This window comes from Tripterygium wilfordii, chromosome 13 (genome assembly GCF_013401445.1).
Source record: "Tripterygium wilfordii isolate XIE 37 chromosome 13, ASM1340144v1, whole genome shotgun sequence".
NCBI lineage: Eukaryota > Viridiplantae > Streptophyta > Magnoliopsida > Celastrales > Celastraceae > Tripterygium > Tripterygium wilfordii.
Window position 1 is genome coordinate 5,004,904 of NC_052244.1, and position 72,089 is coordinate 5,076,992.

General features: G+C 36.8%; 4 protein-coding genes across 6 annotated transcripts; 2 read left to right on the forward strand and 2 right to left on the reverse strand.

Annotated features, from left to right (window-relative positions):
- The first annotated feature begins 44,305 nt into the window (after positions 1 to 44,305).
- On the forward strand, positions 44,306 to 45,091 carry LOC120013478. Its single transcript, XM_038865305.1, has one exon. It carries the CDS (start codon positions 44,352 to 44,354, stop codon positions 45,009 to 45,011), a length of 660 nt encoding a protein of 219 aa, XP_038721233.1. The 5' UTR covers positions 44,306 to 44,351; the 3' UTR covers positions 45,012 to 45,091.
- Positions 45,092 to 45,469: 378 nt separating this feature from the next.
- On the reverse strand, positions 45,470 to 50,543 carry LOC120011985. Of its 2 annotated transcripts, XM_038863198.1 has the most exons (6): positions 50,031 to 50,543; positions 49,679 to 49,878; positions 49,517 to 49,581; positions 47,582 to 49,399; positions 46,628 to 46,760; positions 45,470 to 46,437 (listed from the first exon to the last, which is right to left on the reverse strand). In XM_038863198.1, the coding sequence occupies exons 2-6, from the start codon at positions 49,836 to 49,838 to the stop codon at positions 45,704 to 45,706; spliced, it is 2,910 nt and encodes a 969-aa protein (XP_038719126.1). In that variant the 5' UTR covers positions 49,839 to 49,878; positions 50,031 to 50,543; the 3' UTR covers positions 45,470 to 45,703. The 2 variants fall into 2 exon arrangements, with proteins under 2 accessions (XP_038719126.1, XP_038719125.1); XM_038863197.1 differs by having other exon boundaries at positions 49,679 to 50,543.
- Positions 50,544 to 62,006: 11,463 nt separating this feature from the next.
- On the forward strand, positions 62,007 to 62,710 carry LOC120012470 (protein FAR1-RELATED SEQUENCE 5-like). Its single transcript, XM_038863896.1, has 2 exons — positions 62,007 to 62,106; positions 62,226 to 62,710. The coding sequence occupies exons 1-2, from the start codon at positions 62,007 to 62,009 to the stop codon at positions 62,708 to 62,710; spliced, it is 585 nt and encodes a 194-aa protein (XP_038719824.1).
- Positions 62,711 to 65,551: 2,841 nt separating this feature from the next.
- LOC120012305 (alcohol dehydrogenase-like) lies at positions 65,552 to 68,188 on the reverse strand. Of its 2 annotated transcripts, none has more exons than XM_038863663.1 (10): positions 67,880 to 68,188; positions 67,532 to 67,668; positions 67,336 to 67,382; positions 66,913 to 67,238; positions 66,732 to 66,814; positions 66,556 to 66,631; positions 66,375 to 66,436; positions 66,215 to 66,310; positions 66,048 to 66,141; positions 65,552 to 65,869 (listed from the first exon to the last, which is right to left on the reverse strand). In XM_038863663.1, exons 1-10 carry the CDS (start codon positions 67,914 to 67,916, stop codon positions 65,805 to 65,807), a joined length of 1,023 nt encoding a protein of 340 aa, XP_038719591.1. In that variant the 5' UTR covers positions 67,917 to 68,188; the 3' UTR covers positions 65,552 to 65,804. The 2 variants fall into 2 exon arrangements, with proteins under 2 accessions (XP_038719591.1, XP_038719590.1); XM_038863662.1 differs by having other exon boundaries at positions 65,980 to 66,141; positions 67,880 to 68,173.
- Positions 68,189 to 72,089: the final 3,901 nt, after the last annotated feature.

Genomic DNA, 72,089 nt, shown 5'->3' on the forward strand with positions numbered 1-72,089 from the left:
TTGTAGGCCTCATGTGTCCTCTTTACCGTCCCTCAAGATTGGTATCCTACCGGTCATGCCAATCTTGGAACACAGCTGAACAAAACGAGATCGAAGAAGAGACTTGATAAGGAGATCTGCGAGTTGATCAACGGCTATATGTTTCATTCGAGAGTGTAGAACTAGATTGAGACTGAGTGTAGTGGTGCCTTGGTTATCATAGTAGATGATTGGTTTGGTAGGAAGAGGCAGTTTAAGATCAAGAATCAAATGTGTGAGCCAAACAACCTCAGAAGCCATGGAAGCTAGAGCCCGATATTCAGCTTCCGTAGATGAACGAGCCACTGCCCGTTGCTTTTGAGATCAACATGAAATTGGACTAGAGCCGTAGTAGATGATGTATATAGAGGTGGAAGTTAGGTCATCTGGATGACCAGTCTAGTCAAAGTCCATGTAGCTAGTAAGATCAAGGTTGGTGGATTTGGTGATGTTGATACCATGTGAGTGCGTGCCTTTGAGATATTGTAGCAATCTTTTGAGAAGAGACCAATGAACGTCAGTTGGTGTGCTCATGTATTGGGCGAGACAATTGACCGCAAAACATAGGTCATGTCGAGTAATACGCAAGTATTGAAGACTGCCTAGAAGTTGTTTGTATAGAGTAGGGTCCAATAGAGGTATGCCATCCTTAATCCCAACATGAAAGTGCGATGGGAGGGGAGTGTGAACAGCCTTTGCACCTGCCATGTCTACTCCGTCCAGCAGATTGCGAACGTATTTTTGTTGGGATAAGAACAGATCATTGATGGTAGGAGTGACCTCTATACCAAGGAAATAGGACAGATTACCAAGATCTTTGAGACTGAACTGGTTTGCAAGGCAGTAGTGATCCTGGTAAGGACAGTAGATGAAAAACTTGTTAAAATGAGGTCATCAACATACACAAGAACATACAATATATGTTGGTGCTCTTTAAGAATAAATAGTGAGGGATCAGCATAGGAGTTGTGAAAACCCAATTTGAGTAGACTGTTACTCAATGCAGTGTACCACGCTCACGGTACCAGCATAAGATCGTAGATAGATTTCTTTAATTTGCAGATATAGTGAGGATGGAGAAAGTCATCAAAGCCCTTAGGTTACTTCATATACATAGTTTCTTGAAGAGTGTCATTCAAGAACGCGTTGTTGATGTCTAAATGCTGTAATTTCTAGGCATGAGAAACCACAATAGTAAGCACAATTCTGATAGTGGTAGGATGTATGACTGGACTAAAGGTGTTGGTATAGTCTAATCTTGGTCTTTGTGCAAATCCTTGAGCAACTAAGCGCGATTTGTAGTGGCGATGAAGCCATCGAGATTGTGCTTGAGGCGAAAAATCCACTTGAACCAATCGGTTTACACCTTGCAAAAGAAGGAACTAGTGTCCTAGTGTTATGTTTAATAAGAGTTGTAGACTTATGATCCATAGCTTGCTTCCATAAAGGGTGTGCCAAAGAAGTCTTTATTGATCGCGGTTCTCCAGGAGGAGGAAGTGGATGAAGTGTGGTAAGATGAGTTGTCTTGGGCTTAAACTTGTTGTTCTTAGAACGAGTTACCATGCGGTGCTGATTTTGGGAATGAGATGTGGAAGGAAAGGGAAGAGGTAGATCATCAGCTAGAATAGGTGGAGAAGGATCGGTGGACAAGCATGTGTGGAAGTGGAAGAAATGGAAGTGTGTGGGACATTGGTGACGGGAGTTGAAGGCAGGTGTAGTAACCGATTTTCGTCTGGCCAAAAATACAAAAAAAAAATAAAAAAATAAAAAATATATATATAAGAAAAGGGTTTGGAGGATTTCGGTGGAAAAGAGAAAAAAAGAAAAAAGGGGAGACTTTTGGGGGAAAAGTAGGGGCCATGACATAATTAAAAAAATAAATAAAGAAAAAGCCAAGAAATAAGGAAATGGGGGTCATGAGAGAAAAAAGCCAACAAAAGGAGGAAGACAAGGAGAAAAAGAAAGGAAAGTGGGGGAATAAAGGGAGAAATGTATGGCACAAATTGGGGAAAGAAAAAAAAAAGAATGAGACAAAGAGAGAAATGTGGCACAAATTGGGGAAAGAAAAAGAATAAAAGAGAGGAGGCGTGAGAGGAGAAGGAGGCTTTGGTTTTTGGTGAAGCAAAACAAAATAAAACACAATTGGGAGAGAGGAAGTAGCGGCACAAGACAAAGAGAAAGAAGAGAGAAAGCAAAGAGAGGAAAGGGAGATTTCGCTGCAAGAACCAGAGGAAAGGGAAAGCGGGAGAGGTAAATATCAGAACAAATTTCTATCATTCTCGGCCTCTTTGTCTTGGTGATAATCTGGTTTTGGTTGCTCTGGGTTTTGTTCTCTGAATGCCATGATTTACTCCCGGTAGTAGCTCTGAATCCTTCGATACATGCAGTAGTATACATCCTTGGTTAATGTCCGTTTGCAATACTTTGTTTGGATGCTTGGGATCCTAGTGTTTGATATACAGTGGCTATTCCATTTCTTTCAGAGATAAATATATGTATATATATGTATAGTGTATGTATATATAGGTGTGCAGTGTGTGTACATATATATGCAGTGGGCGTGTGTATATGTGTGCATTGTGTGTGCGTAGATGTGTGTGGGTGTGTGTATATATATATATATAGTGCGTGCATATATATATATATATTCTGTATCTGTGTTTGTATGTATACATCCCGTTTTGTATATTTGTATAGGTATATTTGAATATATGTGTTTGTATATGTGTGCTTATAATGTATATGGACTTGATTTGATTTGAGTTTCTATGGCATTTGAGCACAATTTTAACCCATTTTTGTGTTTGATGTTGGGTTTGGACTGAGTGGATCACATGGGTCAAGAGGTAACTTAGAGGACTTGGGCCGGAACACATATTTGGAGATTGGATTGGGCTTGAGTAATGGACCGGGCTCTGTGGCCATATTTGTATTTGTATTTTTTTTATATCTTTTTATTTTTTTATCTCATTTTTATTTGGCATGTATATTCTTGTAAATGTAAGCCATGTAATAGGGTAGTGGAAATAATGAAAGGTAGTGTAAAGTAGTGTAGTTTAGTTTATTGCATATTTAATGTGATTAGTATGCATGTTTAGGGGTTTAGTTTTGCCAATCCATCAATTCAATAACCGCATCTCTACCAAATTTTCACATAAACAAATTAATAGATACTACATTAAAGTCAACTAGGAGGAGGACTTGATGACATTCAGCTCCTGCCTAAACTTTAATTATGTTATCTATTCAAATTAAAGTATTATTTGTATTCACAAACACAATGGTAAGTTAATTTACTAGATACCTAAATTAAAGTTCATTAGGAGGAGGACTTGATGACATTCAGCTCCTGCCTAGGCTTTAATTATGTTATCTTTTCAAATTAAAGTGTCATTTGTATTTCTAAACGTAATGATAAATTAATTTATTAGATACCTAGATTAAAGTTCATTAGGAGGAGGACTTGATGACATTCAGCTCCTGCCTAGGCTTTAATTATGTTATCTCTTCAAATTAAAGTGTCATTTGTATTCCTAAACACAATGATAAATTAATTTATTAGATACCTAGATTAAAGTTCATTAGGAGGAGGACTTGATGACATTCAGCTCCTGCCTAGGCTTTAATTATGTTATCTCTTCAAATTAAGGTATCATTTGTACTCAAAAAATAATGGTAACTAAATTGAAGTTAATTAGGAGGAGGACTTGATGACATTCAGCTCCTGCCTATGCTTTAATTATGTTATCTTTTTCAAATCAAAATACCATTTATATGGGACAAACAACTTTTCAAGAAAAAGCACATAGATCAATCTAGGTAACCTTTTAGGGAGTTGTGGGGTGCCTAACACCTTCCCCACACTCAATAGACCCCCTTACCTATTCTCTGGTTCGTAGACCATTTTCTAGTGTCCAATTGCACTTAAATCAATTGGTGGCGACTCTAAATCATTTTTCATCCTTTCATCGCCGGTCCGCGTCGTGACCCCGGTTGCGACAACTGGCGACTCTGCTGGGGACATTGGTTTTTATACCAAAGGGGTTGAGCCTGTATGATTATTTTTGTGCTTTTCTTGTATAGTTGTTATGTTAGTTCCTATTTGTATTTGTATATTAAATTTGAAGAATTTGATGGATTTGTTCAATGTTGTAGATATCTTCATCAGATATGGGCCTTGTGAGATTTAAATGTTAGGGATATTGGTTTGTATGCCCTCGCACACACATTCACTTATCACTGCACACACATAACCCTATACCCGGGTTGCTTAGTGATTAGTGAAGGTTGACCTACCACTTTCATGGGATTCACTTCCCTGTATGGGTGGAGGAAGACACCTTCCTGGATTGACGTCCTCTTATGACATTAAGGGATGGGCTTTTGTGATCCAATGGAGCAAAAGCCACCTGATCCAGAGACCTCGTAATTAGTTAGTTAAACCACATGTATGCACTATAGATAAACCGTAGTCACGGTTCTACACCTCCAGACATTTTTTAGGTGGTATTACCCATCTTAGGAACAAAGGGGGCGTCTCTATCCCTAACTATTTATTTCGCATGTCCATACTATGTTATATGCCTTAATCATCTTCATTATTTTTGGTGTAACTTATTCCCCCTTGTATATATTGTTTTGCTTGTATCCTAACCTAACCTGTGCAGGTTAATATCCATGATTGTTTTTCTCTTTCTTTCTTTATCATTGATCATGCATACACGTTAGAGCACATCTTTGCAATCTAACTAGATAATATTGGCAGAATGACCAAGCCCATAGGAACAAGCACGGTGGAGTTGGGTGATCCAGTAGAAATCAGAGACAAGTTAGATAAGCTACAAGAAGAGTTGGGAGATAGTTTGAAAGAAGATTAGTTGTTGAGACCAGTGAAGAAGGTTTCATTCCAGACTCGAGCACCGGAAGCTTTGTCTGAGTTTTGGCAGAAGCAGGATATGAATACAAAGAAAGCGTTTAGGAGTATGTTTGGGAGAATTGATCATCTGTTGACTATCTAGACACCAGTAACTCTTCTAAAGGCGGCTATGCAGCATTGGGATCCAGCATACCGTTGCTTCACTTTTGGGTCAATAGATTTATCACCATTGATGGAAGAGTATGCCGAATTATTGGGGTACACCTTGCACGCTAACAAAATCTACAACCCAGGAGAAAAAACTTTTGCAGAAGCAGTTATCTCTAAGCTTTTGGGTTTACCAGTGAAGAAGATTAAAGAAATGGGAAGTACAAAGGGTGCAAGGTGGACTTTTCCAGAAGAAATATTGATGAATTTTGCTAAAGAGAATTTTCACAAGGAAGAAGGACGATTTGCTTTTGCAATGGTCATATATGGTACTGTGATTTTTCCATGCGCTGGAGGAAACATTGATAGAGGTGTGATCAAGATGGTTAATCATGTTAAACATCAAGCAACTCCAGTGCCTGCCATATTATGCGAGACTTTTCGGTCCCTTAATCACTGTCGTGTTTCCACAGAAGGGAGGTTCATTGGGTGCGCTCAGTTGCTCGGAATCTGGCTTATTAGTCACCTGAGGTATGACAAGACGGTTGGGGCTCCTTTTGTGCAGTTCCAAAAAGATGATTGTCAGTTGAGGGATCCTATTAGGGATTTTGAAAAGACAGGATTGCAACCATTTAAGCCTTCAGTGGAGAGATGGAGTTCTTTTCTATCTAGTTTGGATGAAAAGAAGATATACATGAGAGCCCTGTGGCATAAAACAGACGGATTGATTTACGGGTGTGGTGATTTCAATTGGGTTCCACTCATAGGCCCTTGGGGAATTACTAGTCAAGCACTGGCCATGTTTCTCCAACAGATAGGTGGGAATCCGTGTAGACCAGTCACTTGTCATTTGAAGGAGTTTGAATTCTCCCTTGAAGAAGAAAAAGCAAAGGCGTTAGTACGGAAGATAGTGGAGGCGTGGAGTATCCCTCAAGGAGTAAGAAAAGGTCCGCGAAATATTTATGGGACTGCTCAGTACAAGGTATGGCATGCAAAAAGAGGGAAATCTTATACAGATTATGGTATGCCCGATGAAGGGAGAAGGAAAGCAAAAGGACAATGCTCCCAAGAAAATGAAGCTGTATTTCAAGAGGTCATTGAGATAGAAGGTAAAGAGGAAAATAAAAGGGTTTCGTATCCAGATTTTGCCCCAGGTAGAAGTATAGAGGTAACAGTGGAAGAAGAAATTCAAGAAATGGAAGGAGATTTACAGATGGAAGATACATCAAGTGATGATGAAATGGTTAGAGAACCACCTGGATTTCCTAACAAAGAAACGAAGATAATGTGGGAAATGTTACAAACTATGACTGAGAAATATAAAAAGTATAAAGGAAAGTTTAGAAGGATGAAAGCTGAGTTTGTCAAGAGTAAGAAAATGAAGCTGCAAGAAGATTTGCAAATGGAAAAAGTAAGGAGCAATCTTCAGGAAGAGCATACCAGGTTGAAAGAGCAAGAGAGAAGTATGAAAGGAGAACTTCAAGAGGCACGAAAGGAAATTACTCAAATGAAGGGAACAATTATGACATTGGAGGGGTTAAGCTACAATGCTAAGAAGGAAATGATTGACAAAGTTGCTCAGCTAAAAAGGAATAAGGTGGAGATCAGCTCTTTGAAAGAACAAATGGAGTATGCCTTTTCAGAAAGTCAAAAATTCCAGAAGCTGTATGAGGAGGACAAAGACTTCATTCAGCAAAAGGAGGCAGAAGTAGAAGAATTGAATCAACAGAATGATTTCTTACACGATGAATTGAGTGAGTTTCAACAGAAGCAACAAAACACGGAAGACAAGATCAAGTTAATCATGAGTCGAGCATTGCAGTTATCAGAATGGGCTCACAGCTATGAAAAGCGAGTACAAGATTTGAAAGTAGATCGGGCATTTAAGGCGCCAGAGTTGACTGGAGTTTCTCTGTTTTTGGCAGACTTACACAAAGACTTGTATGTGCTTAAGGAAAAGATATTTCAAACGCAATCAGCGAATTCTGATGTCATAGAGATTGATGATGAGTAAAAGATGTAAACAATTTGAGCTACAATATTTTGAATGGAATGATATTTTGCTATTATTATCTTTTTGGATTGCAAAGATTTCTTAGGACTTGCACAAATAATAATCACATACACGCATGTTCTTAAAATAAAATAAACGAGAACTAAATGCCGTTGTTTTCATAATGCACAGAAAAATCATAAATAATCATAGCGTCCAAGAAGCAATATCGTCACCCCTATCAGACTCGCCTACAATCAAGAATTACTGAGAATATGGATCATGAAGCAGGAGAGCAAAGTCAAAGTTAGGACATAGTAGAAATAAAAGAACAGATGGCCTTATTGATGAAGAATATGGCGTTGCTGATGAAAGGAAAGGGAGTAGCTGAAAATTCTGAAACACTGGAGATTCCTGAGAATCATCTGCACCAAGAAATACCAACTTACCCACCCGGGTTTACTCCTATTCGTAATCAGCCTTTGCCTGGTTTGCATCAGCATCAGTATGTTTCCCAACAGGCAACCACTCAGAATCCGACATATATTCATCCAGTTGAGACCCATGTGCATGATAATCCCTTCCCAGTCGATGCTAATGTTGCAGAAGCTGTAACCGCCAGAGTGGCGAATGAGGGAGTTCAGAATGAAGAAAATAACTCAATAGATGCCATTAAGAAGTTGGAAAAGAGATTAAGAGCCATGGAGGGTTTTAATGTTTCAGGGATGTTGAATCCGACCAATTTGTGCCTTGTAAAGAATCTGAATATTCCGCATGATTTTGTACTACCAAAATTCAGTTTGTTTGATGGCACTGGAGCCCCTTTGGATCATTTAACGATGTATTGTCGGTGTATGCAACCATATGCAAGTGATGAGAAGGTGTTGGTGCATTATTTTCAAGATAGTCTGACTGGGGCAGCTCAAAGGTGGTTCAATACCCTTAGTCCTTCATCAGTAGCTTCATGGGAGGATTTGGCTGAAATGTTTATGAAGCAGTATAAGCATAATGAAGAGAAGATCCTTACTATTTACGATCTGCAAGACATAACAATGAAGAATGGGGAAAGCTTTAGGGAATTTGCCCATCGATGGAGGGATTTGGCAGCCCAGATAACTCCACCCCTTTCAGAAAAGGATCTGTTGAATGCTTTTATTGATGCCCTCCAAGAGCCTTATACTTCCAACTTGGCGGGCGGTGGCCATAATAATCTAGCGAAAATGATACAGGCAGGAGAACGGGTTGAACGATGTATGAAGAGAGGGACCCTGCATTATCCTACCTTTGATAAGCCAGACCCAATTAGAAGTAAAGGCAAGAAAACTGAAGTGCATTCAGTGAATTTTGATTCAAATCCAGCTGTTTATAGTGTGCCTACTTCAGATTATCGCCCTAGAAGCAATGCCCCAAGGATGTCAAGCCCAGGAGCCTACTATAATCATACCCACACCCAAAATCCTTATCCACCCCGATTCAATGCACCATCACCCAATCAATACTCGCAAAACCCAAACACTTACCAAAACTTCCAAAGCCCAAACACTTACCAAAACTTCCAAAACCCAAACACTTACCAAAATTTTCAAAACCCAAACACTTACCAAAACCCTCGTCCAAATTTCCAAAACCAAAGACCCAGAAGACCGGTTGAGCATTTCGATCCTTTGCCCATAACCTATGCTGAATGTTTCACGAAACTTCAAGCGCAAGGAGCAGTGGCTCCTGTTCCGGGACGGGTCCACCAACCTCCATATCCCCATTGGTATGATCCTAATGCCACATGCTTATATCATGGAGGAACACCCGGGCACTCAACTGAAGGTTGTTTACAATTCAAAAGGATAGTCCAGGGGATGATTGAGGCGAAATGGCTGGATCTTAGTGCAATCAATAAACCAAATGTCAACAACAATCCATTGCCTAATCATGAGAAGGAGGGGGTGAATGCCATTGAAGAATTTTGTGCTACAAAAAGATGGGTATCAGAGATTGCAATGCCGTTGAGCCAGTTGTTTCTGGTGTTGAGGAAAGAAGGATTAGTTGAGGAAGTGGCAGTGGATACACCCATTCAACGTGGACTTTTTGATGACATGAAGACTTGTGAGTTCCATAGAGGACAAAGGGGACATGCTATTGAGAATTGTTGTGGTTTTCAGGAGAAGGTACAAGAGTTGATGGATTTGAAGATAATAAAGTTTGAGGTGAAAGGCCAATTAAATGAAGTCAGTGTCATAGGAGGATATTATCAAGGGCCTAGGCCGAATCACGCTCCGTAATTTATCTTGCAGTATTATGTGGAAGATGCGCCACCAGTTGGGCCACTCAAACCAAAGATAGATCCTTTGTACAAGAATGACAAGGCTGTGCCATGGAATTATGAGGTTGAAGGAGAAATGGTAGATAATATTTCTGGTGTTAGTGGAGTTACCCGGAGTGGGAGATGTTACATGAGAAATAAGCCAGAAGGGAATCCGATAGTGGATCTTGAAGCTGAACGTAAAAGAAAAGGGAAAGTAATACCTGAAGTTGAAGGATCTGATTCTATTCCGGAAGAAGGTCTTTTTGTACGCCCAGAAGAGAAAAAGAAAGTTGTAACTGATGTGGAAGTCCAGGAGTTCCTGAAAATTATTCGGCAGAGTGAGTACATGATAGTGGATCAATTGAAGAAAACTCCTGCAAAAATTTCGATCTTGGAGTTGATAATGAGTTCTGAACCGCATCGACAAGTCTTGATGAGAATGTTAAATCAGGCGTACGTATCAGACAATATTCCTACAGATTCTTTTAATGGCATTGTGGGGAATGTGTTGGCGTCTCATTTGTTGTCTTTTACTGAGGATGATATTCCGCCTGAAGGGATGGGGCACAACAAAGCTTTGCATATTTCAGCCATGTGTCGTGGAAAGGAATTAGCAAGTATTTTGGTGGATAATGGGTCATCGCTCAATATTTTACCAAAGGAGACTTTTGAAAAGCTGCCGATTGACAGATCTTATTTAAGACCAGTGCCGATGGTAGTAAGGGCATTCGACGGAACACGTAGAGAGATTATGGGAGAAATTGAAATACCTTTACAGGTTGCAAGCGTAACTTTCAATGTACCATTTGTCATAATGGATATCTCACCGACCTACAGTTGCCTGTTGGGACGACCTTGGATTCACACTGCAGGAGCCGTTCCCTCATCATTGCATCAGATGCTCAAGTTTGTTCATGATGGAAGGGTTTATATAGTAAAGGGCCAGTCAGAATGGATGGTTGCTAGTTTGTCTAATAATTCTCCTATTGATGCTCCGACAGAAGGGATTGAGAGTTCATTCCAATCTTTTGAAATTGCTAGTGCTAGCTATGTGAAGGAAGGACTTTCTCCCTTAAAGCCACAAGTATCCAAGGTTACGAAGAATGTAGCAAAATTTATGTTGAAAAAGGGGTTTCGCCCGGGAGAAGGACTTGGTAAGAATCGACAAGGAATTAAGAAGCCAGTAGAAATGGTGAAACATCCAGAACGTTGGGGCTTGGGTTATAAGCCAACCAGGATTGACAGGAACCGTGTGCAAGCAGACAAACAGGCGAAGAGGTTTGCTCGTTTGGGAGGAAAGGAATTGGAAGTTGAAAAGAAACCGATTCCCTGGCTTTATGATAGTTTTGTGTATGGAGGGATGCAGAACAAGATAAATTTGGCTGATACTGGGGCAGTTTTTGGAAAACTGTCATTTGGAAACTCGACAGATAAAACTGGGGCAATTTTGGCAAATATATGTGTTCAGTTTGAAGAGTTCCAAGTAGCTGTGGTGGAAGAGGAACAGAGTGTGACTGCTAGACCTTGCTTTGTCATCTCGCGTCCTTCAAATTTCAAATTTCAAATTAGGCAACTGGACCTGTCTGGAGCTCCCAGTATCTCTCAAGAACCTGCAAGAGTAATCCCGAGTGCACTACCATCGTGGGCCCAGCTCACGGCCTTCGTTTGGGTCTTTTGTAATGAGCACGCTTTACTTTGCTTTCAATAAATCTTATAGTATGGCGATTGCATGTTCAATCTTTGTACATATTCCCTTTTCCATGAAATGAAAGTCTTTTGACAGTCATCCATATTCATGTTTCTTCATTCCCATTTGAGTTTTTGTTCTCCATTCTCAAAACCATTTTTATTCATTTCTTTCACAGGATTGAAAATGATGATAACGAAGATGACGAACTTAATGAACCAGATTTTGATGCACCCATTAGCAATGTTGAATCTGACTATGAAATAGAGGAAGAAATTAAGATTTTACCTGAAATGTTAAGACAAGTCAATCAAGAAGAGAAACTAATAAAGCCGCACCAAGAGATAACTGAAGTTGTTAATTTGGGAACTGAAACGGAGAAAAAAGAGGTTAAGGTAGGAGCTGCCTTCGAAGGAGAAAGCAAGAAGAAGTTGATAGATTTATTGCATAATTACCAGGATGTCTTTGCATGGTCTTATCAGGACATGCCCGGTCTTGATACAAGTATTGTTGTTCACAAGTTGCCATTGATTCCAGAATGTACCCCAGTGAAACAAAAGCTAAGGAGATTAAAAGCAGATATGCTTTTGAAGATAAGAGATGAAGTGAAGAAACAGTTCGATGCTGGTTTTTTAGCAGTGGCTAGATACCCTGAATGGGTGGCAAATATTGTACCTGTTCCCAAGAAGGATGGAAAAGTGCGGATGTGTGTCGATTATAGAGATCTCAATCGTGCAAGCCCGAAGGATAATTTTCCACTTCCCCATATTGATGTTTTAGTGGATAATACAGCTAGACATTCAACTTTCTCTTTTATGGATGGATTTTCGGGTTACAATCAGATCAAGATGGCACCAGAGGATCGTGAGAAAACGACTTTTATAAAGTCATGCCGTTTGGTCTGAAGAATGCCGGTGCTACTTATCAACGAGCCATGGTCACTTTGTTTCATGACATGATGCATAGAGAAGTTGAAGTATATGTCGATGATGTGATAACAAAATCCAAAGAAGGTGAAGATCATATTGTGAATCTCCAAAAGTTGTTTGATCGATTGAGGAGGCATCAATTGAAGTTGAACCCAGCTAAGTGCACATTTGGGGCAACCTTGGGGAAGTTGTTAGGTTTCATTGTAAGCAGGAAAGGAATTGAGGTAGATCCTGATAAAGTGAAGGCGATCTTGGAGATGCCACCCCCTCGGACAGAAAAAGAAGTTAGGGGTTTCTTGGGAAGGCTGAATTACATTGCCAGATTCATTTCACAGTTGACGGCTACTTGTGAACCTATCTTCAAATTGTTGCGTAAGAGTAACTCGACGGAGTGGAACGAAGATTGTCAGATAGCATTCGAAAAGATCAAGCAATACTTGAAAAGTCCTCCGGTATTGATGCCTCCGGTGGCTAACAGGCCGCTTATTCTCTATTTGACTGTCTCAGATACTTCGATGGGATGTGTGCTCGGACAGCATGATTCATCGGGAAAGATAGAGCATGCCATTTATTACTTAAGCAAGAAGTTTACTAGTTGTGAAGCAAACTATTCAATGTTGGAGAAGACTTGTTGCTCTTTGGTTTGGTCTGCACATCGGTTACGACAGTACATGCTTTATCACACTACATGGTTGATTTCTAGGATGGATTCTATCAAGTACATTTTTGAGAAACCTTCTCTTTCGGGAAGGATAGCTAAATGGCAGATGTTATTATCAGAATATGATATTCTATATGTCACACAGAAGGCGATCAAAGGGAGTGCAATAGCAGATTATTTGGCAGATGGAGCGATTGAGGATGCTCAGCCTATGGATATGAAATTTCCAGATATTGATGTCATGGTTGTGTCTATAGAAGAGGAGAATCAAAAGGGTTTGACAAAATGGACTATGTTGTTCGATGGTGCTTCTAATATCATAGGATGCGGAATCGGTGCAGTGTTAATATCACCTGATGAGAATATTATCCCGTTTACAGCTAAGTTGTATTTCGAATGTACTAACAATGTGGCTGAGTATGAAGCATGTACGATGGGAATTCAAGCTGCTATTGATATGGGGATTAGGAGGCTACAGGTCTATGGTGACTCACAGTTGGTGATTAGGCAATTGAATGATGAGTGGGAAACTAAAAATGACAAGCTCATTCCATATTACCAACATATCAAAAAGTTAGTCAAGTTTTTTGATCGGGTTGAGTTTGATCATATCCCCAGGGAAGAAAATCAAATAGCAGATGCTTTGGCAACTTTGGCGGCAATGTTTGATGTAGACCCAAAAGGGGAAGTGCAGCTAATTAAAATTGAGAAACAAGAAGTTCGAGGTTACTGTTCAAATTTGGAGGGAGAGCCCGATGGTAAACCGTGGTATCATGATATCCAACAGTACATTGAAAAGAAAGAATATCCATCAGGGGCATCAGAGAATGATAAGCGCACCAGCAGGAGATTGGCGGGATCTTTCTTCTTGAGTGGAAATGTTCTTTATAAAAGGAATGATGGGATAGTTTTCCTGCGTTGTGTTGATATGGCGGAGGCTGAACTAATTATGGAAGAAATTCATGAAGGAATATGTGGGACTCATTCCAGTGGATATGCAATGGCACGGAAGATTATACGTGCAGGGTATTATTGGTTAACCATGGAGAGGGATTGCATAAGTTATGCAAACAGATGCCACAAATGCCAGATTTATGCAGACAGGACACATGTTCCCGTTAATCCATTACATGTGTTGACATCACCATGGCCTTTCTCGATGTGGGGATTAGATGTCATCAGTCCGATTGAGCCGAAGGCTTCTAATGGGCATCGTTTCATTTTGGTTGCTATTGATTATTTTACTAAATGGGTGGAGGCTGCTTCGTATTCTAATGTGACGAGTAGTGTGGTCGTTCGGTTCTTGAGAAAAGAGATTGTTTGTCGATATGGAGTCCCATAAAGAATTATCACTGATAATGGCACGAATTTCAATAGCAAAATGGTGAAGGATTTTTGTGACCAGTTCAAAATTAGTCACCATAATTCAACTCCATACCGTCCAAAGATGAATGGGGCTGTCGAAGCGGCGAATAAGAATATCAAGAAGATCATCGGGAAGATGACAGAGAATTACAAAGATTGGCATGAAAAGCTCTCTTTTGCTTTATATGGTTATCGAACATCAATACGCACATCTACCGGGGAGACTACTTTCTCCTTGGTGTATGGTATGGAAGCAGTTTTGCCTATTGAAGTGGAGATTCCATCCCTTCGAGTAGTTCTGGAGGCAGGATTGGAAGAATCAGAATGGACTCGAATGCGATATGAACAGTTGAATTTGATTGAAGAACGAAGATTACGAGCAATTTGTAAAGGGCAATTGTATCAAAGAAGATTGATGAAAGCACATAATAAGAAAGTTCGGCCTCGCAGCTTCAGGGGGGAGAGTTAGTGTTGAAGATGATTTTGCCACCTCAAAAGGATCACCGAGGGAAGTGGACACCGAATTATGAGGGACCATATGTGGTGAAAAAAGCTTTTGAAGGAGGAGCATTAATTTTGACAAGAATGGATGGAGAAGAATTGCCTAATCCGGTGAATGCAGACGCCATCAAAAAGTATTACCTATAGCAACAAAAAAAAAAAAAAAAAAAAAAAAAAAAAAAAAAAAACTCGCTAGATTGAAAACCCGAAAGGGCGATCTAGGCAACTGATATCAGAAAGGTGTGGTGAAAGCAACTGAGGGGAATGAGGCAGAGGCCTTTTGAGGATTTGAGATGAATATAAGGAAATACAATGAATGACAGATAGCGAGGCTGTACGAAGGTGAATTGGTTATGATCAAAGATATACGTGATGAATTTGTGGGGAAGAAGCTTCATATGGAAATAGTCAGATTCAATAATTGCAAAGTGGGTGCACACAAAACTGGGGCAGTTTTGTGCGGAATCGGAATTATTTCATTTATATCTTGCAAAGATTTCTGCTATTTCCTTTGTTTCTAACCTTCTGGAATCATATACGTACCTCGTCAGTTTCTCTTGTTATCTATCCATTTTAATAAAATGATCTGAGGTCATTCATTTCTGAGTTCCTAATTCATTGATTGTTTTCATCAAAATTTTGATTGCTTGCGCAAAATTCTCATATAGTACAAGCATCGCCATGCTATTGAATTTATTTGAAATTGAGTAAAGTAATAAGAGAATTATGACAAGTGCATTAGGATATTGTTCTTCACAGGGACTTGAAAGATTTTGGTGTTTTTGGCTATGAAGGAGCTAAAGGAAATTAAATGACGCTAAAAGGCATGGGGGAGTCGGAGAGATTTTGGTGTTCTTGGCTCTAAAGGAGCTGAAAGAAATTAAATGGCGCTAAAAGGCATGATGGAGCCAAAGAGATTGTGGTGTTCTTAACTCTAGGAGGGCTAAAAGAAATTAAATGGCGTTAAAAGGCATTAGTGGAGGCCAGGGAGATTTTCTTTAGCATTAAAGGTATGTCGGATTTGATGGAAATCAGATGTAAACAGTAAATCGATGGGAAGATCAGACAAAAAGAGAATGAAAGATACAAGAATAAGGGTAACATGGCAGATTGAAGATAGGATGGAATCAAAAGATGCAGTCTTCTCATGAGGGATAATGGCAGGATGATAGGGGTGATGGTGCTGACGACAATTAACCGAAGTCGAATTTTCAAAATGAAAAAAATAAAATACAATTTTCTTCATGCATTCATACACTCATGGATACTTTCTTGCATAAATTCAAACAAACAGTTTTGGCCAAGCCAGGAATGGCCTTGTGATCCCGTGCCCTTTATTTTTCTGCACCAACATTTGGCCAAGCCGGGAATGGCCTTGTGATCCCGTGCCCTTTATTTTTCTTGCACAGACATTGGCCAAGCCGGGAATGGCCTTGTGATCCCGTGCCCCTTTATTTTCTCGCACCAACATTTGGCCAAGCCGGGAATGGCCTTGTGATCCCGTGCCCTTTATTTTTCTTGCACAGACATTGGCCAAGCCGGGAATGGCCTTGTGATCCCGTGCCCCTTTATTTTCTCGCACAAACATTGGCCAAGCCGGGAATGGCCTTGTGATCCCGTGCCCTTTATTTTCTTGCACAAACATTGGCCAAGCCGGGAATGGCCTTGTGATCCCGTGCCCCTTTATTTTCCTGCACAAACATTGGCCAAGCCGGGAATGGCCTTGTGATCCCGTGCCCTTTATTTTCTTGCACAAACATTGGCCAAGCCGGGAATGGCCTTGTGATCCCGTGCCCTTTATTTTCCTGCACAGACATTGGCCAAGCCGGGAATGGCCTTGTGATCCCGTGCCCTTTATTTTCCTGCACAAACATTGGCCAAGCCGGGAATGGCCTCGTGATCCCGTGCCCTTTATTTTTCTGCACCAACATTTGGCCAAGCCGGGAATGGCCTAGTGATCCCGTGCCCTTCATTTTTCTGCACCAACATTTGGCCAAGCCGGGAATGGACTTGTGATCCCGTGCCCTTTATTTTTCTTGCTCAGACATTGGCCAAGCCGGGAATGGCCTTGTGATCCCGTGCCCCTTTATTTTCTTGCACAAACATTGGCCAAGCCGGGAATGGTCATAGTGATCCCGTGCATTTTAATTCCCATACGAAATTCGGTTGACTACGCCTTTGTTTGCCTTTTATTTCGTAAAAGACATACAAATGGGGGCAGCTGTAGTAACCGGTTTTCGTCTGGCCAAAAATACAAAAAAAAAATAAATAAATAAAAAATATATATATAAGAAAAGGGTTTGGAGGATTTCGGTGGAAAAGAGAAAAAAAGAAAAAAGGGGAGACTTTTGGGGGAAAAGTAGGGGCCATGACATAATTAAAAAAATAAATAAAGAAAAAGCCAAGAAATAAGGAAATAGGGGTCATGAGAGAAAAAAGCCAACAAAAGGAGGAAGACAAGGAGAAAACGAAAGGAAAGTGGGGGAATAAAGGGAGAAATGTATGGCACAAATTGGGGAAAGAAAAAAAAAAGAAGGAGACAAAGAGAGAAATGTGGCACAAATTGGGGAAAGAAAAAGAATAAAAGAGAGGAGGCGTGAGAGGAGAAGGAGGCTTTGGTTTTTGGTGAAGCAAAACAAAATAAAACACAATTGGGAGAGAGGAAGTAGCGGCACAAGACAAAGAGAAAGAAGAGAGAAAGCAAAGAGAGGAAAGGGAGATTTCGCTGCAAGAACCAGAGGAAAGGGAAAGCGGGAGAGGTAAATATCAGAACAAATTTCTATCATTCTCGGCCTCTTTGTCTTGGTGATAATCTGGTTTTGGTTGCTCTGGGTTTTGTTCTCTGAATGCCATGATTTACTCCCGGTAGTAGCTCTGAATCCTTCGATACATGCAGTAGTATACATCCTTGGTTAATGTCCGTTTGCAATACTTTGTTTGGATGCTTGGGATCCTAGTGTTTGATATACAGTGGCTATTCCATTTCTTTCAGAGATAAATATATGTATATATATGTATAGTGTATGTATATATAGGTGTGCAGTGTGTGTACATATATATGCGGTGGGCGTGTGTATATGTGTGCATTGTGTGTGCGTAGATGTGTGTGGGTGTGTGTATATATATATATAGTGCGTGCATATATATATATATATAAATTCTGTATCTGTGTTTGTATGTATACATCCCGTTTTGTATATTTGTATACATATATTTGAATATATGTGTTTGTATATGTGTGCTTATAATGTATATGGACTTGATTTGATTTGAGTTTCTATGACATTTGAGCACAATTTTAACCCATTTTTGTGTTTGATGTTGGGTTTGGACTGAGTGGATCACATGGGTCAAGAGGTAACTTAGAGGACTTGGGCCGGAACACATATTTGGAGATTGGATTGGGCTTGAGTAATGGACCGGGCTCTGTGGCCATATTTGTATTTGTATTTTTTTTATATCTTTTTATTTTTTTATCTCATTTTTATTTGGCATGTATATTCTTGTAAATGTAAGCCATGTAATAGGGTAGTGGAAATAATGAAAGGTAGTGTAAAGTAGTGTAGTTTAGTTTAGGCTAAAATATTAAATATGTCCTTAAACTATCACATTTTTCTTTATTATGTCCTTAAACTATTTTTTTTCTTCATTCTATCCTTAAACTATTATTTTCCACATGGTTTCTCTCCTCAGTCAACTTTCCGGTGTTGACTCCGACGAAAATGCTGACGTGTCATCTGAACTCCGACGAGTTTTTTATTTTATTTTATAATCACATGGATGCCACGTCAGCATTTTCGTCGGAGTCAACACCGGAATGCTGACTCAGGATAGAAACCATGTGGAAAACAATAGTTTGAGGATAGAATGAAGAAAAAAAATAGTTTAAGGACATAATCGAGAAAACTGCTATAGTCTAAGCACATATATAATATTTTAGCCGTTTAGTTTATTGCATATTTAATGTGATTAGTATGCATGTTTAGGGGTTTAGTTTTGCCAATCCATCAATTCAATAACCGCATCTCTACCAAATTTTCACATAAACAAATTAATAGATACTACATTAAAGTCAACTAGGAGGAGGACTTGATGACATTCAGCTCCTGCCTAAACTTTAATTATGTTATCTATTCAAATTAAAGTATTATTTGTATTCACAAACACAATGGTAAGTTAATTTACTAGATACCTAAATTAAAGTTCATTAGGAGGAGGACTTGATGATATTCAGCTCCTGCCTAGGCTTTAATTATGTTATCTTTTCAAATTAAAGTGTCATTTGTATTTCTAAACGTAATGATAAATTAATTTATTAGATACCTAAATTAAAGTTCATTAGGAGGAGGACTTGATGACATTCAGCTCCTGCCTAGGCTTTAATTATGTTATCTCTTCAAATTAAAGTGTCATTTGTATTCCTAAACACAATGATAAATTAATTTATTAGATACCTAGATTAAAGTTCATTAGGAGGAGGACTTGATGACATTCAGCTCCTGCCTAGGCTTTAATTATGTTATCTCTTCAAATTAAGGTATCATTTGTACTCAAAAAATAATGGTAACTAAATTGAAGTTAATTAGGAGGAGGGCTTGATGACATTCAGCTCCTGCCTATGCTTTAATTATGTTATCTTTTTCAAATAAAAATACCATTTATATTGGACAAACAACTTTTCAAGAAAAAGCACATAGATCAATCTAGGTAACCTTTTAGGGAGTTGTGGGGTGCCTAACACCTTCCCCACACTCAATAGACCCCCTTACCTATTCTATGGTTCGTAGACCATTTTCTAGTGTCCAATTGCACTTAAATCAATTGGTGGCGACTTTAAATCATTTTTCATCCTTTCATCGCCGGTCCGCGTCGTGACCCCGGTTGCGACAGCAGGGAAGTAGTTGAGGAAGGAATTTGAAGAGTGACTATAGGATTTGGCGTATATAGGGAAGGAGGATCAGATTGTGGAGGATGAGATACGAAATCTTGGTGAGAAAGAGTAAAGTTGTAAAAGACAGATTCATTGAATATGACATGGCGAGAGAGATAGACTCTGTTGAAGATCTAGGCATTTATATGAGCTTTGAGAATGAGAATAACCATTGAAAATGTAAGGTTTCGAACGAGGTTGAAATTTATGAGTAGTATAAGGCCTAAACCACGGGTAGCATTGGCAACCAAAAATACGAAGCTTTAAGTAGTTGGGGGGCTGTTTGAAAAGTAGTGGGAAAGGAGTAGTAGGAGTGGTAGTTTGAATGGGTAGTTTATTGATCAAGTAGCTATTTCGAATGCACAACTCCAAAATGAAGATGGCAAGTTGGCAGAGTATAAAAGAGTGTGGACAGTTTCAGTTAAATGACGATGTTTTCTTTCAACGAGAGCATTATGTTGTGGTGTATAGGGAGGACTTTGGAACCAGCTAATACCTAACTGAAGGAGATAATATTTAAGTTTAATAAACTCACCACCATTATCAGTATAGAGTGTTTTAATTGGAGTTTGAAATTGTTTTTCTACGATGGATTTGAATTGAATAAAAACTAAAGAAACGTCAGATTTTTGATGAAGTAGAAAAAGCCAAGTGTACCGAGTAAAATGATCGACGAATATGATAGTAGCGATAACCATCAAAGGAGGGAACAGGTGATGGACCCCATACATCATTATAAATAATTTGCAAGGGAGTGTTTGTATTGTGAGCTTTATAAATATGATAGGAATTACATGGCTGAAGCTGAGAAAGTAAGCTAGTACAAGGAAGTTTGAAAGTGTGAAACACTTTTTTGAAAAGCTTAGAGGAGGGATGACCAAGCCTACAATGCCAGCCATCTACAGAAGTTTGAAGACCTGGTTGAGTAAGTGTAGTAGCAGAGCAGGAAATTTTTGGAGAATCAACGAAATAGACTCCATCACGACAGCGACCCTTTCCCGTAGTCTGACCAGTAACCTGATCCTTAAGAAGACAATAGAATGGATAAAAGTCAACATATATGTTATTGGATTTAGTTAGTTCATGCACAAAAAGCAAGTTTTTATCAAGTGAAGGAACACATAATGCATCATTAATAAGTAAGGTCGTGTATAAGTGTGAAGTGTGGAAGAACCAAGATGAGTGATAGGCAAACCTGCACCATCACTGAGCTTGACTTCACCCATGCCTTCATAGCCAATGGGATTTGAGATATTATGGACATCATGTGTCATATTATGACTAGCCCCCGAGTCTAACAACCATGATTGAGAAGGGTGAAATGCATTGACAGGGGGAAAGGTGGAATAGTTAGAGCCATATGGAAAATTGGCATAATTTACTGTAGGAGCATGTGGAGCTGGTGAGTTGGAGTGAACTTAAATTTCCTGCAAGTAGAAGAAGCATGACCAGGTTTTTAACACAGCTGGCAAGTAATCCGAGGATATCCCCAACCACGACCTCGACCTCGACCACGACCACCATGATAAGGAGGTCTAGAATTATTTTAGTTATTCGTGTTGCGACCACAATTTTAGGGTTATTGAGAACCCCGACCAGAGTCGTATTATGAAATATATAGAATGAGATATAGATACAATATAAAAGTGTTCCACAATGTATAAGTTTTTTCTTATATATATAACCATGCCAAAACCATGCAAAATGGCTTTGCATTATATATACATCTTTTTCTTCATGTAGTTCTTACACATGTACACTATATTGACATTTGACAATGAAGTGTAAAAGTGAATAGTACATGGATAATGATCATCCACTTCATGATATATCACAACACTTCCTATTGGATGATCATTGACACAAGGTAAGAATTGGATCCATGTGGGATAGAATAGCCTCATGAAAACCTTATCAACGAAAAACCCTGTGGGATGAAAACATTGAGCGAAGGAAAAAGAGTATTATCCATAATGTTGTGATATATCTTCAGGCTAACAACTCACCCGTGCACCACTAATGGAAATTTTTAGATGCAATTGGATGTCTAAATGTTAAGGCTTGGTCTATATGGTCTGGAGATTACTTATGTATTCCAAGGTTTAGATAAGGGGAAGGTGTTAGGCATCCACACAACATCTATCCAAAGTGGAGAGTTGACATTCAAAGGTCAGGGGATATCACTTTTCATTATAACTTGATTAAAGAACTTTATTACATATACACTATTAAGGTTAAAATGATAATTTAAAGAAACTTGAAATGGACCGCAGTCTAACTGTCCCACCCTAAGCTGTATAATCCTATGATGAAGGACATACTTTAACTTTCGAGTGTTCGGCATGATGCCAGTTAATAAGGATGCAATTTTGAATAAATGTATAAAATTAAATGAGGCAGACACAAGTACGAATTTACTTGGAGGACAGTAGGAATTTACTTGGATGATAGTTGTTTTGAGTGAAAGGGAATCGGAGACACAAGAAGGAATTTTCCCATGAAAGACTGCTTATTTTGTGGGAAGACAAGTAGGGATTTGTCTGAGAAGCATTGTCTATTTGGTGGGGATTCGAATAGGGGAGATGAGTAAGGATTTGCCTAGGGGTCACCAAGCGGCTCACAGGACGATGCCCGACCCAAGTCCAAAAGGACGCTAGGCTTGGATAGCTCGAGATATTCCATTCACAATGCTTTTTCTACTTTTGTGGTGCTTTAAAATTACCGACGTTGTCCCTATTGATGTAGTGAGAAGACTTATTGGGCGGGCCTAGGCCTTAATTTTTTGGTCAAGCCCGGCCAGAAGACCGAAAAAGGCCAGGCCCCAAACCCTAAGCAAATGGCCTAATACCTATTACCTAGAATACATTTCCAAGTGCTGCATTTGCCTTTCCCAATACGTAGATGGAGCAGAGTTGTATTCCCTTCCCTGCAATCACCATTTCCATTTTGGATGCATCAGCAAATGGCTTCGGATAAATGCAATTTGCCCTATCTGCAAAGTGCAAACTGAAGCAAGTAGTTTGTAAATTATTCTTCTACAGATCTTTCACTGGCTGTTGTTAGTACTGTTTGTTCATGTGATATTAGAGCAATGAATTTCGAGGTCAATTGATGTTGCAAACCTCTAATATATTAAAAATTGTTACCGTGCTGCTTTAGTAGCCATTGTTTATATTAGCATCCCAATAAAGGATTGCTTTGTTGCAAGTATATAAACGTTGACTACAAAAGTTAGTGTGTTAGGGTTACAATATAGGAAAAAAAGAGGCCAAGCCCGAAGTCTGACTCATTTGGGCCCAAGCCAGGCCTAGGTTGTTGTTTTCATCTCAAGCCCTATCTAAAATCCGACTGATCATTCCAGACTTGGGCCTTATATTTTTAATTAGGCCAGGCCAGTCCGATGCCGACTCCTATATTTACCTGTGAAACACTGCTTATATTTTGTGAGGAGGAGAATAGGGGACTTGTCAACCGATGAAAACGGTCCAACTAATATATCTAGAATTTTGACTGACTACTAATCATCAATACTATAACTAATAGTGGAGACCTCAACTAATATATTTTCGTGCGGTCACGTGATCAATCAGGCATTTTGTTTTATCAATTCAATTTACTTGGAAAGACGAAGGGTTTCTCTTCGGATGGAACGACTAAAGCTTCTTTTCTCCATGATGCCTCAAAAAGTGTAGGGATCTAAACAGGCAGGTTTGTCTTCCTTGAACCATTACCCTTCCCTATTTTTAAAATTTCAAGGCAATTAATTTCTTTGTGACAACTTTATGAATACACGTACAATGTACATATTCATAAATGTGAACATAGTATAAGTTCACCTCTTTGATATGATCTGACTTCCGTTTCAGCGATTGTTAACGTGACGTGGCATGGGTTCTTTCTTTGCTATCGACCGAAGGTTTGTTTTGGAGTTCTCATTCTCTCTTTGCTATCAACCAAAGGTTTGTTTATATGTTGAGCTTTTAGAGCTTTGATGCCTCTCACGAAGGTTCATACTTCAGTCCAGATTTGGCTTCCTTCATCAATCAAGTTAGGCTTCTCATAGATTTACAAATTTTGGGATCTAGGGCTCCTTTCAAACTCTATCTCACATGTTGGTTAATGCATCAACATGCAGGACGGTTCATATTCTGTTTCGAATCGGTGCATGAACATGCCAGGCTTATGGTCTTTGGCCCTTGGATTTCTTGCATTCCTTCCAGGTATAACATATTACACCTCTCTCACTTATGGGTATTGATTGTGATAATAAACATGGTAAAACAATTATCAGTGTGGCATATGCCTTATTTAGACCTAGAGAAGAAATTATTGTATGCAATAGCCTTTTGAATTTCTGATTTGTTTTGGGGGATGTAAGACCAATTGGTTATGTTTAGGTGGTGATTAGTAAGTGGAGAAGTGATATTAGTGGAGTGGTCTTGGAATGGCCATAACAGAAACAGGCTTGCCATTTATTGCATACACTCAGTTTTGAGTCACAATTACACGTTATGTGAATCAATTCTTCTTTGATATAGTTAAATTTGCGATATTTACAGTGTTGATTTCCACCATAATTTTTTGATTAACTGTGTTTCCTACTGATATTATCTTCTTTTACTCAAGTTTAAGTTCAGTGGATATGCCAATGGATTCCAAGATTTCAAATGATATTGATGTTTGACTTTTTGTGGAAGATTTTCAAGCTTTAATCCGGCTCAACAAACCAGGCATTGCTGCCTTTCATCTAGCAAAAGGTTATGCAGCCTTAAGAGATGGCGTGGGTTCTGATAATGTGAGGATTCACAGGTAATACATGTGAAGAAAAAATACGGTATATTTGTCTTTCTAAAATGATGGAAGAAGACAGAATATCTTTGTTTCTACTGAAAAGGTATTATGTTTTGAAGTTAGACATGTGCATAGTTCAGTTTAGCCCTGCTCTCTCTAATTGGAGAGAATATGATTTTTGTTTCCCATGCTTGACATGTTTCTACAGATTACTTTTAAGAGACTATTAAAATTGCTTTACCCGACCTGACTCGGGCTTTTCTACAGGTTGGTTTTTTATTTTGTGCGACCTCTACTTGACACTACTTCTTTGATACATTTAGTTTAATTCTTTGACAAAAGAAATTTATACAGCTTGAATAAAATTCTAAGTGACCTTTAACATTCTCTAAATATTTTACTTCAAAGATGAAGTTTTGAAGACATGTTGTGACATGGATGTTGTTGCGAATGAGTTTCTAGACTGTTTGGAGTGTCGAAAGGTCAAGAAACGAAGTTCGGTTTAGCGGTTTAATGGCAAATCTAAAAGTGGTCATAACTTTTGATCCGGTTGGAGGGAGTTATGAGGCCCATAATATCTTTTTAAGGATTGAATTGAAATTCAGCTAGGGAAATTTGGCTAGAACCCCGTTAAAGAGTCCTAATCAAGGCAGAAAACGACGTTTACCCTAGTTACGGAGGTGTTTTAGTTTCTTTTGGATTTCCTTATTTGTTTCCAAGTAGTATTGCGTTTTCTAGACTTATTAGGGTTTCTTATTAGGGTTTCCAAGTAGTATATGTCGTTAGGAGGATTTTGTTGAGACAATTATTACTTTACCTTTAATAAGAATTTCGATTCTTCTCTAAAACTCTTTGAGTTTTCAACTTTCGGTTCCGTCATAGTCACAAAAACACTTTCGCAAATTCAGCTGATGCATTTGTCAGCCGTTGTAAAATTTGTACTTCTATTGGTTAGCGAAAGCCCAACACTCTCCTTGCCCTTTCCACAAGTTCCCTCTATATGAAACACCGTAAATCTATTTTTTTCCCTGAAAAATTTGAATGAATTTCTAATGATTCACATGTTTTTCATTCTTTCAAATTAATCTTCATAATTCTTTTCAATTTTTTCTCGGATTGTGTATTATAATTACTTCTTTCATTCACTTCTCACTAAGATTTATAATATTTATAAATTGACATCGTATGTGATGGTAATTGAGAATCCTGTCGTTGTTAATCTATTGGTTCAAGAGTTCTTCAATTTATGTAACAATTCTTTTTTTTTTCTTTTTTTCGTTAATTCGAATATCATATTCTAAATTCTTACCGAATTAAAATGATGTTCCTAGAATTGTTGCCATGGATGGAGGATTACAGTGTAAAGATTGTGATACTTATAGAGTTTTTCTCAGCAAAGAAGATACTATCAAGATTGGCCGTGCATTACTTAAAAAGTTTGGACAAATTGACGTGTTGTTGTAACTTTGAAGTACAACAATCCTTCTCCAAGGGAGTCTGAAATTATAATGGACTTTCTATTTGAAACACTGGCTTTTAGATTGATGATAAATATACTATCAAGAGTTCAGGTTTTTGCTAAAACTGTCAGGCTTTCCAATGAGAATATGAGATGGTTCCGATAGAAATGGACTTGGAACCACCAAGCAACCAACTCATGGTAATAGGTTTATACCACCGGTATAAGTGGTTTGCGGTTATTAAATTAGAGCCCCCGATTTTACTCTGCCAATGAGTGATACTAACTTTGAGGATCTCAATTACTCTAAACCTTTTCTTGAATGTACTATTAAGCAATGCAAGTATTATTTGTAATTTTTACTGAACATGGTTGTAATGGAATGAATATTCATAGGTTCCAAGCAATGAATGCCCATTACAATCAAATTGGTAATGATGATTATCATTGCGTGACTTACTTTGTCATTGGATTCGTAGTAAACCATAGTGATGAACCATTTATTGTCAAACTTGGAGTATATCACTGTTCCATTGTAATGTATCACCTCAAATCTTATTATTCAATGTTCATACACTAACCTTATTCTTATACACTAACCTTATTCTTCAACATTCGTACATGACGCACGTAGCGCTGGGACACACCTAATTTTATATAAATTATAGATCCTTCTTTGAATTAATCCAGGCTGTTTGAAAATTTTGAAATTTAATTAAAAAGTTTTGGAAAATTAAAGTCCATTGAATTAATCGACGGTGGCTCACACTTAAGTTTGAATGTGTTCATATCACAATAAAATATGTACACTTGATAGTTACCAATTCAATCACCTCAACAAACGAGAAGATTCAGTCTTAGAGATCAATCATGGAAGTATTTTTCATAAGTTTTTTTTACAGATAAGGGAAGGTTCTATCTGCTTCCACAAGTTCCTATCTGCATAGCCAAGGATGTCATCTTCATCTTGATTAGTTTTTACCTTATATAAAATCGTTAAATCGGGCACTATGATGATACGATCTCATCAAAATACGACTTTTAATATGATTCAAATATCGTTTTGCTTACCTAGAACCACGAGAGATATTCAAAACTTTTTCAATGCCTGTAGTTTTCACGGGGGTTGGCTTCAGCTGGTCTTTGTTGCTGTGGATTAGCAGGTCCTTGTTGTTGGGGGTTGTTGTTCCTGCCACCAAGGAGTTGAGTCAAGCAGGCAATCATGGTTTCCAAATTTTGTAGTCTTCCGTCAAGCGCGTTCACCAACTCTTGAGTCGTGAACCTCTCTGGGGTTTGTCCTTGCTGTCCAATTCTTCCATCCGCCATATTTGTTGTTGTCTGAGGTAAAGCTCTGCTTGATACAGAGGTAGGCTCTAATACCAATTGACGCAACGATTAGCTAGATGTCGCCCTAGCTTATATGCTCCTACAAAGAGAAATAGAAACACTGCAATTCTTCAAAGAATTGAGTAGAAATAACTCAGAATATTATTGGAATTATTGATTATTTACAAGCTTCGTACTAAGCTTACTTATAGGTAATTTCAAAATAAGGAATTGAAATGCATTTTGAAATAGGAATGAAATAAGGGAATGATCACATATCCCATAAATTATGGAAAGTTGACTACTCAATGTCTTCGTCTCCAAGTTATGGAAAGGAGTCTTCTGTTGCACCCATCATGGTGTTGACACGATGAGAATCTCTTATTACTTCAATCATGGCTTCATACTAATCAAGTCTCATGCTAGCTGTGTTCATACTTGCTGCATCAATTAGCGATATTTACAGTGTTGATTTTCACCATAATTTTTTGATTAACTGTGTTTCCTACTAATATTATCTTCTTTTACTCAAGTTTAAGTTCAGTGGATATGCCAATGGATTCCAGGATTTCAAATGATATGATGTTTGACTTTTAGTGGATGATTTTCAAGCTTTAGAGTGTGTTTGGATTGAGGGATTTGAGGGGAAGGGAAGAGAAGGGAGGGGAGGGGGAGAGAAGGGAAGAGAGGGGAAGGGGGACTATTTTTCCCTCTCCCATGTTTGGATAGATAAAAAAAGAAGCAAATAAAATTTGTTTAATTTACTAGTTTATCCTTATTTTTATGTAAAAATATTATGTATAAGGGTAAAATAGATATTTAACTTACAAATAACTTAATTAGTAATCCCTTCCCTTCAAATGACTCCATTTTAAAGAGAAAGAATTTTAACAAAAATTTAATGAAATCTTCCTCCCATATCCCCTCAAATCCCTCCCCTTAATTTTCAATAAACTATCAAAATAAGGGAACTGGAAGGAAACTCTATTTCCCTTCCTTTCTCTTCCCTCCAAATCCCTCAATCCAAACACACTCTTAGTCCGGCTCAACAAACCAGGCATTGCGGCCTTTCATCTAGCAAAAGGTTATGCAGCCTTAAGAGATGGCGTGGGTTCTGATAATGTGAGGATTCACAGGTAATACATGTGAAGAAAAAATACGGTATATTTGTCTTTCTAAAATGATGGAAGAAGACAGGATATCTTTGTTTCTACTGAAAAGGTATTATGTTTTGAAGTTAGATATGTGCATAGTTCAGTTTAGCCCTGCTCTCTCTAATTGGAGAGAATATGATTTTTGTTTCCCATGCTTGACATGTTTCTACAGATTACTTTTAAGAGACTATTAAAATTGCTTCACCCGACCTGACTTGGGCTTTTCTACAGGTTGGTTTTTTATTCTGTGCGACCTCTACTTGACATTACTTCTTTGATACATTTAGTTTAATTCTTTGACAAAAGAAATTTATACAGCTTGAATAAAATTCTAAGTGACCTTTAACATTCTCTAAATATTTCACTTCAAAGATGAAGTTTTGAAGACATATTGTGACGTGGATGTTGTTGCGAATGAGTTTCTAGACTGTTTGGAGTGTCGAAAGGTCAAGAAATGAAGTTCGGTTTAGCGGTTTAATGGTAAATCTAAAAGTGGCCGTAACTTTTGATCCGCTTGGAGTTATGAGGCCGATAATATTTTTTTAAGGACTGAATTGAAATTCAGCTAGGGCAATTTGGGTAGAACCCGGTTAAAGAGTCCTAATCAAGGCCGGAAATCGACGTTTATCCTAGTTACGGAGGTGTTTTAGTTTCTTTTGGATTTCCTTATTTGTTTCCAAGTAGTATTGCGTTTTCTAGACTTACTAGGGTTTCTTATTTATATATATATGTCGTTAGGAGGGTTTTGTTGAGACAATTATTACTTTACCTTTAATAAGAATTTCGATTCTTCTCTAAAACTCTTTGAGTTTTCAACTTCCGATTCCGTCATAGTCACAAAAACACTTTCCCAAATTCAGCTGATGCATTTGTCAGCCGTTGTAAAATTTGTACTTCTGTTGGTTAGCGAAAGCCCAAAACTCTCCTTGCCCTTTCCACAAGTTCCCTCTATATGAAACACCGTGAATCTATTTTTTTCCCTGAAAAATTTGAATGAATTTCTAATGATTCACATGTTTTTCATTCTTTCAAATTAATCTTCATAATTCTTTTCAATTTTTTCTCGGATTGTGTATTATAATTACTTCTTTCATTCACTTCTCATTAAGATTTATAATATTTATAAATTGATATTGTATGTGATGGTAATTGAGAATCCTGTCGTTGTTAATCTATTGGTTCAAGAGTTCTTCAATTTATGTAACAACTCTTTTTTTTTTTCGTTAATTCTGAATATCATATTCTAAATTCTTACCGAATTAAAATGATGCTCCTAGAATTGTTGCCATGGATGGAGGATTACAGTGTAAAGATTGTGATACTTATAGAGTTTTTCTCAGCAAAGAAGATACTATCAAGATTGGCCGTGCATTACTTAAAAAGTTTGGACAAATTGACATTTTGTTGTAACTTTGAAGTACAACAATCCTTCTCCAAGGGAGTCGGAAATTATAATGGACTTTCTATTTTAAACACTGGCTTTTAGATTGATGATAAATATACTATCAAGAGTTGAGGTTTTTGCTGAAACTATCAGGCTTTCCAATGAGAATATGAGATGGTTCCGATAGAAATGGACTTGGAACCACCAAGCAACCAACTCATGGTAGTAGGTTTATACCACCTGCATAAGAGGTTTGCTGCTATTAAATTGGAACCCCCGATTTTCCTCTGCCAATGAGTGATACTAACTTTGAGGATCTCAATTACTCTAAACCTTTTCTTGAATGTGCTATTAAGCAATGCAAGTACTATTTATAATTTTTACTGAATAGGGTTGTAATGGAATGGGTATTCATAGGTTCCAAGCAATGAATGCCCATTACAATCAAATTGGTAATGATGATTATCATTGCGTGACTTAATTTGTCATTGGATTGGTAGTAAACCATAGTGATGAATCATTTATTGTCAAACTTGGAGTATATCACTGTTCTATTATAATGTATCACCTCAAATCTTATTATTCAATGTTCATACACTAACCTTATTCTTCAACATTCATATATGACGCGCGTAGCGCGAGAACACACCTAGTTTATATAAATTATAGATCTTTCTTTGAATTAATCCAGGCTATTTGAAAATTTTGAAATTTAATTAAAACTTTTTAGAAAATTAAAGTCCATTGAATTAATCGACGGTGGCCCACACTTAAGTTTGAATGTGTTCATATCACAATAAAATACATACACTTGCCAAGGCAGGGCACTCCATATCTTTTTTTTATCTCGTCTAGCTAGCTAGTCTGTTTAATGGCTAAGATTCAACAATTTTATCCTACCAAAACCTTTTTTTATTACCAAAGAGACTTGGCGTGTATATATATATATATATATATATGTGCCCTTGAATCTTGATTAACCCTCAATCACATATTGTTCGAAACAAGAAAAGAAACAGGTAATTACATCAAATAATTTGCGGTTTTAGCTCTTATATATTATTATTAATTACTACTTTCAATTTGTAGCAACATGAAGCAGTTGCTCCCGGTCATTGTTGTTGTTGCTGCATCAATATTATTACTCATGTCATCGATTTCTGAATCCGCTCGCGATGGATTCACGAGGCCAAAACGTGCGATTGTGAAGCCTAGCGTGCACGAAACCTTAAGATCTGGTTTACTTAATTCCGAGCCGATGATGAAGGAAGACAGTAACAATAACATTGTTGTTGACAAGGAAGTAGAAAGAAGATGCTGATAATGAAGAAGAAGCTGGTCTTCGTAATATGGGAGAAAGTAGTCCTCTGTACTAACGTTCGTGGCAGTAATAGTGGACAAGATAATCATGGCGAATCTAATGGACATAATTAAAACATGCATTGCAAGCTAATGATCAAGGTGTTCATCTAAATAAAATAAAAGTACTCTGTGTACTTGAATCGCTGTAATCTCTTACGCAGGGTCTTTTATATAGTTGTTGTTCTTGATCTTATAATATAAGAAATACTTTAATTATATTCTTGTTGTCCAATTTCATATTGGTTGTTGATTATTGGTTGTCCATACCCATATAGGGCTTCCTCGTGAAAAAACTTGAGTGCTCTTGGGTCTAAGTCCATACTTTCAATGAAGAGTATTATAAACTTACTCTTGACTACTTCTTATTTTTCTAATGTGGGATTAGGTTCACAAACACCAACTTTCACCGTTCCATGTGTACATTTTTGAAATCAACTTCTCATTCATCCAATATTGGTTTTTACAATAAAAATGTACTACGTTCATCTACACCTGAAGATGTATGTACTCAACCCCATACTAGCTCCAAAAGACGTGTGGGTCCTATATTTAATTGTGCCTAAAATAGGCTCATTACATATAAATCAATATCCAACAATCCCTTCACGAATGGAAATTGTCTTTCCAGATTCAACGGCAGAGTAGATACAGATGACAAAGGGAGTAACTATGAAAAGTTATTGAAGGACCTAAAGTACACAAGACGGACACTTCAAATTCCAAATAGGAATCCCCTTTATCACAATCAAACACAAAGTACTCAAATTAAGTCTTACTAACGTAGTTGTCCTAACAAATTCAGCTATGGTGTTTTACTGGTTTGGTCTCTAATTTAAATAAGAGACAATTAGACTTATAACATGTATACACACGAACACTAGAAATGCAATGTATATAAAAATCACAATTGTAGACAAAAATTCAATGAAGCAAATTGGACAGATTGTTATTTAGCAAGCAAATAGAACCCTTATACTTTTCTAAACAATTTTGTTAAATACACAATCTACACAATAATATATAAATCAATAAATCAAACTATTAGACAAATTTGATCATTAGATAGATTTTGAGCACAATGAACCAGATATAATGCAAACAACAAATATATGTATATATATATATGGGTTGATTCAACCAAACAATAAGAAAATCAAAATAAATATGTAAAATTAGAAAAGAGCGAAGGAAAGAGATAAGCAAATAATGATTTATAGTGGTTCGGAGACTTCGTCAAATTCTCATACGTTCATTCTTTAAGCACCATTGGTTCAAAGTTCAATCCACTATGAAAACGATGATTTTTTGTAATTTTTTAAGGCTCCATTTTTAAAAGTTGTTGGTGTTGTAATCGCAAAAATTTTAAAAAAATTACTTTGATTTCATCATTATTTTATTGAAAGATTGAACGCACAACTACTAAAAGAATATTAGATTGGAAAATTCCTTTCAATGCCGCCCACAAATTAAATTATTATTTTTTTTGTCTTGAATGGACTTTGTTGATTGGTGTCAACTGTCCAACTTATATATATATATATGTCATCATCCTGACTAGACTTTTACTGATTCTATTAGTTTCATATAAATTATAGACCCTTCTTTGAATTAATCCAGGACGTTTGAAAATTTAGGTATTTAATTAAATATTTTGGAAAAATTAAACTCCATTGACTAATATAGGAATATTTAACTAAAAAAAATGAATATTTAACTTCTAGTTACTTTTATTATTAAGTGGTTCACGTTCATAATTCATATTACTGAAGCATGTACACTTCATGATTAAAATAAATTCAACCGAACAATAAATCAAAAGTTTCTCACCCCCACTTGAACCCGTGATTTTTAGAGATATGAAAATGAGTATCTAAGTGACCAATTCAATCACCTTCAACAAAATGAGAGATTGAGTAGTCTTAAAAATCAACCATGAAAGTACTGTTGTACTTCTTCAGTACCTGATAAGGCAAGTACCCTAGGCAAGGACGTAATCTTCATCTTGAAATGATTAGTTTTTTTTTTTTAAATATAAAATTGGACACTACGACAATACCATCTCATCAAAATATAATTTTAAATATAATTCAAATCATTTTTGTTACCTAGACCCTTGAAAGCTTTGTTCAGAGCTTTTTCAATGCCGGCCAAGGCTGCAGCCAATAGTCTGTAACCAGTCAACTTCATTTGACTGGTACTCTTCTTTTTCTTTTTCTTTTTTGACTAGGTAGTCTGCTTAATGGCTAACCACCTTCTTCTTCTTGTTTTTTTTTTTTACCAAAGAGACTTGGCTTCTATATATATATATATGCCCTTGATTAACCATTAGTCACATATTGTTGAAAGAAGAAAAAAGCAGGTATTTACATCAAATAATTTGAGGTAAGCGATATGAAGCAGTTTCTCCTAGTCATTGTAGCTGCTGTTGCATCAACACTATTACTCATATCACCCATATGTGAATCTGCTCGTGATGGATTCGCGAAGCCAAAACATGTGATTGTGAAGCCGAGGGTGCACGAAACCTTGAGATATGCTGCACGGGCACTTAATTCCGAGACGATGATGAAGGAAGACAATAACAATAACGTTGTTGTTGACAACGAAGTAGAAGTAGAAGAAGAAGATGGTGGTCGTAATTTGGGAGAATTTAGGGCTAGGAGTGGCGTTCATGGGAGCGATAGTGGGCATGCTCATCATGGCGGCGATTAAAATGGAAATAACTAAAACATGCATTGCAATCCAACGATAAAGGTATTCACCCAAATAAATAAATGTATCACTCCATACCAAAAAAAAATAAAAATAAATAAATGTATCGCTGTATTCTCTACGCAACGTCTTTATATAGTTGTTCTTCTTCATCTTATAATATAAGAAATGTTTTAATTATATTCTTATTGTCCAATTGAATATTGGTTGTTGATTATATTTAGCAACAAAAACTATGGTTGTTGAGTGAAATGACAAGTGGGGCCTATTGTTTTGAGTCTCACATGTTTCAAATCAATGGTGAAAACATAAATGCATATTTTAGGTGTGCATAGGAGAATTCCTCCACATATATATATATATATATATATATATATATATATATATATATATATATATATATATAAGAATTCTCCTATGCGCACCTAATTTACGCACTTTAAATACACACATTTGTTTTAACCGTTGATTTGAAAATGTGAGACCCAAAACAATGGGCTCCACTTATCATTTCACTCATCCACACCTTTAAAAAGTGATACGTATTTAAAGTGCGCATAGGAGAATTCTTATATATATACATGCAGTTGGTAACAAATACAATTTCTGAATTGTTGGGAAATTTTAACTTAATATATGTAATTCGGCCCATTACTTGATTATTCAATATGTAAATATGGATTGAAATTGATTATTCAATATGTAAATATGGATTGAAATTGAGATTGAATTATTTGTTTGTTTGGATATGTTAGAGATATATTGAAAAGTTATCAATTCATGTCAGTGAATTTAAGACCTCATGAATTGAGATATCAATTTGCAATTTAGTTGCATTTGTAAAATAAATTAATCCATCTCTATACCATGACAAGAGAGTAGTCTATACTAAGAGTCCAAATTAGTCTTTAATGATTGAATGCATCAAAAAGAAGTCAAATAAAAATGCTGGGAAAAAAGTCCCGGAAAAAATTTTACAAAACTCCAAAAAAAGTTCAATGAGAGAAAGGAACAACAAAATATTTGTCTTTAACTCTTAGAGTAACCACAATGATATTTTTTGTTAGGGACAATAAAATAGATTGGAAGACGTGTTTTGCTGATGTGGCTGAGGTAACAAAATATATTAGTACAATGATATAAATTTGCTGGCTTGATTTTTGTATCATAGAGGTGAGACCTAATATTGATTTAAAGATAAAAATGTGAATGTATGTGAGATGTGGGTCTCATTTTGGGCCAAGATGGAGGCATTGCATGTCACATGCCTTCATGTTGGGGCAATTAAAAAGAGACCAACAAATGGACCTTGTTGGAGCAAAAAAAAAATTTGATGGCCCAAGCAAAAATCACTTTTTGTCTCTTATGCCCAAACAAATGGGCACCATTGCAATTAGGGCTGTCAATCGGTCAGTGTGATTGGTTATTTCGTATATTCATCGCCGGACCGAATGTTCGGTTTTTTCATTAGTAAAAACCAATGATCAATCGATTTTTGTAACAATGAGGTTATAATCGACCATTCCACTTTGATCGGTTTGGTCGGTTTTTCGGTTAATACCTCAATTTAGAAAGAAATTTAGAATAAGTAAATCCATAAAAAAATCCACAATCAATACCTGAATCAGACTATTGTTATCGCTGCATTCTATTCAATATCTCATTCTCGTATTAATATCAAATAATTAATGGTCCAAATTACAGAGTTATATATCTAATTATATATATATAATATTAATATATACTTATTATATATATAATATTAATATATACTTATTATCTAAATATATTAATATAAATCTCAAAGTTCATGTCTATTAAGTCATAAGTAATAAACTAAATACTAATGACTAATCATTATATACTATATACTGTATATGAATATATATAAATTAAAAACTAATAACTCATCATCATATACTATATAGTATATATAAATACATATTGTAATATTTATTATGACGGTCGGTCGGTTTTATAGAAATATTCAAAACCGACCAATTATTTTGGTTTTTTATTTTAAAAAAACCAATTGATCGGTTTTCAGAAAAGAAAAATACTTAAATTGACCAAATGGTCAGCTCGAGTTTCTCAGATTTTTTTTGACAGCCCTAATTGCAATTGCACCTACCAAAATGAAGATTTAGTCTGTAAATTAAAAAGAAAGTTTAAAATCCCACCGTATGTTACCAGCTGAATGAAGTAGGTTACACTACCTCAACTTTGATTCAAGGTGGAGATTTGTGGAGTTTTGGCTCAAAATTGATGCTGTCTGGAGCTACTATTCGGACACCTAGAGTTATTTTTTGGACAACAGGCATGCAACTGGAGGTAGAGTTCTCTTCCTGGTCTAGCCGCTCTAGTAGGCCCAAGACATGTCCGGATGGAAGTCATAGTTTGAGATTTATCGGGACCGTTCCTTATAAATAGAAATTATTTGCGGGGTTTTGAGGAGTCTTGTTACATCGAAAATATTGTGCGGGCGCCGTCTAGAGTGGGAGAGGGTAAGGTGTGAGAGTGTGAGAGTCTAAGAGGAGAGATTTGGGGTTAGTTCTTGAGTTTAAGAGCTCTTTTTTTTTGTTAGTGTTCATATTAATGAAATTCTTCATTGTTTTTCGCCCAAGGACATAGGCAAAGTACAACTCGTTAAATTTTGTTTCTCTTTTGTTTCTGCATATTTTCTATATTCGAGTTTTTTCGTGAAATTCACAATAGTAAATCCCTATCCACATACCAATGAGAGAGGTGATTCGATTGACAATCGGCTGGATTAGATATATATATACCCAAGGTACGATCTTAATATGAAACATATTTCTTAGCGGTATTTTAAAAAAAAAATCCTTATCCACATTCCTCTCAAATTATTCAGAATCTTTCCTTCCTCCACTTTCTCATATTTGAGTTTGAAAAAACCAAAATATATTCCCTTTCTGTTTAACTTTATTGGTACATAAATGTATTCCACTTTCCCATAATAAGAAAATGCCTTGTTTAGAGCTCCCGCATCCCAATTTCGTGGGAAATTCTCAAAATAGAATTTGAGTGGTGGAATTAAGAGAAGACATTTTTTTGGGAGTTGAGGGCCCTGTAATTCCTTAGAGTTTACAATTCACATCTAATGATAGAGAAAAATTCAAACAAGTTTTAGAAATGAAAAAACAAAAAATGTGATGTGATGTGGTATACCTCCCAAATCATTGGATTCAAATTGTACACTCTACAATTTTAAACGAATTGCGTAGCTCGAGATCCCATTTTTTGAGAGGTGGAATTAAGTTATCCTTACTTGTGTGACTGCCAAATCAAAGCTCGAATTGGATTGAGAATAATAAATCATTCGAGCCCTATCTAACCCTAACACCCCACCACATTGTTGGAATTGATCAATAAAGTTAGACTTCAGTTAGATTAGAATTAATTGACTAGGATTAGGTTTTGTGCAAGCTTATAAATAGTAGGCTTGTTTTCTAAGGTTGTAACCTAATTTCTATTATTGTTTCTCTGGGTTTTGAGAGGTGGCTAAGAGAGAGCAAAGGGTGATAAATTTGTGGTGTATCTCGTGGGGGTTCAATTAGGTTCAAGGCTGTAAAGATTCCAGATGTAGGGTATTAGAGATAAAGGTTAGATTGGTGCTTATGATAATCTCTTGGGCTCTTGGTGACGCAGTGCGGAAGCTTGAACACTTGAATTCGTTCACGACGAAATCAAGAAACTTGGAATCCACCAAGAACAATTGAGAAAACCTCAAGGAATTTTATTAGTAAAACTGAATGTGTCAATTACAAACGTTTATGAGACTATTTATAGACTCACAAAACAATCAAACCCTATTTGAACTCCTAATTAAACTAGAATTGAAAAATTAGAAATATAAAACATGCAGGAAACTTAATTAACTCCGTTGGACTACAAAACGATGACTTTTTTTTATCTCCTTCCAATCTCAACTTTAGGTCTTCAAAATCCGTCCTCGGAAACATATTATAATAAGGAAACACACGAGGGAATCAAAAGTTATGGACGGTCAAAGTTGGAAACTGAATCTTTAATTCCTAAAAACAGCAACTTCAATTCCGATTTCGATTTGGATTCCTTCGAACATGTTCCAACTTCTCAAGGAACTCTTCCGTGGACCATTCTATGTCACTTGGGCATTCCTGGATTTCTTGGTGAGAGAAAATTATCGGTGTGTGGTTGTACAAATTTTCTACATGGTGAAGTTTTCTCTTGATTTTCTTTTGACAACACCTATGGTTTTTTTTCTCAGGTTTGGAGTTTTTCACGTAAATCTTGTGTTTGTTGATTGTGTTATCTCAAGTTCAATTTCTCTTTGATTTTAATGATAGTTCTGAAGGAAGGATACTATCGGGTAGAGTTTTTTGGTGGTGGAGTTATCACTTGAAGAAGCTCTTGAGGGGTAGCTGGAGTTGTCACCAGGGTAAAAGGTGTGGATAATCTAGGCATCAGAAAGAAAAATTATCAAGGAGGAGCGAATTCGGCTTAAAGCTCCAAATTAGTAGATGGAGATGCCAATATTGCCGCTGAAGGTAAGTCTCTTTACTCAATAAGGGATTGATTATCATTTTGACATGTTGATTGATCTCCAAATTGCCATGAAAGAGGATGGTTCACTGAAAGCGGGTCCACAAGTTAGCACACGGACACATTGGTTTGGCATTGATGCAGGGTGTGTGGTGGAAGGTATAATTGACTTCACATATCAAGGTTTTACTATTCCTAAAGTATGGAAGGTATGCATGCTATATATATATATATAGGCAAAACAAATTATAACGGCTAAGTTGGACGCACATGATCCAAGTAAATTTATGTTCCATCTCAGCAGTGGGCTATAAGTACTGTATTGGAATTTAATTAACAGTAATGATAGGGATCCAGTAACTGGTATATCAGTTATCTAAACCACTGAGTTGTACGCACTTGATTTTATGTGTATCATGTGGGACATGTGGAGTCACGAATTTACTTGGATCATATACATCCAACTCAAAAACTAAGATACCAACTGATGAGGTCTTTGTCATTTTTTATTCCCATATTGTCATTAATCTGCTTTGTTTCTAGGCCTATTGGACAGTACATTCAACACACAAGAATCCAAAGTATTTCAAAGATCCAGACAAGTTTGAGCCATCTAGATTTTAAGGCGATGGACCTGCACCATACACGTTTGTACTATTTGGGGCAGGTCCTCATATGTGCCAAGGCAAAGAGTATGCTCGAGTAGGCTTTCTTACCTTCATGCACAATGTGGTGACAAGATTCAAATGGCAGAATATGATTCCAGATGAGAAGAACGTTTGTACTGTGGCAACCATCCCTGTAAATGGTCTTTCCATAGAAATACAGCCTCACAAATAATTGATTCATGATTTCGTATCGAAAATAATAAATTAAGATCCCAGCCGTTGGTATCCAAGTTATCCCAACTACTGAGTTAGACACACAGAGTTCAAGTGAATTCATGGGCTCCACATTTCCCCACGATGCACATGAAATCATGTGTGTACAACTTAACAACTGAGATAACTGGGATAGCAGTCGATGGAATCTATCATAACTGATTTCTTAGTGTGTGAATTGTGTGTACCGTGTACGTGTTATCAAAAATATTAAAGAATCATAATATATATATATATATATATACACACACACACACACGAGTGGTTAGTGGTTATATATGTAAGATTGTAAAATATGTTCCTTTTAAATACTATATGAAATTTGAAGGATTGATTTATCAAATTATTTCTTATGGAAGTGGGTTAAAAACTACTCGAGGAAGATATGCAAGTTTGCCGAATGTCAATGGAAACCTCGATCATTTCATGCATTTTTAATCACATCATTTGGTGTTGCTTGATATGTGCAACACTTTTCTTCTTCTTTTTTGTCAATGTCCTTCTTTTCCACAAAAAATATTTAACATGGTTTGACAATTTTGCTTACATATCTATGGACGAAGGCGGTTAAGAAAGATTTCACTATACAAATGGAGAAAAAGTGAGAAACAACAGTCAAAAACTTAAACCCTAATACATTCAGTGCTCTCACAAACGCTTTCGGTCTCTGAGAAAAACCTCATTGGGGTGAGGGGTCTCTTTTATAGCTTAGCTCTTACACTTTAGACCAAAAAGAGTTTCACATCACTACTCCTTCATATGCGTGGCCATGTCCATAATAAAAGAAAATTACTAAATGTTGAATATGGTGGTGAAAAACGAATTTTCTAGTTGATGTTTGCTACTGTTTTGGGCTGCAGTCGCGCACCTATCCGGACGGCATACATAGCTGTTCGGACAATCGACGTTTTGGCAGCCACGGGAACAGTTTGTGGCTTATGTGTCCGGACACCTGAAGTGGCTGTCCGGACAGATATCGGGCAACAGCAGTTTTAATGAATTTCAATCCAATTCGATTACGGGTTTTTTAGTGCTTTTAGGTTTTGGGACGACCTAAACTTCTCCATATAGTATAAATAGGTTATATGTTGTAAACCCCCTAAGAAAGAGAGAACACACAACAAAAGTTAGACATATTATTCTCTTGACGGCAACCCTTTGACAACTTTGGGGTTTTGTTTGCCGTTTTGTTTGTGAAGAGTGTGAGAGAGTTGATTGTTGTTTCGGGTGAGATTTTGGGTAGTTCTTAGCATAGAGAACTGATCTCTTCGAATTTCTTTGTAATCTTTTAGTTCATATTAGTGAAACTTTCGTTGTCTTCGCCTGAAGATTAGGTAATTTATCGAACCTCGTTAAACTTGTGTTTTGCTCTCCTTTTCTCTATTTTATTTCAGTATTATTGTTTCATCAAATTGAGCATTCATTATTCACAACACTAAACTTGCCAACAACTTCCTCATAATGAAGAAATGGGCATTGAATGTTTTGGTGCTAATAACCATGTGTTTTGTAATCTTCAAAGCAAGTGAAGTTTAGTCATTGTCCATAAGCGTCTGTCAAGTTCCACTCGTCAGTCAACACACTATCCAGTCAGCAAAGTCGAACAAAGTGTTAGTCGATGAACAACCCAATCAGCTAAGTCGGACAAGACGACCCAAGTCGAGCAAGACCATAGGCATCCAAAAGCCCACAAACGACTCATACTCAGGTGCCCAAGCCCAAGTTAATCAACGCTCAAGTCGATCAACACCATGAACAATTGGCGAGCATTAGTCATGCTCGCCTCAGGTATCAATCATCCAACACAACCCCATTGCATATCATCCTCGTGCATATATATGATCCATATCGTGCCAATTGTACAGTTGAACCATACAGAGGCAACGACTATCTCAGGTCATTGTCGGACCTAACCCCAATAAAACAAATACGGCCTCTGAACCAAGCACGTCGAGTCAGACGACCTGTAACCACTACCTGACACCGAGCCGCCCAACCTTTGTATTGTCCCATCTTTGACCAACCAAAATAAGTCACATATCCTGACACCTGACACCACCTTCCTACAACCTACACTTATGTACCTCATGCCAGTCTTGGTTGACACGCAATTCTACTATTAAAAAAAACCTCTCATTCTTCATAAAAGGGGACTTTTTGGAACTTCAGACTTTTGGACTCTCATTCACTCAAGCAGCAAAAGCATTTAGCTTCTTCAACCTCCAACCTTCAACTTTGAACCTTCAACTGTTGATGTTTTCAACTGAGATCGGAAGGAGATATTTATATTTATGCTTATGACACTAGATATCATAGGTTGCATGAACCATATGAATATATGGGCATGACCTATATGGTTGCTACATGATTTTTCATAGAACTTACTAGATTTTTGCTTGTCGAATTCTGATGTTAGGAATAACAAGAATTGCTAGTAAAGGTACTTTCAATATAATGGAGTATTGAATATATTAGGGAAATCGACTATCAACATGTATAATAATTGGAATTAGAATGCCAAAGGAATAGAGTAGTATTGGTGAAATTAGATACCCTAGTGCTTTTCTCTTAATTCAAATTACCGAATTTGTTTGTTTACGTTTTAGTCTTTAGTTGATTATTTTAGTTTAATTAAGAAATACAATTTTGATTTTTTAAATAGAATTTAGGGTCAATCATAATTGATTTGTAGTGAATTATAATCAATCTCCGTGAAAAAGATCTTACTTATCATTATTATTATTGTGCACATCATACGCCTGCAAATTTATACAACACCAACTTACCATATCGTCAAATAAAAAATTTATGTGCACACGGGCCTGAAGGCCCGAATCTAGACTTATATCGGATGTCCAAAGAACAAACTTGTATGATATCGTTTTTGGTTACGATAAAAATAAGTCATGGATTTTTAAAGGTTCAAATGTGTGTTATCAAAAATAATATAGTCATCATAAGTAACAAATGGCATCTCTTTATTTGTGATAGAGAGAATAATTGAGCTACATTAGTCAGTTTGTATTCTGCATGCATGCATCATTCAAATGATTTCTTATGGGAGTGTTTACGTCTGATTGTATACTTTTTTCGTTTAAATAAATACTATAGATTTGAAGGGTTAATTCATTCCAAAGAAAGAGTTAATATCTTCAATGGACAACCTTAGGAGCATATTTAGGTAATTAGTTGGATTAATATTTTGCCTAAAGGTTTTAATGTTTCTTTTTCTCGTTTCTCCTTTTTTATGAAGATAATATTTATATATAATATTATAATTTTAAATTTTAAATTTATTTATTTATATAAATATATCTTATAATTTATAAGTTTAAATTTAAAATTAAATTAATTTTTAACTTTTTATTTTTTTTTCCACTTCTTCTTCAATATAGTTGGTTGAATGGTGTGGGATTTCTCACACTGAGATCCTAGTACGTCATGGTTTTGATCACAATCTTAATAGATTCAATATGCGGCAAAAAAGTACAAATATCACAAAGTGTGATTTATTTCTGATGAAGGTAGTATAAGAATGTTATCTAAAGGCAAGGGCGGAGCTAGAAATTGATGGTGGGGTGGGCTACTGTATTTTGATTTGTTCGAAAAAAATTTGCGGGGGTTCGAGGATGGCCGCTTCGAAAAAAATTTTAGATCTATTTTACAATAATACAACTTATCAAAATGATATTATCGATCAACATTCATCTTAATATTTGATCTCATAATGTAACACAAAGATATATATAGATTTACTAAAAAAATACACATAAAATATACACAAACATATATATATATATGTAGTGTAGTAGTGTATATATGTATATATAACGAAAGTGGTATAGCCTCGTTGGTCGATCACTCGGTCTCCACACTCAACTGTGCGTGCTCGCGCGTGCATGTGGAGGGAAGGGGTTCGATTCCAACGGGGAACGAAGCGCTAGCATGCTAGTCCACTGGAGTTATATCCCACCTGGGCCTCGGCCTTGACTTAAAGCCCAGACCGTCTAGTGGGGTGGCGGGCTGGGTTAGGGTTTACTCTGGGCCGTCGCGTAGGGCAAAGCCCGCAAGACGTGTCTGTAGGTTCCCTAATCAAAAAAAAAAAGTATATATGTATATATATATATATATATATATATACCTAAAAAAATATACACAACCATTTATTCCCACTTATTCTAACTTGACCTATTTTTAGCATTTGCACCTATTACCTATTTTTAGCCTTTACACCTATTAACTGCTTTTAGCCCTCACTTATTCTAGGCATCCTACCTTGTCCTCTCCTCACATGCATGCCTCAGAGTTTCACTTGCTTTACCTGTAGTGGTAGTGTGTGTAGTATATGTAAAAAAATTTGGAAAATTTTGGGGAATTGTCGGAAGATCAAAAGCTAGTTGAAAAAGAAACATTTTTCAAACTCCATAATTGAAGACATAGACGATACACTGATTATGGGATCATTTTGAGCTTGAAACTTCAAGGCAATCCTTGAATATGATATATATCTAGTGTGATGTATGGAATATATGATAAAGGTGGAGTATTTCTATCGATCGGTTATACCATATAGGCCCGAGTTGGACATCCAATTGCTTCGATATAATTATCAGGAAGATGTCTTCTATGTAATTTATCAAAAAGATGACAATCAAATACATTTCTCTATTCACTTTCAAGATATTGGTGGTGAAATGGTAGACACTAGACACACGCGAGACTCAAAATCTCGTGCTAAAGAGTATGGAGGTTCTAAATCTAATTATTACCATCATTAGCAATCATCAATGGTAGTTATATTGCAAATACATAGAGATGTTCCTATTTGATTGAATTTGTAGATAAAAAGTCACTACTTCAAATAGTGATATTGTTAGTCTCTTTTGGTTAGATATAGATATTGGTATATCTATGATTCAACAAAAATGAGAGACATTAAAGATGAACTACTCAGTGACAAATTCAAATATGTTTTTGTTGGTCGGACATCCAAATGTAGAGCCTTCCAAAGGCCGTCTTGGTGCAAAACACTTTGTCAAAATCACAACAAAAAGAGTCCTTTTCTAGGAAACCCACCAAGAAACCATTGACCAGAATCCAATCAAGAAAGCATTACGCATGATTTGAATCAAAATCATATCGGACAGTTGGAATTGAATCCAATGTAGATCAGGACCCACCTGAATAAGAACGTTAGACGTTAAAAAAGGAAAATTTGTCCAATGTAGGACTCTTTCTAATTTTATTCGATCGTTGGAGATTTAAAAAATCTAAAAGACCCTGACAAGAAGAATATCTACAAAAGCTATAACAAATAGAAATTCATCAACAATGGCAGAGACCAACGGCTCTCTGCAACAAACCCATCAACCAAATCCAACTCATAAATCTCTCTTCCATGCTCTTGATCCCATATCTCTGATTCTCTCACAGAACTCAGACCCTAATGAACCAGTACCTCTGAGACTCACCACGGAGTTTTACACCATGGAGAGAGGACCCAGATACAAAGCATACGCAGAATTGAGAGAATCAAAGTTGAGAATGAAGAATTCGAGGCGACGTGAAGAATTGGAGAAAGAATTTAAACAAACTCCACCGAAAAAGCAGGTCAAGTTTCAGGCGAATAATCTCGGAACTGGCCGAAAAGGGTCATCCTCTAGTTTAGCACAATCGGTGCCGGACTTCTCTGCAGTGATAAGGAAAGAGAACCGGAAGCCACCGTCTTCAATGCTCGAACTGACGCCGCCGCCACCGTCCTCGAAGAACTGGGCAAAAGGGGGTCGTACTTTGTCGAGTTCGAGAGGGAGTAAGTCGGCGAATGCAGGGGAGAAGAAGGGAGGATTGTTGATGGCGAGGAAGAGCTACGCAAGTATTGAGGAATTGAAAGGGTCGTCGGCGGCAGTGACAAATGCCATTAATGGTGAGAACAGAGGCGGTGGCAGAGGAATTGGCAAGACTGTTCTTGGTTACAGACAATTTCGAGTGTAGAATTTGTTTCATTCTTTTTCACTCTCTTTTCCACAGATCCACTGATTGAATTTGTTTTTTTAATGATTTTCTTCCCACTTGTTTTCTCTTTGTTTTTTTATCTGTCTACTAAAATCTCTATGCCTTGCAAGAAAGAGAGTATTGGTGAACAGAACAAAAAAATTATGATCTTTCTTGCTCCATGATTGAATCAGAACCCTCACAAAACTTGCAAGAAAACAGATCAAAATAACAACTCAGTTCAACATGTTATTTTCACTAGACCGACAAAACCTTCCCAAACCAAACAGATCGATTGATATGTTATTGTCAAAAGATATATTAGTAATGATCAATCAAAAAAACCGACAATAACCAACTGATTGGTCGATTATTATCGATTAAATTTATATCAAAAAACTCAGAAGAAAAGAAAAACCGACCATGTACAACCCACAAATAACCTTAGTACAAAGCCATCACATAAAACTATCTATTTTCACCAAGAAAACTGTATAAAGCTGCCTTAGGCTATTTAGAAACAAAGCAGCATCCAAGAAAATCATGTACATCCACAATGATCAGGACTAACGTTATTCAAAAATCCTTACAAATAAATATCACCCTTCAGTCACCTCCATCAATTTGTACAGAGCAAGTTAGAACATGTAGCATTGACTAACAAAATGAAGAAACAAATGTGTGGAAGTATGTCAGTCGAAAGAAGTTAGCCGGCACTCCCACAAGTCTACCACAATTTCCTCGACCAGAATTTGAAGTATATCCCGGCCTATGTCTGCACCATTTTCAAATGCTTCCATATCAAAATCTACCCATTTGCCTAAGGAGTGATTCATATCCCAATCTAGTAGTTCATCCGGGATCATCCCAACAAGACTTTCCCACTTTTGAATCTCTTCTCCAACATCTTGAATAAGATTTTCTGTGTTCATGTATGATGGTAATCTCGCAAAGGACTTGAATCCAGAGTTACAGTACTGGCAATATTTTGAATCTAATACTTCTATGACACAGTCGAAAAGGAATCCCCTAAATAGATTATTTCCTTCTTTGGTCTCCATAAAACCAAGAAGCCAGTTGATGTTCGTCCATGTCTCATCAGCCAGAGATTCTAATTCATCAAGTAGAAAGGGACCGAAGAAAAAATCTCTTATTCCATTTGCATGACGATGAGTTGCAGTTCCGAATAACAGTTCGGAATTCAAGATAACCCCCTTAGCATGACTAAGCTGCTTTCCAGTCAACCCAAGACCTCCAAGATTGATGCTATTTAGTATCTCAGAAACATGGTTTGCAATATGGGAAGCCGTCTTTTCTTCAATTTTCCTTTCGTTAAAGAAGGTTGCTGAATCAAGGCGATCAGGATCAGGTTCTGTTGGTTGCAATTGTTCATGGTAGTTGATGGAGTCAAAGTTGAGCCTATGTCCTGAGATCAGTAGAAGGTTTTCAAACAAGAGAAAAGGTGTTATTTGAAAAGGCAATATAACACAGGAGGATACAATGCATAAAGGTAGACAAATTAAATGATCCATTCAGAGATACATGCCACGCACATATGCGCACACATACATCTTCATTCTGCATCATGTACAATAGGGTAAAAGTAAATTGCCTACCTGAGCTATTATCTAAGCAGCTGGAAGTGCAACTGTCAGTTGAGGATGAAACTTCAAGAACAGATCCAGGACTAAGATGATCAGCATCCCTTGAAAAAAAACCAACACAAGTCCCTTCTAGCTTGCCTTTGCTCTGTAGAAACTACTCTCATCAGGAATGGACATTTTAAAAGGAGGCATGCTTTATTCAGGAACAACTAATGTAAAAGAATTATCGCGATTAAAAGAAAATAAATAATCATATGGTACCTAGCTGCAGAAAAAGATTATACATAGACATTTAATTTCCAAACCAATTTTGCTACCAGCACATAATAAGCATAAAAGCAGAAATCAAAAGATTAAAAAAGACAGTTAATTCAGAACATGTCCTTGCAGAATAGAGACAATTTCCATAATAATATATTCTAAAAAAAAATTATAAATTCATGGCAAGCAAAAAAGTATATTCTAAATCCATGGCAATAAGCTCATATAGTACTCAATTAGCGCTTATTGAAAAAATGAAAAAGAAAAGTTCTTTATTCAAAATAAAAAATGAAATAAAATATTTAAATAGTCTTTTAAAGAAAAAACGTATGCAATGGAAATAGACAATTGGGATGCCTTGCATCATGGCAATTGTTGCAAATATTACTCCAATCAGCCCATACTCATTGTTGAATCATAAAATTCGGGATAACCAAACATATTACTCACTGAACAAAATACATAATATCAACTGAAAAATGCACCAAAGGAAGGAAACATCATAATTCATAATCACTGTTCTCAAGACATGTGGCAACTTAAAATGATTCAGAAACAGTTGCAGATGATATACTAAAGTAACTAAACGGACTAATTTATGCATAATTGCATATAAATACACGTAGGTACACTGTATATATCACATGAATTGCAGAACCAGTGATTAGGACAAGAAATGAGCCATAATTGGAAAAGAAAACCAACCTGGAAAGCATTTTCTGCATCCAACATATGCCCATGTTCAGACATGGGCTGCTCAGCAGTTAAAGCAGATATTAGCTCCTGAAGAATAATGGCCGTGGATCTCTTTGCTGGATTATCCCCAGACACCATTTCATCCTCTTCTTGACAAGTCAATTCCTTCAACTTTTGTTCCAGAAGAGCACCTAAAGCATCTCCTTTCAATGGCAATTGCTTCTGCAAAGACACATGTTTCACACTTCCATCCACTATTTCATTGTGCTGTTCAGAAGTACTCTTCCTAGTTATGTCAATTTGATCGTCTCTTTTCAGCTTCAGTTGAGATGAAATTCCAGCCTTATATTTCAGTGGGGAATTAAAGGTGAAAGATACAACATCACTGTCCTTATGGGTAATGGATCTATCAAGGTTACAATGACAAGCTGATCTGCAAGTCTGGGAGGGAGAATTAACCCCCATCTCTTTCCCAGTCACACCACCACACTTCGCGTTTCTATGCTTTCCAAATGCAGAATTGTCACAAGGACTTTCAGTTTGCCTATTGAACATTGGGTTTCTCAAATTTGATAAGGATTTATCCTGCCCGTTGCTAAATTGTTCATTGGAATCAAACGTATGAGTATCCCCCTCACAAGGTATCCTTAGTGGGGTTTGACCACTTGAGCTTCTGTTCAAGGAAATAAAATCTTTGGCTTCAGTCACAGCAATGACAGCCACCGACGTTCTCCTGCTTCGTAAATTACTTGATTTAGCCCTTGGTGGCATTCTCTCTCTGACTAAGGACTTCCAATTCGAAGATTGAGTCCTGATCTTAGAGGAACAAGAAGATGATTCATCTCTTGGAACCTTGCACCGATGGCTTGCTAAATGCCAATGAGCTTGACCTTCTAGACATCGAAGTTTCCTCTCCACAGTGGGATCATCATGAGCTTGAATGCTGCCTTTTTCGCAACCACCAAGTGATATGGGATGATCTCGATGTCTCTGAGACATTGCTTCTCTTTCCTGCTCGAGAGAGGACACAAGTACCCTTGCCTTAGTTCTTCCTACTTCTAATGCAGAGTCATTGAGCATGTTCAGAGCAGACATCGGATAATAAATAAATGGCTGACCCTCCAAATCTACTCTTGAATTGACAACATCAAGCGTATTGCCACAAGTTTTGTAAGAAGTCTGACCCATCAAATCCATACCCACGTTCACATTATAATTGGATTGGTTCGCTACATCTGGGGACAGAGTTCCTGCTTCGTCAGTCAAAACATCATCTTTCACTCGATAATGCATTGAACTTGAATAAGTAAGAGTGCATTTTGCTCTATTCGTAGCTTGCAAACCAGGTTCCAGAATTCTTGTAGCAGCATAAATCAACCTAGATGCCCTACATGAATTCCTCGCAGAGGATATTCTTGGACTTTTCACCGGTGGAGCAAGCTTCGGTGGATGATGCTTTCTACTTTGTGACAAAACACTCATCATATTCAATGCATCAGCACCACATCTAGTTGCACCTTGTGTCTGGCACTGCCCTGTTTTCTGAAGCTTTTGAGGTCTGAAATCAAGCTTTGCTTTTACCTTGTCTAAACTTAAATCCCCCCTTTCACATACAGCAGGACTACTAACAAATTTCTCTACCCCCCTCTCCGAAAGGACCGAAACCTTTTCCAGCCTATCTCCTTTCAAATCTGGGATGGATTCAAGACCCATAAGCCTAGCAACCAAACCAGGATCGCGCATTTCATGGGTTTGCCCCTTATCGGAAACACTGTGATTCCCATTCGTCTTTGCATTTGGAAAACCCCCACTATTCTCGTCAGCAATCTATCAATTCATAAAGAGATATCCTTTCCGTATTAGAAAAAAATAACCATAAATGATGAGGAAGCACATAAAAAAGGGAAAGAAGATTGAAATCCACAGTTGCAAAAAAAGGCACACCAGTTTAAGCTGTGCCTTGGGCATCTTCTCATCTCCAAACTTCTTTGAAACTTGTGTTCCACGAGCTAACAAGAACGCCGTAACAGAAATCAGGTTCCCTGTGTCAGTTAATCATCCAAATAGAAGGCACAGAAACAGAGAGACGCAGACAGAAGGACTAACCTGGGGGAAGTAGTCTCCGGGAGAAGAGCTTCTTCTTGACAAACCTACTGTTCCAATCGAAGAGATGGAAGAGAATACCCACACAACCACCAGGTCTGTTAGTCCTTTTCTCAATGATCGCCAAAGACGACCCTGTCGTCTTCCCACTCGCTTCGCTCATCTCCCCAAACAACAATCAAATGGAAAAACCTCCAAAATCTCTGTAAAACCCACCAAAGAAATAGCCATGAAGTTTTTCGAGCGAAGAAGCTTAAACCCACAACACAGCAAAGAATGGTCCTAAAAGAAGAGGTACTCAAATGGGTCAGATACGAAAACACACAAAAAAGATTTTCTCGATAACGCAAAAGACCTTGCAATAATGTAGTATGATTCTGTTAAGGGAGGAAAACGGCATTACAGAGTAGCAGAAGTGCAGAACGACGATTCCACGGTACAAAACCTGCGAAAAGAGAAGAACTGGAGAATGGACTTTTTGTATACGTGCAGTGAGTACCAACATGACTTGACGCGAAAAGAGCGAGTGATTGGAATGAAAGGATGATCAAATCAATCTAAAAGCAAGCGGAGATTAGGTGGGATTGGTGTGTTTGGTGCAAAGTCCCAGGAAATGAAGCTCCAAGCTCTTCAGGTTCTGGCATTTGGCACTTGGCACTTGGCAGTGGTTAAAGAGAGAGCCTTCTGTTTCTGAAAAAGGCTGGTCCGTCTTTCTGCGGCTCAAGATAAAGAAGAGACTGAGAGAGAGAGTCTGCAGGGTGTGTACAGTGAAGAGAGAGAGAGACAAACATCCCACGCGCAGCGAAGCCTGTATTTATTTAAGGCTATGGATGGGGTTGGGGAGAGTGGAAGGGTAGTTCTGATAGGATTTGGGTCTTACCTCAACTCTTGCTTGGCAATCACACTGAGAGGATATTTGTATGAGTTGCAAAACTCGGTCCGAATTTATTTACTCGAATTAAATTAAATTTAAATATTAATATATGTCTAAAATTGATATCCAAACATAAAACCTGATCCGATTTAAAATTGAAACACAAAATTCTTGTTGAGTTTGAAACCATACCCGAATTTCAGACATATAACTCATAACTGTTGTATCTTCTCATGATTCAAATCATATAGAGATTGATTGATGGCATATGATGATGGTACGTGATAAACTGGTTTGAAACTTGAGATTATTTAATATTATTGATTTAATATAATTTTATTTTATTCTCAATTTTGAATTTTGTGCCATTATTAATTTGTTTTGTATTTGGTATGACTATAAATTTTGTCTTTTATCATATATTAAACTTATATGTATTGTTTCAATTAATTGTAATTTCATTTTAAGAAGAAAAAAAAGTATGTCGGGTCATCCAACGTTATATAAAAAAAAAAGGGGAATGACATTTGAACAAATCGGACAACTCAAATTTAAACAAATTTAAATTTTGTTAATTAAATATGTCCGAAATCTAATCCGAGTTAAGGTCTGGACATGCGTATAAATATTTCGTAAATCCCTATGTCTATAGATATATATATAGACATAGGAATTCTCCTATGTGGACCAAAATCCAATGGTGATAATAAAACACAACATAAGTGGGGCTACACATTTTCTATGGGATCCACCACATCTATGGTTGAAAACAAGTCCACAAAGTTGGTCCACACTTTTTTTTGTCCACATAGGAGAATTTCTATATATATATACTTTTTAATTATTTTCAAAAGTGAAATGACAAGTGGGGCCCACTGTTTTGAATCCTACATGTTTCAAATCAACAATTAGATTGAGGTGCGTAAGTTAATATAACTTGTGGGTGTTCGCATAAGAGACATCATGTATATATATAATGCTGAGATTGTCCACAAATCCGTAGTAAAATGATAGTTTTTTGCCCAATTAAAGTCGCATTGTGAGAAGTAAACTTGGAATCCAAATTCAAGGAGCTCAATCTAAACCATTAACATAAGTAGAACAAAACTTAACCTCGTGAGAATATAAATCTTCTTCATGTTTTGTATTTGTAATAAAATAGAGTAAGCAGCAAAGGCTTCTAGCCGTTTTACTTCTTATGAGGCATTTGGTTGGTGTTTTGAGGCGAGGAATGAGGATGAGATTAATATATTGTTGTTTGGTTGAGTTTTGAAAGGTGTAATCTCAAACTCATTCCACCTTCGATTCTCCTTTGTAGAGAATAATCAATCTCAGCAAAATGGTGAGACTGAATATTCTTCACAAAGAACGAATTTTGATGTGTAAAAGAATCTTTCACACTTGTTATAAAATATTATTTTATTTTATAAAAAGAAAAAAATGGTAATATGGAAAATGTACCATTCATATTCTCACGCTCATGCTCACTCTTTGTGTTATACAAAACATAACCATTTTCACCCTATACTCATCTCACACTCACTTAGCAATCTCGCACTCATCTCCTCCTCCTCACATGGTTACCACACACAATTTGAACCAAATGCCCTCATTTATTCTTGCAATTGGAATTATTTATTAAATAAAGATAAAAAAGGACAAAATCAAATGTCCTTTGTTTCTTTCTGGATCCGTCAAGTCTCTGTCTGTCTGCAACTCTCTCTCACAAACTTCTCAACCTTTTTGTTTTTTATGGCAAACTTTTCAACCTTACAACACTCTCGCCCGACATACGGGTGGCAGGGGTCTGCTGTAGTTTTTGGGTGATAAAATTTTTTTATTTTATTTTGAAAAAATTATAAATGTGTAGTTTATGATCTAACAAACCCAACGATATATTTTTTGTTTGAAATAAAAATCAAATTCATCTTGATCCAGACACCGAATGTTTTGAGTTTATATCCGACGGTCTAAAATTGTTAAACATTTTTCATATAGCATATGATTTTTGTTTTGAACAAAAAATATATCGTTGGATTCGTTAGACCATAAACTACACATCTACAATTTTTTCAAAATAAAATAAAATTTTTTTTTGTCTTAAATTGTTATTACAGCGGGGTCTGCTGTAATTTTATTACAGCAGAGCCCCGCCACCCCCGACATACCAAGACCAAGTACTGATGATGGATTCCCAATTTGTTGTGGATAAAATTTATTTTTAACTATAAAAAGAAAATTAAAACTACATTGAAAAGTCTCTTTATTAGTATTACTTGAAAAACATACAAAATACAAAGTTAGTTATAAGTAATTGATAAATAGAAAGTGCAGGAAAAATATCTGGATTTACCCTGAAACAGAGAGAGGCAGAGAAACTGGCAATTTTAGTTGGGTCGTTGTTTAAATAAGTGGACACGTGAGTTTCCATGCATGGACAGGCAATTTTAGTTGGGTCGTTGTTTAAATAAATGTTGTCTCTTTTGTTGAGGACGAGGACAGCTTCTTCTTGAGTAGTGTATGTGTACCAATCAATTTATGACATATTTTTTTGACAACCCACTTTGATTCTTTTTTCTTTCTTTTTTTCAGAAAAAAAAACCTCTCTATTTGTCATTTTTAAATATATGGAGATGGGTGGATGTTTTGATTCCAAACAATTTGGTAAATTACATCTCTAAATACTTATTTCTTCTTTATTTATGGGGAGGAAATTATGAGCCTTTAGCTTATAAAACCCAAGTACTTGTTGAATCAATCAATGTTCCTCAAGCATATATGGACAAATCATGAGTTGTTTGAATGTGAAGAATTGAACTTGAATCTCTCAACTAGAATGATTCACTGTTAGTCAATTTGCCCACCTTTTGGTGATTGACTTTAAATACTTAGTTAATCAAACTTAGCACATCCCTAAACGCATCCATAGTCTTATTTTCACTATTCTCATTCTTAGTCCTCAATGAATTCCCACATACCTAACATTGGAATACAATGTTTCTCCCACAATTCCTTCACTAACCAAACATCGGAATCATCGAAATTTTCATTCATGTTCTCATTATCGTTTTCATTTTCATTCCTGTTTTCATTTCCGTTCTCACTCTTACGACTAACCAAATATAGCATAAGGAGATTGGTTTGATGGTAAGTTGTCAAATACAAGGGTACTTTGTTCGACTCCTATGTCAAGAGAATTTTCTTGGAGCTATCTTCATGGGGCAAAGGTAGTATAAAATATATTTTAAAACATTGGTAGGCAACACAATCGGTCTTGTTTATAAGTAAATAGTTAAATAAATAACAACACATTTAAATTAAGGCTTTTAGCTTTTTGCTTCTTGCAATTGGAATTTATATTAAATAAAGATAAAAATAGACAAAATGTCCTTTCTTTCTGGGTCTGTCAAGTCTCTATCTAACTATCTGCAACTCTTTCTCACAAACTTTGGGCCTGTTTGATTGTAGTTCTCAAAACTGTTTGTAGTTTTTAAAAATTAAAATGAGTTTGAAAATTCGTTTGGGTCGGTGTTTTTAGAAATTATTTTATAAAATTGAAAACTATTTTTTGTTTTCAAAAATTAAAAAACCAAAACTAGTATTTGATATTTTATAAAATTCTTTCTTCTTTCCTCTTTCTCCATATAGAATCATCTACTAAATGAATTTTCTTTTCTGTTTTATTTCTTAAATTTGTTTTCAAAATCTAAACTTAAAATCAGTCTTTAGAAACAAAAAATAAAAGCATTTCCAAACATAGTTTTTTATGGCAAACTTTTCAACCTTACCTACACTTTCTTACAGCCACTCTTGCCCCATTCGCGAGAGTAGAGTAAAAAAAACTCTCCACACAAAAACTCAAACACATACCACAAAAGACCAAGTGACGATGACTTCCCAATTTGTTGTGGATAAAAATGTATTTTTAACTATAAAAGGGAAAAAAAAAAAAAAAGCTACGTTGTAAAGTTGAGTTTTTGACCAAAATAACATCCTTGACAAAATTAAATACCATTAAAACACTGGTTCAAAATTTATTATTAATATAGCACTCCACGTATTGACATGACTAGTGCAGTGTTTTTACAATCACGTCATTCACACCGATATAATTATTTTTTTTGTTCAAACGACGTGATTATTCCATATTTGTAATGACATCACTAATAATGGCGTCATTAACATTTTCAATTAGCAATGGCGTGATTGAAAAAAAATCTTGCCATTGCATAAAAATACTATGCTAGTCATGTCAGTGGCACTATAAAGTGGAGTATTATATTGGTAATAAATTTCGAATCAATATTATACTGATACTCCATCCGTCCCAATTTGTTTTTCATCCTTTTAAAATCTAACTTTTTAAGGGGACCTCATTTAATGCAATTCAACTACACAAAATAACCGTGTTATTCTAAATTTACCCTTATTTATGGTGATACTTTTTTTCAACAAGGGAAATTTTGAAATACAACAATAAAATTGTTAATTAATGAAGAAAGATGATATTAGTGTTTGGACATCTCAAAATAGAAAGAATGACTAAGAAAATGAGATGGATGGAGTATTTAATTGTGTGAAGGGTGTTATTTTGGTCAAAAACTCTTGAAAAGTCTCCTATTATACTAGAATGTTGAAAACATATGCCAAATACAATAATAGTTACATAAATATATGAACATTAATTGATAAATAGAAAGTTCGTTAAGGAAAAATATCTTATATATATCTGGATCACCCAGAAAGGCTGAAACAAAGAGAGAGGGGACAGGGACTGGCAATTTTAGTTGAGCTGTTGTTTAAATAAGTGGACACGTGAGTTTGCATGCATGGGATCGGCTGACAAAGCTGCTAATAAGGGGTTGTAAATGTTGTCTCTACCATCTATTAATTTATGACACATTTCCACATGACATTAAATGATGATTCTCGAGTGACCGTTTAACATGAAGAGTTGAATTCGATCTCTTATTCGAATGATTCATTGATAATATTTTCATGGATAATGATAATGGCACCCTCAAGAATACTATATAAGAATAAAAAATATGTATTGTAATCTGAAAAAAGAATATATATTTGAAGTAGGGGTGTTCGTAGTCAGTCTCGATCGATTTTTTTGACATAAATTAAACCGATCAAACGTCAATTTTTTCGGTTTTTAGTGTAGAAATGCGTAAACTTTTTAAGGAAAAAAATCGATCAATTGGTTCTGTTTTGGTTGGTTTCGATTTTGTCAGTTTTTTTAAACAGCTCTAATTAAAGTTTAAAAAAATTATGCAAGAGAGTTTTCATCACACATGACTTACTGTGATATATTGTAATCAATCCTTAACAAATGTCTTAAGGCACCTGTTATCAATACCCTACTTTCTTAATCAAACTTAGTCCGCCCCTAACTAGACTTTGTTCTTTTTTTTTTTTTTTCTTTTTCCATTCAATTAAGAGTCCCAATACAGAATTTAATTTGTCCAAGTAGGAGTTATGTACATCTTGGATCCCCGGGGGGGGGGGGGAGGCGGGGGGCGTGCACATTGAACAAGTTAATAACTTGTTCAGTATTTTGCACCGTCAAATCTTGATTCCAAGATGGTGGCCCCCCTATTTCTTTTTTTTACCTTTAAATATTAAAAAAAACTATCTATCGTGTGAAACCCTATCTCGTACGTGTAATGATTCGTCTCTACAATTTTCACGCCTATGCAACGTCAACGTCTTGTACGTTGTCTCTGATTCTTGGTAATGAAAATCAAATATTTTTCTGCCTTCATCTTTATTGAAGTGAAACTCTTCTATGAGATTTAGTGTTTTTGGTAAGTCATTGTTTAACCCTCGTTGTACTTAGCTAGGCTTAAAATCAAACGATTTTGGGCTTCTTTCTTTTTTATCTGATTCTGCATTAACGAATGAATGATCTCATGAGCGCAGGTGATGGTCAATCCAGATGCAACGAGTCCTAATGAACCAAGCTTGAGAGAGTAGCTTCACTGGTGAGTGACTTACGCATTATCGAAACTAGTTCTGTGATTTTGGGCTTCTTTCTAGTTTTCTGGGAGTGTATATTGGGTAAAATAGACCGGACATGTAATCACTTCTTTGTTTTGATTTTTTTTAATGAATAATGTAAGCATGTATATAAGCACATTGGCCCCATGTTTTGATTGAGTTTTGTGGGTTTGATCACTTGTATTCGAGCACTTTAGTCTAACCCCTTTGTAACTTATTTTTTTTTAAATTATCAAAACTCTTTTTGTTGCATCTGTGTGCAAGTACTATATTTATTTTTCTTTTCTTCATGCGTGACCACTTGCTTCCTTTTCTTTTTCTTTTCAGGTATGACACGGGTGTCTCTCTTTCCTAACTCTATTTAGTCTGTTATTAGTCATCTGACTTGTATGGGTTTACTATTATTGTACTAGGGTATTTTAGTACTTTTCTTGGTGGGGTGTTCCCTCAAAACCCTTGTCCTGTTCTTTGTTGAGCAGTTTTGTCATTTTGGATATTACGTATTAGCCGTCGGCTACAGCACGAGCAGTTCTGCTTGTTGAATCTCTCTCTTGTTATCTCTTTGTTGATATAATATACCTCAAATAGCTCGTTGTGGGTTGTTTGGCTTTGGTATGTTAATGCCATATTAGGAGGATAGCTGTGGAGGGCTCTCCATTGGATCTCTGTTTGGTTTTTTTGGGTGTCAAGTGGTATCAGAGGAGAATGTTTGGTTATAGCAATGGCAATCCGAGGTCGTCGTGGTGGTCGCCGTGGTCCAGAAGCAGATAGACCCAACCGTGAGCGTGAGCTTCGTGATTTGGAGAACGAAGAGCTACGGAAACAAGTACATCAACTCCAACAGGAGTTAGCGAGGCGTCAACCCCTGAGGTCGAGTCATCGCAGCATGGGTCAGAGATCGGAGAATCAAATGGTGAACCTGAATTGGCCAATCCCTTTCACCGAGAGCCTAGTCCAGAACCAAGTCGCAGACATCTTGAGCTTCAGCGTGAAGTTTTTAATGTCAAGATTGAAATTCTAGAATTTGATGGAAGGATACAACCAGATGAGTTCATTGATTGGTTGCATACAGTAGAGTGAATTTTTTATTACAAAACTGTTGTAGAGCAACGCAAGGTGAAGATTGTTGCAATCAAGCTATGAAAATATGCCTCAATCTGGTGGGAGCAACTTAAGAAACAAAGGGTTCTTGAAGGGAAGAATCAGGTTGAAACGTGGGAAAAAATGAAGAAGTTACTGAAACGAAAATTCCTTCCTGATAATTATCGTCAAGACGCATTCCTTAAACTTCATAGCTTTCGGCAGAAGGAATTGTCGGTTGACGAATACACTGCTGAATTTGGGTACTTGATGATGAGGTGTGACGTTGTGAAACCTGAAGAACAGACTATAGCACGCTACCTTGGGGGCTTGCGTACTGAAATTTGTGATATCGTTCAGCTGCAACCTTATTGGACTTTCACTGATGTATGTAAGTTGGCGGTAAAGGTTGAAAAGCAGTTGAAGGAGTCTCGCAAAAGAAATTGGCGTACACCGCAACGTGATGGGAACCCAAAGTGGGAGGGAACGTCATCTAAGTTCTCTAAATCAGAAAGTGTTGTCAAGGCATCCTCGTCCAAACCTCCACCAAAGATAGAAAGTGTTGGTGCTGGTACTAGTGCTACGTCAAGTCGTACGACTCCACCCACGGGTCGTCGATGTTATAGATGCCAGGGTATTGGCCATATTGCCTCAGATTGTCCTAATCGAAAAATTGTCACTCTTGTGGAGGAAGTGTTGGATCCAGAAGAAGAGGAGTTAAGTGCACCAGTTTATGATGAAGAGAAGGGTAGTGGGGATGAAATTATCTATGCTGATCATGGTGAATCTTTAGTTGTTTGTAGGAGTTTGAGTGCTGCCTCTGTGAATGACCAAAATTGGCTACGTAGCAACATATTTCATACACGATGCACCTCTCAAGGCAAGGTGTGTGACGTCATTATTAACGGGGGAAGTTGTGAAAACGTGGTGGCAACAGCGATGGTGGAAAAGTTGAAGTTGAAGGCTGAAAATCATCCTCGGCCTTATAGCCTTTCTTGGCTTCGTAAGGGCAATGAGGTGAGGGTTCAAAAACACTGTCTTATTCAGTTTTCTATTGGAAACAAATACTCAGATGAAGTGTTGTGTGATATCATCCCGATGGATGCATGTCACCTACTACTTGGTCGTCCATGGCAATATAATAGGAGAGTAATCCATGATGGTTATAGTAATACCTACTCCTTTGTGAAGGATGGGGTGAAGGTGGTGCTAGGGCCTACTAAGGTGGAAGGATGCACTAAATCTGCTACAGGGGAGGGTATCAATTTATTGACAAAATCAGGTGTGGAGAAGGCTCTTATGGAGATGATTGAACCGTATGCACTGGTAGTGTTAGAGGAGAATATGACTGCCAATGAAGTTCCCCAGGTGGTAGAGACACTGCTGCAAAATTTTCAGGATGTTTTGCCTGAAGATATTCCACACCTCCTATGAGAGAAATACAACATTGTATTGATCTTATGCCTGGAGCAAGCCTTCCAAACAAGGCAGCGTATCGAATGAATCCTAAAGAACAAGAAGAGCTACAGCGTCAGGTTGAAGAACTGATTAAAAAGGGGTTAATCAAGGAAAGCATGAGTCAGTATGCGGTTCCAACCCTTCTTATGCCAAGAAAAGATGGGTCTTGGCGAATGTGTGTGGATAGTAGAGCTGTCAATAAAATCACTATCAAGTACAGGTTTCCTATTCCTCGCTTAGACGATCTCCTTGATCAATTACATGGTTCGGTTGTATTCTCCAAGATTGATCTCCGAAGCGGCTATCACCAAATCCGAATGAGACCTGGAGATGAGTGGAAAACTGCCTTTAAAATGCGGGATGGACTTTATGAATGGATGGTTATACCGTTTGGATTATCTCATGCCCCTAAAACATTTATGCGCCTCATGAATCATATTTTTAAACCTTTTATTGGGCTGTTTGTTGTGGTGTATTTTGATGATATTTTGGTTTACAGTAAGCAGATGGAGCAACATCTGGATCATCTTCACCAAGTCTTTGAGAAGCTACGTGAGCAGAAGTTGTATGCGAATCGGAAAAAATGTCATTTTTGCACGAACAGTGTGGTGTTTTTGGGCTTTGTGGTGTCTAGTGAGGGAATCAAAATGGACTCCAATAAGATTGAAGCAATAACCAGTTGGCCAATTCAAGTCTATTCAAGAGATTCGAGGTTTTCATGGACTGACGTCATTCTATCGTCGGTTCATTCGTAATTTCAGTACTATCGTCGCCCCAATCATTAACTGTTTAAAAGGAGGAGTGTTTAAATGGACTGACGAAGCTCAAAAAGTTTTGAGATTCTCAAAAGGAAGGTGACTGAGGCTCCTATCCTTACTCTACCTAATTTTGAACTTATATTTCAGGTGGACTGTGATGCTTCTAATGTGGGAATTGGTGCTGTCCTTAGTCAAGAAGGAAGACCTATTGCCTACTTCAGTGAGAAGCTTAATGACGCTCGTAAACATTATTCTACGTATGACAAAGAATTCTATGCTATTGTGCGTACCTTGGAATACTGGAGTCACTACCTATTACCGGCAGACTTCGTGTTATTCTCTGACCATGAAGCCTTGAGATTCATCAATGGCCAACGCAAGCTTAATCGGCAGCATGCCCATTGGGTAGAATCACTACAAGCTTACTCACTCACCATCAAGCACAAGGCTGGTATCCTTAATACAGTGGCTAATGCTCTTAGTAGAAGACATTCATTGCTCATTTCTATGCACGTAAAGGCCTTGGGGTTTGATATTGTCAAGGAGCTCTATTCAACTGATCCTTATTTTAACCATATCTTGACTATGTGTTCCACTGGTCCTTTTAATCACTTCCTTATGCAGGATGGTTTTCTTTTTAAAGACAACCGATTATGCGTTCCTCAATGCTCCCTACGAAGTACTATCATTGATGAAGCCCATGGAGGGCGTTTGGCAGGGCATTTTGGGCGGGACAAGACTCTTGCCTTAGTGAAGGAGCAATTCTACTAGCCCCGATTAGATCGTGATGTTGTAAGGTATATTGACCGATGCAAAACCTGTCATATTGCTAAGAGCCATGGCCAGAACGCTGGACTATATATTCCTCTGCCCGTCCCAAGTGTGCCCTGGGAGGCGGTGAGTATTGACTTTGTCTTAGGACTGCCGCGAACACAGAGAAACAAGGATTCAGTCATGGTGGTTATGGATCGGTTTTCTAAAATGGCCTATTTTATTCCCTGCAACAAGACAGCCGATGCTTCCCTAATTGCTGATTTAAACTTCCGCGAAATTGTTCGACTCCATGGAGTTCCAAGAACAATAGTGTCTAATAGGGATACAAAGTTTATGAGTCATTTTTGACGTACTCTGTGGAGGAAGTTGGGAACCAAACTGCTCTTTAGTACCTCCCACCATCCACAGACAGATGATCAAACGGAAGTCGTAAATCGGAGTTTGGGAAATCTGTTGAGGAGCCTTGTGGGCAAGAACATACGACAATGGGATCTCATGCTAGCTCCAGCGGGATTTGCTTACAATCGTTCTCAAAGCCAAACTACTGGTCATAGTCCTTTTGAGGCTGTATATGGTCTCAACCCAACTACTCCACTGGACTTAGTCCCTATCCCTACTACACAGCAACATGTTAGTGCCGATGCAGAGGAACATGTCCAGTCCATACAGAAATTGCATCAACAAATTCAGAAGAAGATTTTGCAGCAAAATGAAAGGTATCGCCGTACTGCTAAAAAACATCGTAAACCTGCATCCTTTCGTGAGGGGGATCTAGTGTGGATTCATCTCCACAAAGAACGATTTCCTGCAGGTCGTTATAAAAAGCTCATGCCTCGAGTTGATGGTCTTTTCAAGGTATTGCAACAAGTGTGGGAAAATGCTTACAAGATTGATCTGCCTGAGAATTATGATGTATCTGCCACATTCAATGTCTCTGATCTATCTCCGTATTATGAGGATGAAGCTAGTTCCAGACTCGTGGACGAGTCTTCTTCAATTGGGGGAGCATGACACGGGTGTCTCTTTCCTACCTCTATTTAGTCTGTTATTAGTCATTTGACTTGTATGGGTTTACTATTATTGTATTAGGGTATTTTAGTACTTTTCTTGGTGGGGTGTTCCCTCAAAACCCTTGTCATGTTCTTTGTTGAGCAATTTTGTCATTTTGGATATTACGTATTAGCCGTCGGCTACAGCACGAACAGTTCTGCTTGTTGAATCTCCCTCTTGTTATCTCTCTGTTGATATAATATACCTCAAATAGCTGGTTGTGGGTTGTTTGGCTTTGATATGTTAATGTCATATTAGGAGGATAGTTATGAAGGACTCTCCATTGGATCTCTGTTTGGTTTTTTTGGGTGTCAAGGTACCTTTTTTTAACATGGATAGCTTAATTGTTACTTGTGATAATAGTCCTTCAATGAGAGATGGGGAGCAAATTGGAATACCAAGAATTGGTATGGAGTTTGACACATTAGATGGTGCATATCAATTTTGGAAAGCTTAATCAAAAAAGATTGGTTTTGGTGTTAGAAAAAAGCACAACAACAAGAATCGAAAAACAGGCATTGTTGTTGGTCAATTGTTTGTGTGTTTCAAGGAGGGAAAAAAAAAGATGATGATGACATGATCCGTCATCGTTCGTCTACGAAAACTGACTGCAAGGCAAGGTTGAAGGTATTTTTAGATAAACATAGAGCAATATATATTGTGAATGAGTTTGTAGAGCAACATAATCATGAGTTACAACCTCCGACAATAATTCACATGTTTAGATCACATAGAAAGCTTACTATGGCGCATGCATTAGCAATTGAAGTGGCTTCTGATTCAGGACTTACTCCTAAAGTAACACAAGAATTAATGAGCATGGAAGCTGGTGGTATGGCTAAGCCTGAGTTTGTTATTGAAAATCAAAAATCATATCTAAGATCTAGGAGGGAAAGAAATATTGGAAGTGAGGAGCTTGGTAGTATTTTCTCATATTTTGAGAAGCAAAATATGAGTGATCCTAAGTTTTATTATGCTCTACAATTTGACAGTGATGATAAGTCACTAATATATTTTAGGCTGATGCAAAAATGATTGATGATTATTTTACTTTTGGTGATGTGGTCACTTTCGATAGCACTTTCGGTGACTATTACTTGAAAAAACATACAAAATACAAAGTTAGTTAGTTAATTGATAAACAGTGTAGAAAGTGAAGGAAAAAATATCTGGATTACCCTGAAACAGTGGCAGACAGAGAAACTGGCAATTTTTCGTTGGGTCATTGTTTAAATAAGTGGACACGTGAGTTTGCATGCATGGACAGGCAAAGCTGAACCAGCTGGTAATAAGGGGGGATATAAATGTTGTCTCTTCTGTTGAGGACGAGGAGATCTTCTTCTTGGGTAGTGTATGACTGTATGTGTACCATCAAATCAATTTATGACACATTTTCACATTATTTTGACAACCCACTTTGATTCAATCTTCTATTTTTTTCCCCCAAATTTATATGCAAATGCGTAGATTGCATGCATGGACAAATATTGTGAGTTTTGAGGTTTTAAACCAGCTCTCTTTGTCATTTTTAAATAAATGGAGATGGGTGGATGTTTTGATTCCTCATTAATTATCAAGTGTTTGAATTGTACTACACTTTCCAAACAAATTTGGTAAATTACTTCTAAATACTTGTTTCTTCTTCATTTATGGTGAGGAAATTGTGAGCATTTAGCTTATAAAACCCCAAGTACTTGTTGAATCAATCAATTTAATTTCCTCAAGTATATATGGACAAATCATACGCTGTTTAAATGTGAAGAGTTGAACTTGAATCTCTCAACTAGAATGATTCAATGTTAGTCACTTTGCTCACCTTTTGATGATTATCTTTAAATACTTAATCAAACTTAGCACATCCCTAAACGCACCCATAGTCTTATGTCCACTATTCCCATTCTTATTCCTCAATGAATTCTAACATACTAAACATTGGAATACAATATTTCTACCACAACTCCTTCACTAATCAAATATCAGAATCATTGAAATTCTCATTCATGTTCCCATTCTCATTTTTGTTCCCCATTCCCGTTCCCACGACTAACCAAACATAGCATAAGGGGATTGGTTTGGTGGTAAGTTGTCAAATACAAGGGATACTTTGTTCGACTCCTATGTCAAGCGAATTTTCTTGAAGCTATCTCCATGGGGCAAAGGTAGTATAAAATATATTTTAAAACATTGATAGGCAACACAATTGGTCTTGTTTATAAGTAAATAGTCAAATAAATAACAACACAATTAAATTAAGGCTTCTTGCTTTTTGCTTCTTGCTTCTTGCAATTGGAATTTTTATTAAATAAAGATAAAAATAGACAAAATGTCCTTTCTTTCTGGGTCCGTCAAGTCTCTGTCTAGCTATCTGCAACTCTTTCTCACAAACTTTGTTTTTTATGGCAAACTTTTCAACCTTACCTACACTTTCTTACAACCACTTGCCCCATTCGCGACAGTAAAGTAAAACAAAACACTCTCCATACAAAAACTCAAACACATACCACAAAAGACCAAGTGAAAATGAATTCCCAATTTTTTGTGGATAAAAATGTATTTTTAACTATAAAAAGAAAAAAAAATAAAACAACGTTGAAAATTCAAGTTTTTTACCTGGTTCAAAATTTATTATTAATATAGCATTTCACGTATTGGCGTGACTAGTGCAGTGTTTTTACAATCATGTCATTCACACTGCCGTAATTGTCTTTTTGTTCAAACGACGTGATTATTCCAGATTTGTAATGAGATCACGAACAATGGCGTCATTAACATTTTCAATTAGCAATGCTGTGATTGAAAAAAAAATCTTGTCATTGCATAAAAATACTATGCTAGTCATGTCAGTGGCACTATAACGTGGAGTGTTATATTGGTAATAAATTTTGAACCAGTATTATACTGATACTCCCTCCATTCCAATTTGTTTGTCATCCTTTGAAAATCTAACTTTTAAAGGGGACATCATTTAATGCAATTCAACTACACAAAATAACCATGTTATTTCAAATTTACCTTTATTTATGGTGATACTTTTTTTCCCTTGGAACTAGGGTAATTAAAGTAACAAGGGTAATTTTGAAATACAACAATAAAATTGTTAATTAATGAAGAAAGATGACAATAGTTTTGGGACATCCCAAAATAGAAAGAATGACTAAGAAAATGGGATGGATGAAGTATTTATTTGTGTAAAGGGTGCTATTTTGGTCCAAAACTCTTGAAAAGTCTCCTATTATACTAGAATGTTGAAAACATTTGCCAAATAAAATAATAGTTACATAAATATATGATCATTAATTGACAAATAGAAAGTTCGTTGAGGAAAAATATATTTGATGAGGACTATTTGCACCCCATACTTAACTAAGCTCACCTCATTCTAAATAAACCTCAGCCTAAAACATAACATTTCTGAGTACACCCCAATTTCAGTTTTTTACAAATATTTTAGTCTACAATCCATGATGAACAGTATATGTAATTTTGGAAGTTCCATGTGTCTTGAAAAGAAAATTGTGAGAGTATTAAGTATTGAGTGCAAGTTCGTGTGCAAATATCGACTCCCTTTTAATTAACGTAGCAACAATCATTGGGCGGAATCAGCCCAAAATATTAAAGAACGGCCCAACACATGGTGCACAAGTTGTGGTGCTTAAAACAAGCAGGTGATTCAATAATAAAGTTATGTGATACAGTAATGAAGTTGCAAGGCGGCAACCTAGAGGCCACAAATTCTGCGTTGGTGACATGATAAGCCTTACTATAACTGTTTTGCAGATGATATTAATTATAGTTTCAAGCTTGCTTTATGGGTATGATCCTAAGAACTCAGAAGAGATTATTGAACAATGTCTCTCATTCAAAATAGAAGGCAAAAAGCAAAAACACTAGGATAAGTGTTGTAGATTTCAAGAAAGATATTTACAGTGCAAAATGCAGCCAGTAAACCAAGTACCAAGTAACCTGTTTGGTTTCACAAGTTCAGAAGAAACAACAGTACTAAAGGAATGGATAGTAGAGATTGCATACCTGCTAATGCTCACCACTGCAGTGCACTGTGGCGTTATGATCATCTATCTAAGCCTCCATGCGAATGATGCACCTAAGGCTCTCTCCTTTCAGCATGTAATCAAAGGCTTTGTTTATCTCCGAGAACGACACCGTGTGAGTAATGAACTTCTCCAGCTCTAGCTCCTGCAGACCATACAAATAAATAGCAGAATATCAGTGATTTTCACAAACACAAGTTTATATAGATAGATACATATGACTTTGCTACAATTTAGTCCTGCAAACAAGCTAACCTTGTTCATGTATTTTTCGACTAAGCCAGGAATATCAGTGCGCGGCTTGTAGTTGCCAAAGAAGGTACCCTTGAGAGTTCTTTCGTTCAACAAGTTGATGGGATGTGTTTTGAATGCATCATCTTTGTTTGGTACACCAACAATGACAGCAACACCCCAACCCTGAAAATAAAATTTAACTGAATCTTTTAGAAATGCGATCAAACAGCAAATAAGGCTCAACAAGATCATTTACATCGTGAACACATTCAAACGCTGAGATCATGGCCTGAACGCTCCCGGTGCATTCAAGACTCCTGTCAACTCCTCCATTCGTCATCTCAGTGATCACCTGATTATCAAAACCATTATGCACTTGTTCTAAAATCATTATAATCAAATTTAATGAAACCAACCTCTTGTACAGGCTTGTCATAATCTTTTGGATTCACAAACTCAGTAACACCGAACTTCTTAGCTGTTGTCAAGAATAGGAATTTCAGCAATCATCAATTAGCAACTAGGACGGGGAAAAATGAACTGAATTGGATTTTACTATATGTAATGTATGTATGTAAATTGCCAGTCTGCATCTACCTTCATTGAACCTGCTCGGGTTCAGATCAATACCAATGATCCTTGAAGCCCCAGCTATCCTTGCACCTTCAGCAGCCTGAAATATCAAATGGGAGAAGAGTATGAGAATATACCAACCATTACAAGCATCTCTGCACAAGGGCTGAAGCTAGCAAAGCGACAAGCACACAACGCACCGCAAGGCCAACGGCTCCCAACCCAAAAACAGCTACAGATTGACCCTTCTTAGGTTTTGCAACATTCAGAGTAGCACCAAGATCTACAACCACAAAAATACCAATCATTAATCCCCATCAAATTGAAAAATACATACAGCAATGTGTGATAGAAAGAAACCACTTGTTTCTTTCCCCTAACCTGTGGATATGCCACAGCTAAGAATGCAGACTTTGTCAAGGGGAGCTTCAGGATTGATTTTGGCAACACAGCCCACATGAACAACAGTGTATTCACTGAAGGTGGAGGTGCCAAGAAAGTGAAATACGGGCTTTCCGTTAATAGAGAATCTTGAATTGCCATCACTGAGCATAACACCCCTGTCAGTGTTGATCCTGAGGAGATCACACAAGTTACTTTCTTCAGACAGACAGTGTGGGCACTCCTTGCACTCCCCAGTGAATATAGGGAGGACATGGTCACCAGGTTTGAGATCAGTAACACCTTCGCCGACGCTCTCCACAATTCTGAGAACCAAATATAATTCAATAAAAACATACCCAATTTTACATCAAGCTCTTCCAATGTATAGTATTTATTTATATCAAGAATGAATAGACATACCCTCCAGCTTCATGACCAAACATGCGAGGAAAGACCGGTGTCTGGCCCTGAAACGTATCCAAACAAAGATAGAAACAATATGGCCTATGGGAAAACATAATGTCAATGATTATATGAAAACAAGTCTTCGAACAAGCATAAGAACTTCAAAAAAAAATTCAAGAGAAAACTAAAATGGAGGGCACTCAAATGTTACCTTGGCTTCCCAGAAGTAGACATCAGTGTGGCACAGAGCAGTGAACAGAATCTTCAACCGAACTTCATCAGCCTGTGGTGGTGCTACCTCCACTTCCTCAATCACTAGTGGCTTCCCTGCTTCCCATGCCACCGCAGCTGCAATACATCGCATGGATTACTCAATTACAGAAATTATTCACAAAACAATGCCCCAACTGATTTTCAATAGCCAATTACTTATGAGCTCCTCATAAACTACCTACTAGGAAATCAAAACGATCATGATAACCCAAAAGGCAGACAACTAAAAACTAACACTGAATCAGCAAACAAACAAAAAAAGAAGAAACAAGGATGATGAGATTACCTTTGCAGCGTGTGACTTGACCAGCTGTGCTAGACATGCTTGCTTGGATGATTTAAGAGTAATTAGTGTTGTTTTACCTGTACTAACTTGTTCATGAAATTGGCAGAGAATATGAGAGGGGTGGGGAAAGTGGACAAAGTGGTTGAGGTTGTATTGGTAGAGGATAAGTGATGACTATTGTCTATTGCTAGAGGAGGAAGTGGTGGAGGTCCTATTGACAGAGGATATGGGATGAGTGTTGCAAGTGGAGGAAGTGGTTAAGGTCATGCTCAAATGAGATCGAAAATGACTCTGAAGAGACCAACAACGATAGAGACAATACAAGCAGCAACCTCAAGTTATAGATACACAGTTATGCTCAATGCAAGTCAAGAACTTTTGTATTGACAGTCTAATTCCTTATCTCCTCGAATATCGCCATCCAACCACCTCTACTGCAACCCATATCTCGATTCAATCCACATATGACATCATAGGTTTACTTGGTCAATACCCATTATAGCTTACATTCCATCAATCACCTCGTAATCTCCCCGAGACAAACACCAATTATGATATTACATCATAAACAACTAATCTTATTCTCGAAAAAGATCAAATCAAAAGGATTTACTCTGGCACATGCCTAAAATTCTCTGAACCCTATCAATTATCAAGATCCTTATCTTGGCCAATACGAATCATCATCCACTATAAAAGGAGGCCTTCGTCATCAGGTAAAGAAAAGGAACTTGACTCACTAAATACTATATACTTCTACTTTTGAGAAAAAAAAACATATAAATTTACTAGATCATCGAAACTTCCTTGGCCGGCACCCTTTCAATTAAGGAACATTTAATGTTTCTTATGGATTTTGCAGGATTGCCGATGGTCTTAAATCTTTGATTGTGAATTTTTTTTTCTCACATCACGGTCCTACTGTGTCGAGTGTTTGAATATTTCCGTGTAAGCAATTATCAGTTATGAAAATAATCTCTTTGACTATTTAACGTTAGGAAAGTGCATTGATTAACTGAGACTCCACAAAAACGTACTGTGAAATGACTCAGATAAATCAGTGATCATTTTATAATATTCGGTCTTTAAACTATCTGTGAGTGACTAAAAGTAACATTTACCCTTAATTTGGACAAATCAAAAGCAACCTTTTTTAATGGCAACAAAAAACCTCTAATTCATGCATGATGGGGAAAGTAATTTACCATGAGGTACTTCGATACAAAAAGAAAAACAAAAAATATAGCAAATGTCATATAAGTACTTATTTGACAAATGTTGGTCATATAGGTCCACCTAAAATTGTTTCTTCCACATAAGTACATGTTTTCAACATAATTACCTTTTTTAAATATTTAATAATCATATAATTCTAGAATTTCCCTTGCTCAAGATAAATTTAGATATGAGATCTGATATCATTTTTTTCTTCTTTTGCTTTTTCTTCTTACTTTACTTCTTCTTCGTCTTCGTCTTCATATTTGTCTTCATCTTCTTCTTATTTTTTTCAAATAATTGTGTATGCTCCTTACTTTCGGTAGTGGTATAGGTTTCTTTTGATAATTTTAAATATGAAATATAATCTTAGATATAAGATCGTAATCTTCTTCTTCTTAGCTTTGGGCATCCACAAATTGAGCTATGCGAGATCTAGCGATGACAAGATTATGTTGTGTCTCAGTCGTCTTTCTCTACAACAATATCAAGGCACCAAAGTAACCATAAAAGGGGTCTTTGACCCTCGCATCAGCCTCAAAAGCGAGCATATTCAATGTGTCTTTTGATAGAAACACTTGTCCAACTTGAGATTCAATCATTGATAACCTTTTTGCAATGTTACAATTATATGTAACTGTTTTAATGTTACTATTTTAAAAAGTAACATTATACAATCAAATATTTTGACTTATTTGCTTGAAATTTTGTTGTTCTTTAATTGCCCTATGTTAACCTTGTCACACGGTGTCAATAAAAAAATATTAACATTTTATGATGTAGGACTAATGGCATGATATTTACAAGAAAATTGATTAGTTGGATTCACGTTTCTAGAATTGTGTGAAATTTGATCGGGTGACTCATTTTGACGGGATGATCAAGACTAGTTGCTATGCCCTAGCCCCACCCTATTGTTGTCAAATTCCATCATTTAGGGTCTCAAATGAGCCTTCTAATGTTTAATGTTATTGTTTTGAAACAATAACATTATACTAACATTTGTCAAACAACGTCAATAAAAATAAAAAAATATTAGCATTCTGCCTACAAGCAATGATACAATTATAATGTTATTGTTTTGACATTGTGTCTTTTTAGGTCAATTGCTCCAGTAGGAAATATGACATGTTTTGAAACAGTAACATTAACAAATATAAATGATTTCGGTAGATTTGGGAAATTGTTTCCAGATCCAACATTCATAAGACTTCACGAGCTTCCTGAACGAAAATCTTATATCCAATATTTATGTAACAGCCCACCCCCTCAAGTCTAGTAACACTTTTGTCCTTAAGTCCAGTAACACTTTGTCCACTTTGAGCCCAACTAGCCCTCACGACTTTGTCTTCCTAGGAGGTCACCCATCCCAATATCGCTCTCGCAGAAGCACGTTTAACTGTAGAGTTTTTATGGGATTTGGTGCCACCACTCCAAGAAAATCGGTTGTTACTAGTTTAAGAGTTTGCCCTATTATATTATGCACTTCCCCTTAAACATTGTTCGATGTGGGATAATGGACATGCCTCCTGTGCCACACGCTATACCCCCTCAGGAGTCGTACACACGTGCCGACACACAGAGCTCATAACTTACATCTGAGTGAAATAAAGGGAGAAGAGAAAGAACACATCTAAAGCTTTTTTTAAACTTTAAAGTGTGAAAGAACATATCTAGAGAGGGAGGAAAAGAAATCACTTCCAAGAATTTGAGCAGATTGTTTCCAGATCCAATATTCATAAGACTTCAAGGGTTTCTAAATGAAAATCCAACATTCCAATATCTATACTAGAATGAAAGAACAAATCTAGAGATAGAGAGAAGAGAAGAGAAGTGCCTACTTATAGAAAGAAAAAAAAAAGAAAGAAAGAGAAAAGAAAAAAGATATTCATGTGAGAAAGAAGAATATGAGGTAAAAATGTAATTGATCATTTTATGGGTACTTGAGTGTTCATAAATTTTTTGGTGCATCTAAATGTCCAAACGTCACAAAATGGGTACCGACCTAGAATTATCCAAAAAAACGCAATGCATCAGAAGCACAACTTAAAACTATGATTGGTTTGTAATTAAAGTATTGTTGAAAGATTAAGAATCTGATTCAAATTTATTTTTAGAGCTAATTAAATAAATCATATACATAGTATGATTACTGAATAAAGAGCTGCTTTAGGTGCTGCCACGTCAGTTTCCTATACAATATATGATTGTCACATGTAATTTACTTATAAAATATATTATATATGCTATAATATAATTGCACCATGCCCTCGCTCCATGGCACCACGCCCGCTCCATGTTGATGTGTATCGTGCAGAAAATGACATCGACAAAACTAACGAAAATGCCTTACAAGAAGTTTAGAATGATGTAGAGAATATTGTTCTACAAAAAAATGCATCTTGTTTATTATGTGATATGCACAAAAGCAAGATTCAGAAAACAATATTATTGTCATGATTTTTTTAATATAATAGTGAAGAGGAGGAGGATTAGTCATGAATTACCTAATATAATATAATAGTGATATAATAAAATAGTGTTGTTTTAAAAAAATAATATATTATAATAAAAATAATTTTTGAATGTAATTTGTGATAAGTGGTAAAAATAAAATGATAATTTGTCATTGACATTTGTGATATAATTAGGGTTTTAAGTAATTATTACATAATTAATCTACAGTTATTATTTTTTAATCATTTTATAGTTGTTAGTATATTTTAAGGACCAAATCGATGTTTGAAGTGAAGCCTATATCCATCTTGTGTTAGACCCATCTGTTGGCCCATATCCATCTTGTGTAAGGATCATTTTGTCCATGGCACCATGCCCGCTCCATGTTGACATGTATCGTGCTAAAAATCACATCTATTATTTATGGCGCCATGCCCACTCCATGTTGACATATATCTATAATATGTCCCTTCTTTTCTTGGTTCATTCTTTTCTTGGTTGCAGTGTTTAGACTATGATTTTATGTAGTTCTAATAGT

Coding starts and splice junctions, on each gene's coding strand:
- LOC120013478 (XM_038865305.1), top strand. CDS start 44,352: ATGGCAGAGACCAACGGCTCTCTGCAACAAACCCATCAACCAAATCCA.
- LOC120011985 (XM_038863198.1), bottom strand. CDS start 49,838: ATGAGCGAAGCGAGTGGGAAGACGACAGGGTCGTCTTTGGCGATCATT. Junction 49,400..49,516: donor CCAAGGCACAGCTTAAACTG/GTGTGCCTTTTT, acceptor ATGAATTGATAG/ATTGCTGACGAGAATAGTGG. Junction 46,761..47,581: donor ATGCAGAAAATGCTTTCCAG/GTTGGTTTTCTT, acceptor TAGTTTCTACAG/AGCAAAGGCAAGCTAGAAGG.
- LOC120012470 (XM_038863896.1), top strand. CDS start 62,007: ATGGATAGCTTAATTGTTACTTGTGATAATAGTCCTTCAATGAGAGAT. Junction 62,107..62,225: donor GGAGTTTGACACATTAGATG/GTGCATATCAAT, acceptor GTGTGTTTCAAG/GAGGGAAAAAAAAAGATGAT.
- LOC120012305 (XM_038863662.1), bottom strand. CDS start 67,916: ATGTCTAGCACAGCTGGTCAAGTCACACGCTGCAAAG. Junction 66,142..66,214: donor CGTTTGAATGTGTTCACGAT/GTAAATGATCTT, acceptor TTTTATTTTCAG/GGTTGGGGTGTTGCTGTCAT. Junction 65,870..65,979: donor TCGAAAAATACATGAACAAG/GTTAGCTTGTTT, acceptor TATGGTCTGCAG/GAGCTAGAGCTGGAGAAGTT.